This window comes from Nicotiana sylvestris, chromosome 10 (genome assembly GCF_000393655.2).
Source record: "Nicotiana sylvestris chromosome 10, ASM39365v2, whole genome shotgun sequence".
In the NCBI taxonomy this organism is placed as follows: Eukaryota; Viridiplantae; Streptophyta; class Magnoliopsida; order Solanales; family Solanaceae; genus Nicotiana; species Nicotiana sylvestris.
This window is the reverse complement of record NC_091066.1, coordinates 961163-1031858: the sequence shown is the minus strand read 5'-3', so window position 1 is coordinate 1031858 and position 70696 is coordinate 961163. Positions and strand designations below refer to the sequence as shown.

Genomic DNA, 70696 nt, shown 5'->3' with positions numbered 1-70696 from the left:
GCTTTCAAAAGCAACAAGTACAAGGTCCGTCGGGATCGCAGAATCAGAACCGTGGGGAACCAAACTATAGACCTTATCAACAAGCAGGGCCATATCAACAAAGTCCTCAACAAGCTCATTCAAGTCTTGATGAACTTTTGTATAAATACATTAAGGTCACTGATGAAAATATGGAAAGCCAGGGTTCAGCCCTCAAAAATCTAGAAATGCAATTAAGTCAACTGGCAACTCTTGTGTCAGAAAAGATTCAAGGTCCCTTGCCAAGCAATATATAGAAAAATCCAAAGGAGAACCTTAAGGTCATCGCCTTACGGTCAGGTAAGGAGCTTGATGAACCATATGCTGACAAGTTAGAACAATAGGTAAACAAGGGTAAGAATGTTGAAATACCCTCTGAACTATCTGAAGAGAAAGAAGTCAAGAAAAAAGAAGAAAATAATATTGAAAAGTTGACTCCTTTCCCTGTGACAATTCCTTTTCCACAAAAACTGAAAAGAGAAAATCTTGATAATCGATTTTCAAAGTTTTTGGAGACTTTAAAACAAATCCACATTAATATTCCTTTTCCTGATGCTTTGTTGCAAATGCCTTCTTATGCCAAATTCATAAAAGAAATTTTGTCAAGTAAAAGAAAATTGGAAGAAGTTTCTGTAGTGATGCTTACTGAAAAATGCAGTGCTATACTTCAAAATAAGCTACCACAAAAACTTGGTGATTCAAGTAGTTTTACAATTCCATGCTCTTTGGGAGGAGTATATTTTGAAAAAGCACTTTGTAATTCTGGAGCTTCAATTAACTTGATGCCATTTTCTATCTTTAGAAAATTAAATCTTGGTGAAATGAAAGACATAGGTGTTTCTCTTCAGTTTGCAGATCAAAGTACTAAGAAACCTAAAGGAATAATTGAAAATGTGCTCGTAAGAGTAGATACGTTTGTTTTCCCTATAGATTTTATAGTACTTGAAATGAAGGAATGTCATGATGAACCAATTATTTTGGGTAGACCATTTCTTTCCACAGGTAAAGAAATCATAAATGTCCATCAAGGACAACTGATTTTGAGAGTTGATGAAGAAAGAGTCAATTTTGATATGCAAAAGATATTAAGATTTTCAGGAGATGAGACATCATCTTCATGTTTTTCGATTGACATGCTTAATTATCTTACAGATGAATTTAAAGATGATCAATTGATTCCAAAATCAATGGAAAGATGTTTGGCCAAATCTGGCACCATACAAGATGATGATCCTATTATCAGAAGAGAAACTGGAATACTAGAAAAAGATTCTGAAGAGGAGGAGATGCAACCAGAACAAGTTGAACCAAAAATTGAACTCAAAGTTCTCCCATATCATTTAAAATATGTTTATCTTAAGGAAGAATTATTTCTAGTAATTATTTCATCTTCTCTTACTGCATGACAAGAAGCAAAACTGATTGAAGTGTTGAAAGTACAAAAATGAGCCTTGGGATGGACTATAGAAGATATCAAAGGGATTAATCCAGTTGTTTATATGCACAGAATTTTCATGAAGGATAGCTACAGGCCAATAGTCCAGCCCCAAAGGAGATTGAATCCTGCAATACAGGAAGTAGTAAAAAAGGAGATCGTAATGCTTTTGGTGGCAGGTATTATTTATCCCATTTCAGACAGCCCTTGGGTAAGCCCGGTTCAGGTAGTACCAAAGAAAGGAGGTATGACAGTTATAAAAATGAAAGTAATGAACCTATACCTACCAGAACTGTCACAGGATGGAGAATTTGTATTGATTACAGACGTCTCAATGATGCCACTAGAAAAGATCATTTTCCTTTAGAAAGAATTGTAGGATATAGTTTTTACTGTTTTCTTTATGGCCAGGGTATACCCAAATACCAATTGCACCTGAAGATCAGAACAAAACAACTTTCACATGTCCTCATGGAACATATGCCTATAGGAGAATGCCATTTGGTCTATGCAATGTCCCTACTACATTTCAGCGTTGCATGTCAGCAATTTTTTCTGACATGACTGAAAATTTTCTTGAAATATTTATGGAAGATTTTACACTCTTTAGAAAAATATTTGAGGATTGTCTTCACCACTTGACCTTAGTTCTTAAGAGATGTGAAGAGGCAAACTTGATTCTTAATTGGGAAAAATATCATTTTATGGTTATTGAGGGAATCGTTTTAGGACATAAAATCACTGCTAAAGGGATAGAAGTTGATAAGGCTAAAATTGATGTTATATAGCAGGATTACCCCCTCCCACAACTATTAAAGGCATTAGAAGCTTTCTAGGCCATGCAGGTTTTTACAGACGATTCATAAAAGACTTTGCAAAGATTTCAAAACAGTTGACTAACCTTTTGATGAAAGATATTAAGTTTGATTTTTCAGGTGATTATTTGAAAGCATTTGAGACCCTTAAGGAAAAGTTATCAATTGCCCCTGTAGTTGTGTCCCAAGACTGGAATCAACCTTTTGAGATCATGTGTGATGCTAGTGATACATCAGTTGGAGTAGTTTTAGGCAGAGAAAGGATAAGATCTTTCGTCCCATTTACTATACTAGTAGAACAATGAATGAGGCTCAACTAAATTATGTCACAGTAGTATTTGCTTTTCATAAGTTTCGATCTTATTTAATAGGAACCAGGGCCACTGTTTTTACTGATCATGCAGCTTTAAAATACCTCTTAGCAAAGAAAGATGCTCGACCTAGATTGTTAAGATGGATTTTACTTCTACAAGAATTTGACCTTGAGATAAAAGACAAAAAAAGAGCAGAGAATCAAGTAGTTGACCATTTGTCTAGATTAGAAAATCCCCCCTTGAGTTTAGCGAAATAAAGGAAGAACTTTCTGATGAACATATTTTCTCAGTTAACTCAATTGTGACTCAACAACCCTGGTTTGTAGATATTTCAACCTACTTGATTGGAAAGTGGATACTCCAAGATCTCTCTTACCAGCAAAGAAAAAAGCTTATATCTGATGCAAAGTATTATTTGTGGAATGAACCTTACTTGTTTAAAAATTGTGCAGATAATATCATTAGAAGATGTGTGCCTAAAGAAGAGATGAATAAAATTTATATCACTGTCATGATAGAGTAATTGGACGTCATTATGCAGCAAATCGAACAGCCTTTAAAGTGTTGGAAGCTGGATTTTTTTGGTCGAATCTCTTTAAAGATGCCCGAGCATATGTTGCCCAATGTGATAGGTGTAACAACCTGGCTAGTCATTTCATGTGTTACCGCTCCGTTTTCTCCATTTCCGCTTCTTATTGTCTTGTTCAGCTGTATTATGTGTTATCGGACTGGTTGGCTCGGGTTCGGAGAGGTTTTGGTTAGGTTTGAGACACTTAGTCTTTTTTGAGTAACCTTAAGTTGTAAAAGTCAACCGGATGTTGAATTATGTGAAAAAGGCTCGGATGTGAATTTCGAGGGTTTGGATAGCTTCGGAAAATGATTTAGGGCTTAGGAGTATGATCGGAACGTGTTTTGGAGGTTCGTTTCCGCAACTGCGGCCCAATTCCGCTTTTGTGCTACCACTTATGCGATCCAAAGCGTCGCATATGCGGTTTTCACTTATGAGTCCATTTCCGCATCTGTGATGCAGTACCCGCACCTACGCTATCGCAGGTGCGCTCCCTTAGCCGCTTATGCGGTTCCAGCTGCTTACCTCTTGGCCGCTTCTTCAGCTAGCTTCCACATCTGCGGGAGTCGCACCTGTGGCCTCCCAACCGCAGATGCGGTTATGACATCAACCATAAAACTTCAGCTGCCAAACTCAACTCCAAAACCTCCAGTCAACAATCCGAAATCACCCTAAGGCCCCCGGGACCTCAACCAAAAGCACAAACAAGTCACATACCACTATCTAAACTTATACCAATCTTCAAAACAACTCAAACAACATCGAATCAACCAAATCACATCGGATTCAAGCCTAAGGTTCCAAAATCTTCCGAATTCCGCTTTTGATCAAAAAGTCTATCAAACTACGTCCGAATACCTAAAATTTTGCACACACATCCCGAATTACACCACAGACTTGCTGCAACTCCCAGAATTTCATTCCAACTCCTATATCAAAATCTCACCTATCAACCAAAAAATGCCACAATTCCAATTTTGCCAATTCAAGCCTAGATCTACCCTGGGCCAGAAAATTATATAAACCCTCCTTCGCGATTTTCAGCCTTTTTTCACCATTTTTAAATCGATTTTGGAGCTTTTTAGGGGGATTTTGGAGAAGGAATCAGAGGGAACTTCATTGAGATAAGATTTTTGATCATAAAATTCGTTCCTATGGTGTTATTTCATTGATTATGCTTGAAATTTATTGAAATTTGTGGGTTAATATTGAAGAAACTAGGGCTTGAGATTGGAGACCTTTGATTAAGGATTTGAGGGGCCATTATTGGTCAGATTTTAGTACTTTTGATATGGATGAACTCGTGGGAGGATACGTTGCTTATTGATGTAATGTTTATCGAATTCTAAGACGTGGGCCCGGGGATCGGGTTTGGTTAATTTTGGGATTTGTGTTGTAATATGATTACTTTTGAGTGGGCTTTGTTCCCTAAGCATATTTTGATGGTTATGTACTAATTTTGGTTAGATTTGGAGCATCCGGATGCCGATTCAAGAGGCAAAGGCATCACGGTCTAGAGTTGGACCAGATAGAGGTAAGTAATGATTGTAAATGTTGTCCTGAGGGTATGAAACCACGGATTTCACATCGTTGTGCTATTTTGAGGTGACACACACTCTAGATGACGAGCATAGGATCATGCACCATTGGGGATTGTGACTTAGCCCGTCCCCTATGACTGTTTTACTGCGTATTCGATTGAAAACTGTTTGCTAGCATCATGTTTTGGGTTGTATGCCATATTTGGGCCTCGTGCCAACTGTTTTGGACCCTTATGGGATATTTACTACTATTCCTCACTGTTTTGACCTTATATTTATACTCGGTTATGCTATATTCTACTATTTTCATAACTTAGCCATGTTTACTCTGTTTTGACATCTTAAATGATATTTTGGGCTGAGCATCATAGTGTACTGTGCCCGAGTGGCTTTTAGAGATTTCTGACTGAGTAGGGTTGAGGGCCTGTATTGTGAGGTTATTATGGGATCGGGCATGCGCCGCAATATTATTATATGGATTCATGGTTATGAGGCTGAGGGCCTGAGTTGTTACACCACAAGGTGGCTTGATATGAAGTGAGAGCCTGTTTGATTATGCCACAAGATGGCTTGTTATCGCGCTTGGGCCGTAAGGGGCCCCTCCCGGAGTCTGTACACTCCCAGTAAGCACGGGTACCCAGTGTGAAATATGATATAGCCCGAGGGGCTGATGTTGTTCCATGTTATTGCCCGAGGGGCTGATACGAGCGATTGTGAGATAGCCCGAGGGGCTGATTCTGTTGATATTTTGCTTGAGAGCCTGATTTATGTATCTATCTTTCTCCCTATTTTCATTCACTTGTTTGAACTATTAAAAGATGTTTTAAAGATGCTTTTTGTGAACTAAGGTGTTTTTACAAGTTTTTACTGTTTATTGCATTGTATTGGTTTTATATTGCCTCTTGGTAGCATTTTGATGTGTTTTACGTATTTTCTTATCGCTCATCTGCCTTTACTTTTATTACTTACTGAGTTAGCGTACTCACATTACTCCCTGTACCCTGTGTGCAGATTCAGGAGCCTCGGGTCCCGCTAGCGAGGGCTGATTACTTCTAGCAGGCTGTTCGGAGTTCACTAGGTAGCTGCTCAGCGTTCGCAGCCCAGTGTTTCTCCCTCTTATCTTACTTTCCTTTGTACTAGTTCTGTAATAGACTGTGTAGTCCTTTTCATACTCATAGTCGGATGTTTAGATGCTCATGACTGGTGACACACCGATGTCGGGCTGTGTTTATTCCGCAGTTGTTCTATTTCACTTTATTTTTGGGATTTATCACCTATTAATGACTTAAATTGAATTATTATAACTATTTAAATAGATTGGGAGTTTGTGTCGGCTGGACTTGTTTCACGATAGGCACCATCATGATCGGGTTAGGGTCATGACAACAGGTGTCATAGAACAGGTAACATCACTAAGAGAGATGAGATGTCATTGCAATCAATACAGGTATGTGAAATATTTGATGTTTGGGGAATAAATTTCATGGGTCATTTTCCTTCCTCTCATTCTTTTGAATATATCCTTGTGGCTGTGGATTATGTGTCAAGATGGGTTGAAGCCATCCCCACAAGAAAAAATGATGCTCGAACTGTGTGCAATTTTCTCAAAAAAATATTTTTACCAAATTTATCATACCACGAGTCATCATTAGTGAACAAGGGACTCATTTTATGAATAGATAATTTTCTGCTTTGCTGACAAAATATGGTGTGACTCATAAAACAGAAACACCATATCATGCTCAAACTTTAGGGCAAGTTGAAGTTTCCAACCGTGAGTTAAAAAGAATTCTTGAAAAAACAGTTGGAATCTCAAGAAACGAATGGGCTTTAAAATTAGATGATGCATTATGGACATACCGAACGGCGTTCAAAATGCCAATTGGAACATCCCCATATAGATTAGTCTTTGGGAAAGATTGTCATTTGCCAGGTGAATTAAAACATAAAACTTTTGGGGCACTAAGAACATTAAACTTTGAATTATCCTCTAATGGTAAGAATAGATTATTTTAGGTTAATGAGTTGGAAGAAATGAGGTTGGAAGCCTATGAAAATGCAAAACTTTTTAAATAAAAAACAAAAAAATGGCATGACAATTTGATCCAACAAAAAAGTTTTAAAATTGGTGATCAAGTGCTTCTTTACAATAGTCGACTCAGGAGAAAATTAAAATCAAGATGGACAGGTCCTTACAATGTAACAAATGTTACTCCATATGGAGCAATTAAAATCCAATAGAACAATGGAGGTGACAAATTTAAGGTAAATGGTCAAAGACTAAAATTGTACTTTAGAGGACATTTTGAGTAACATTCATTGGTCACTTTGATATACTGATGAATTCCACAGGTAATAAGTCAAGCTGATGACGTTAAACTCAGAACTATAGTGACATACCCGTAGCCATTGAGGGTGAAGCAATGGAGCCTTATAAGTCCAAAATAAGTTTGATAATTAAATGCTTAACCAATTAATCTGGTCAATATCCAGGTTACTGTACAACCAGGGCATCTCATGAAGGCCTCTACAAAAAGAGATTCACCTATACAGGAGCAACTCCATGGTGATCGGTATGCACAAGTAACTGGTTGGTCAACCATTTAATGTTTCAAGTCGAATGCTAGCTTAGGTAATTTTTGGTTTATATTTAAACCAGGACACAATTACTGATAGGGTCTTAAATTAGTCAGTCTATTACACATAGAACATGTGTGGTCACAGTTTCTTTCAAGCTTTCTTCTGTGATTGTAAATTTGAAAGCCAAAAAGATTTTTTATTTTATTTTATATACATTAGTATTAATTTTTTTTTTCCTTAAATTAATACTTATATATGATATCCCTTATCACGTGTTTTATCCAGGAGGATGAAACAGTTCACGTGTGGAGGGGGTATATTCTAATGCATTTCTAGTATATGTTATATATGAATCTAATTAATAGATATATATGTTTATATAAAGTTTTATTTTCTTTATATGTTTTTATATAATTATTTTTCTCTCCTCTATCCTATTTGTCGGTTTTTAATTAACAAAATAAATTCTTTACTATATGTCCAATGATTAATTCTCTTTATCTTCACCATGTAAATTCCATATCTATGATTTGATTTTGTGAAGGCAGGAACAAGCATCTTTATCTCAGGAAATCATTGGAATTGAGAACAACTATGATCGTAAAACAGGTAGAATCAATAAACTTGACTAGAACTTGCTCTAAATGTTTCTCAAGGCGAAATAATAGGTGACACTGATTTTTGAAAAATGAAATTAGGCTTTCATTGATTTACCATTTTCTAGCCTTCTTATTTTCCAACCAAATACATATAAATATTCCATTAGAACCCTTCTTTGAGCCTTTATCCAAAGTTTTTCAACACCTTGATCTCTTATAAAGTAGAAGAAAAAGAAAAAAGGGAGTAATTATATATATACATATATAGTCATGAGATCTTCCAACTAAAAATGAGTAGAGATTGGTGTATATATTTAAATAAGAAGGATGGAAGAAGAAAACAAATTATGTGAATATAAGATATTTGAGATTACAAAAAAAAAGACAAAACCGAAAAAAAAGTGTTATCAAAGGGAGGAAATGTCGAGCACCAAGAAATATTTGCTCCAAGCTGGGTAAAAGAAGTTACTCTAAAAATATCCTTATCCTACCAACCTGAAGCCTAACATTACAAGCCAAGAAAAGTCCTAGAAAGATTCTAAAAATCAGTGTTGAACCTATATTAGTGGAGAAAAACATAAGGATCAAGCCTATGGACAAGATGTCATGACCTGAATTTTTCACCCTCGGGAGTCGTGATGGCGCCTACTCGTGAAAGCTAGGCAAGCTGAGTGTTACAGATTTTATTACCCCTTTTCCTTAACCTTTTAACAATTAAAAATTAACATGTGATCAACAACGGAATAATAATAATAAAAGAAACGCGGAAGACGAAATCTAATAATTTAACTTAATGCAAATACAATCCCATAGAAATAATCCACCCAGAATTGGTGTCACAATCTCACGCACCATCTACGAAAACTAAAAATAGGGTCTGAACGAAGGAAATAGATGTATGTCTCTGAAATAAGTAGGAACAGAAAGAAAATAGGATAGACGGGGACGCCAAGGCCTGCGGACATCTGCAGGACTACCTCAGGTATCTGCTGGACTCCAGCACCGGGATCTGCACACAATACAGAGTGTAATATCAGCACAACCGATCCCATGTGCTGGTAAGTGTCGAGCCTAACCTCGGCGAAGTAGTGACGATGCTAGGACACGACTACCAAATAAACATGTGTAGTTAAATCATATGCGGCAAATAATAAAAATAGAAACTAGCAGTTTAAGAGGGGGAGGGGGAACATGCTGCGGGGAATATCAAGTACTAACAGAATTTCAGTAGAGAAGCATAAGGAACACCATAATTTCATATCAGCGAGAATAAGGAAAACAGTAACGAATCAATATTCACTTTTATTCTTTCTTGTTGTCGGCGTGCAACCCGATCCCAAACATATAATATTGTTGTGGCGTGCAACCCGATCCCAATCATATATTACTGTTGCGACGTGCAACCCGAACCCAATCATATAATGATGTTGCAGCGTGAAACCCGACCCCACATGTCCTCCCTTATTACTCCTTGTTGCAGCGTGCAACCCGATCTCATATAATATTGTTGTGGCGTGCAACCCGATTCCCATATACAAACCAACATCAATCATAAAAGAATCCCGGTAAGGGAACAATAGTATAACAACAATATCCCGGTAAGGAAAATAATATCGTAAGCAATAACATCCCGGCAAGGGAAACAATATCATAAACAATTACATCCCGGCAAGGGAAACAATATCATAAACAATTACATCCCGGTAAGGGAATGAACAATATATTTCATCTCGTTCCACAATCACTTCACAACATAAGTCTCAACTTGAGCCAATGCTCCACAATGGTCAATTACCAAGAATACTTTCATAAGCCTTGTTCAACATTAATAATCATCATATTAAGCATGGACAATATATAACGGAGTCACAACAATCATATAAAGGCCAATTTCCTTATTTTACTTAGATTTCACATAAAAGCTTTCCGGAAATGCGCTAGTACTGCACACGCAAATCGAGGTGAGACAAAAAGAGGTTTTCAAGGCCTCGAGATACAGAATTTACTTCTAAACAAATATCAATTCTGAAAGATTCAAGGGAAAACGATTGCAAGTTCTTGTTGATCAAAGCAGAATTAAGAAATAAGGTAAAAGATTTGGTGAATTTAAAAAGGTTAATTGCATTGACCATATTGGAGGATATTTATTTTTTATAAATTTTCTATCCTACAATAGTCATGGATTTTTGGAAAATATATTTTTAAAGTATTCTTTTTCCTCGAGGACGAGCAAAAGTTCAAATATGGGGTATTTGATGGATATAAATTATTCATGTAATTTCATATGTAAAAAATAAGTTTTAAAATAAAATATGAATAATAATATCCTATAATCGCATATTTTCTAACAATTCTTGTAGGAAAAAGAAATTATGAAAAAGACAAGAGAATGAAGCAAAGCCACAGTTTCACACATCATCATCATATTCACTAATGTGGAATATACATATGGGCTTATGGAAAGAGACATTTAGAGATGAAAAGGAGTATAGTTGCATATGTGAAATCTATATACGCAAAGGCCACATTTGATACATGGAACTTACATTTGCAAGTCTAAGTCATGAAGTCAAGAATGGAAGCAAAAGAGTCATAGATGCATGTGTGGAATCTATATTTGCAAAGGTCACATTCGCATACGTGAAACCTACATTTGCAAGTCTAAGTCATGAAGTCAAGAATGGAAGCAAAAGAGTCATAGATGCATGCGTTGAACCTATATTTGCAAAGGTCACATTCGCACACATGGAACCTACATATGCAAGACTAACTCAAGAAGTCAAGAGTGAAGCACACGTGTCATATTTGCATATATTGAATCTACCTACACAAAGCCACTTTGCATACATGGAAGCTACATTTGCAAGACTAACTCATGAAGTCAAAAGTGAAGCACAAGTGTCATAGTTGCATATATAGAATCTACGTACACAAAGGTTACTTCGCATACATGGATTTCACATTCGCAAAAGTGGAACATGACAAAAGCTACTCATCTTTTCCTATAAATAGCAAGCTCTCTTTGTATAAGGATATCCAACCTTTGTAAGACAAGAACTAGTCTTAGTCTTCTTTCTTTGTAGTAAAAATATTTCCTTAGTCTTTTAAATATTTCTAGTCTTCTAAATATCTTTTTTAGATTTTCTTACTCCATAATGGAGTAATCTCTTTTGGTTGGGATAGGTGATGAAGCTTGATATATTTTATAATACTATCTCAGTTTTCATATTCTTGGCTTGAAACTTTTTATTTACATTTCATATTGTGCTGAAATGATGGTTTCTAATTACTCTATCACCATATCTATATATTTTATCTCTAAGTTATTCATATATTAATTTTGTAATTCTTGCGGAGCAAAATCAATATATAATAACTGATGAATAAAATAGTAGAATGAAAATAATTTTTCAGTAAACTATTATTTCAAGTCAGTAATCTTGCTTGCCTCAGTTTTAATTCTCACTGAGGAATTGTTGTAGGCAAGATTATTGATACTTGATAAAAATATTCTCACGAAGTTTTTACTTTCTTTTAGCACAATTCAAGCAAGAAAAAATTTTCGGTTTATATGTCACTAGTCTTAAATTAAATAATTAACATAATTCTCATGAAGTGTTATTAATTGGTTATTTCTTAGTGAGCAAAATATAATTGTATTAGAAATAAGCAATTATTCTTTAGAGAAATAAATGTAGAAATTGAGATTTATTATAGTAATATGATCAAGTGAATTCAATGATTCCCAACTCTTTTTTTATTATAAATATTCCAAAAGTTATTTGTTTTGTTTAAGTAATTAACAAGTTTTAAACCTCACTCACTTTTCATCAATTTGATTCTCTCAAATAGTAGTTAAAATGTTACAAGTCTGTAGCATAGATTATACCGTCTCCGTAGGATGATATTTTAAACTATATTAGAATTTGACAGAGTACGAACAAGAAATTCCAATACACATTGGCCTCATCATACAACGGGACCACCGATCCTAATGAACGCATCACTTCATACACATGCAGAATAAAGGGAAATGACTTAGAAGATGATGAGATTGAGTCTGTTTTGAAAAAATTTGGGGAAACATTATCAAAATGGGCAATGATATGGTACCACAATTTGCCGCCCAACTCTATCAATTTTTTCGCCATGCTCGTTGATTCATTCGTAAGGGCACATGCTGGATCAATAAAGTTCGTGACCAGGAAATCGTACCTCTTCAAAATGAGATAGAAGGACAATGAAATGTTAAGGGAGTTTGTATTCCGATTTCAAATGGAACGCATGGAGTTGCCACTGGTCATAGATGATTGGGTCGTTCAAGCTTTCATCCAAGGGTTGAACGAGCGGAGTTCGATGGCATCACATTAGTTGAAACAAAATTGGATCGAGTATCCAGCTGTAACTTGGCAGATGTGCATAATCGATACCAATCGAAGATCAGGATCGAGGACGACCAATTAAGAACCCCTTCCGGTTCAGTACATCCAAATGTATCAGCAGTAAGGCCTAGAGGGACATCGATAGGGAGCCAAGGTTGAACAGAGAACGATATCAACCATATACCACAAATCGAAGGAACAATGGTTCAGGATTCTACCTAGAATGATCAAAGAATTGATCGAGGACAGAATTCTCAGGGACTTATGAGCAAAAGTGATTTTTATATGCATGTCGATCCCATAGAGGCACCTCGGTTATCGAAATATAACTTTAGCATCGATGCATCGGTCATTGAATCAGCAATTAGAAGGATCAAAGATACTAGATGGCCCAAACCCATACAGATCAATCCTTCCCAAAGAAACCCAAATTTGATGTGCAAGTATCATGGCACGCACGGTCAGAAGACCGAGGATTGCAGGCAATTAAGGGAGGAGGTAGCCCATCTATTCAATGAGGGCCACCTTCGAGAGTTCCTCAGCAATCAAGCCAAGAATTATTTCAGAGAAAGGGATGCCAACAGGAAAAATAAACAGGAGGAGCCCTAACATGTCATTCATATGATCGTCGGTGGGGTCGACATTCCATAGGGACCCATATTCAAACGCACCAAGGTGTCAATCCTTATCATTCAACGACGAAGAAGAAGAAGGCATTTCTCAGCCCCACAACGACGCTCTCGTAATTTCTATCTTATTAAATAAAGTTCAAGTTAAGCGTGTTTTTGTGGATCCAGGTAGCTCGGCAAATATCATCCGATCGAGGGGCGTGGAGCAGCTCAACCTATAAGATCAAACTGTGCCCGCAACTCGGGTCTTAAATGGCTTCAATATTGCCAGTGAAACAACTAAGGGGAGATTATTCTACCGGTAAACGTAGCTGGAACCATTCAAAATACTAAGTTCCACGTGATCGAGGGCGACATGAGTACAATGCCCAACTCAGAAGGCCTTGGATCCATAATATGAGGGCAGTCCCTTCGACTCTCCACCAAATGATGAAATTTCCGACGTCGGACGGTATAAAAATAGTGTACGAGGAGCAACATGCTGCAAAGAAAATGTTTGCGGTCAATGAGGTAACACTGATATCGACGTTATCAACCTTGGAAAGGTCGAGCATCAAAGGTAAATAGGAAGCCAAATCATCGCCCTCATCCTCCTTTTTTTCTTCCCCCAGCTGATGGATCGACTCAACAGTCATAGGGATGAGATTTCTCCTGCGACTTCGGGCTGGAGCCCTTTTAGGTTGGGGGTCCTCGGACTCCGAGACACTCTTTCTCTTGTTATTTTTCCCTGACTTCGGAATCAGGGACTCGGTCTCTTCCCCAGGGCGGACCTCATGTCAGCAACATCTCCAAGGCCTGCATTAAAGAGAGTCAAGTATAAATCAAGAGAAACGTTTGCCGAAAAAGGCATCGAAGGCTTACAGGATAAGCTTACCATGATTCTTGGCTTCCCATGTGCCCGTTGACAAGTCACGCCAGCAACGCTCGGTATGGGAGGAAGTCGAGGCCAACTTTCGAACCCAGTCTTCAAGGTCGGGGACCGCGTAAGGCATCCAAAAAACCGTTGCATAATAGATGAAGGCATTACACAAAGCAAAAAATGAAGTACGATGACTAATGAATAATACGTTACTTACGATCGGGGTTCCACTTCTCAGGGAACGACAATTTTTCCTCTAGGACGAGGTCGCAGGTCCTTACCCTTACGAACCGGTTCATCCAACCCCGGTCCTTGTCCTCATCGAAGCTCGCAAAAAAGGACTTTGTTGATCGATATTGGAGCTTGATTAATCCTCAAAAAAGTCGAGGTCGATACAACCGACCTTGACAGAAAAGAAGCGGAGCATGATCACTATACGCCAAAATAAGGGATGAACCTGGCGAGGGTGACATGGTACCTTTTGCAAAAATCGATGATAATTGGGTCAAGAGGACCCAATGTGAAGGGGTAAGTGTAGACACTTAGAAACCCCTCCAAATGGGTGGTAATACTCTCTTCGAAAACGGGGATTGTAACACGACCTCGGCCCCCAAGTTATAGTCTCTCTTCACAGCCTTGAGGTGTCCCGCCTTTATCGAGCAGATATATCTCGACACGTGTTCACATCGGCCAGGGACCAACGGAGGGTTCTCTACTTTGAAATTGAATTTTAAGGCACAAGGGCCGGGAACGTACTTGTGAGGGAGCGGTTTCACTGACGTTTTGTCACCAGCCGGCCGGGAAGAAGAGGAAGAAGATTTCTCCTTTTGTGGGACTGTTTTGGAGGTTTTCGCCATTGATTCAGGTAGAAGGAAGCAAAAAGAGATGAAAATTGGTATTTTTGGTGCTAAAAGTTGATTCAATGGGTGGTGAAAGCGAAGAGATGGAGATAGTAAGGAACTTAGAAAACTTGGTGGAGGCGAAAGTAAAATTTGATTCAACCAAAGAGCCTGAATTTATAGATTCACAATGACGGTTCGGTAGTGCTAGTGGCTGACCGTCACTGGCAAGCATTAATGTTTGGGGAACTGTACCGACAGGATGTTTCGATCACTTCGATCGCTTACATCACGGGGATGACATCATTACCAGGTTCACCAGAAAATCAAGGCTCAAGTCGTTTCTTATCAGTTTACTCTAAGAAACAAGGGGGCTATCTGTATATGGTGGAAATCGGGGCTACCCGATTTCATTCCTTGGTCGAGATAGGAACGTCACGTCAAAGAGCTAGGACGTCGAGTCCGGGTCGAGGTCGACCTCGATTGCGGACAGAAAGAGGCAGACTTCGAGTGACACCGACATGGCTTGATAACGGACAAGGCGAGATATCCGCGATTGGTCGAGAATCGTGGCATGAATCGCAGAACGGATCGATCTACAACGGTTAATTATATGTTAATATGATTTCCTACTATAATTAGAAGTGTACCTTATTTAGAACTCCTCTATTATATAAAGAGAGATCTCATTCATTTGTAAAGGGCATCATTGTTCAGTGATAATGAATATATACTTTCATTACTTTCTTGCTATTTTGCGTATTGTTCATCAGAGTTGCTTTATCATTTGTTATTCTTATTATCACACCTCGAGACTACCACAAGTCGAGGTCGAGATTTGGCAAGCATAGTGGTTTGATTTATTTTATTCTCTAATTTATTTATTTATTTTCTTGCTTATCGATTGGTATTGGACTAAATCATATATCCTAAAAACACAATAGAAGTTTAATTGTTACTCCAATTTTAGGGTAAACATAAGTAAATACGACTATTCCACGAAAACCAAAAAAAAAAAAGGAAAAGTCGAGCAACATGCACAAATCTATATTATATTAAAAGGAGAGTAGTGAAGCATGAGGTTAAGCCAAGTGGCAAGCTAAAATGAAGTCACTTGGCAATTCTAAGACAACATTAATAATTATGAATTATAAATAGAAACTTAATTAATGGAAATAGTTGAATGAATCTTATACATAATCTAAACAGGTCTTGGACAAATCTAATCTATATGTCATATTTATATTTATGTGTAATTTTGTATCTATATCTATAATTATATCTATATATTGATCCATTTATAGATTTATATTCTATATTAATCTAGAATAGTATAATTTAGTTAGCCGTTTGTGTATAATACAATCATGGTAGATCTTTTTTTTTTTTTTTGACAAGGAATTGAAATATAAGTTTAGTATATTACATATTCTTTTTTTATTTGCAACAATAATTATTTATTTAGTACAAGCTTTGTATCAGACCTTATTTGTGTACAATATAATTATTGTAGGTATCTTTAGTTAAACTTTTGTGTATAATTCAGGTATGGTATGTCTCTTTTTTTTTGACAAATAATCAATCAAAATTTTAATTTTGTAGCTTACACATTCCTTTTGAGTTTAAATAGTAATTCTTTATTTGGAAAATAAATATTGCAATAAAGAGTAGTACAAGCTTTGATGTATTTAACCTGATCTGTGTACAATATAATTACTATAGGTATCTTTTTTGACAAGAAATATCAAATTAATAATTGGAAAAAATATCTGTTGGGAAATTGTATAGTTGTTCTTGATTTATATTACCATATTTGGAATAATAATATATGGCAAAGCGTATTTAAATTTCAAATGCACAACAATACACTTGTATAAATAATGCTACAGAAAGGAATGAAAGGCGTCTATTTTTTTTCTTCTCTTTGTTTTAATTTGCTTTGCATTGATAATTTATCTATTATATGACATACTTTAGTTTAATCATGATGGATTTCTTATTAGACAATTAAGTTCACGTGTTTCCTCTATGCATCCATATTTGATGAGCTAAACTAAAGAGGAAGAAAGAAGCATTATGATTCTATAAAAAGAAATTTAGCTGGCCTTCTAAATTTTTATTTGTGCTTCATTGTTAAATCTAGAGAGCTCGATCTCTTTTTATTAAGCAAAATTTGTAAATATGTAAATATAGTAATTGTATATTGTGTATCTATATTTAGTAGAGATGTGGTATTCTAAAAGATATTATAGGAATACGATATTTTGAGAATATTTTTAGGAGAAATTTAGGGAGTATGAGCTTAAACTCATGTATATATACTCTTCTTTCTGGAAATGAGAAAGTAGGTCAGATCCATCTAAAAGTTGTGCAAACTCTTCTGTAGTGCCTTTCCCATTTGTGTATTCTCTTTTCCTTTCTTATTTATGATACTTTGAAAAAAAAATTAATCTCTATATGTTATTATTCTAAATTTTCATTCAATTTTTTCTTTGTTGTACTTAGAGCTTTATTGATATTCTTTTTGTTTTCAAATGTTTTGCTATTTAAATGTAGCCATATCTTTGACTAAGAAAGTTAAGGAAGGAGGTGCTAATTTCTTAGTCATTTTCTCATTAGTGTATGTCTCAAAAGAATATGACTTGAAATGGTAAGCATATCTAAAAAGGATGTCGAATTGAGTTGCACTACGTCTTTATTATGGATTAATTCTCATTGCTTATCTTCAAAACTTCTTATGCACTTTTCTGCTTTTGCAAATAACAAAAGTTGTTATTTCTTTGGTATATCTGGAGTATAATTGTAAGAAAAATATATATTTCTGATATATAAAATAGAGTAGTGGACAACAATATTAAGCCACATAGCACTTTTAGGACAAAATCAAATAAGATTTAGGGTAATGTCTAATAATATTTAGAATAAAATATAATGAATTAGCAAAAATCTCCTAAAAATATTAAATATTATATATATATAATGCCAAGTGAAAAGCTAATAAAAAACCACCTGATAATTTTGAGATAATATCTATTAGACTATGTAATAAAATTAAATTTGAATTAAAAGATAAGTATTTGAATCTATAGATGAAGATTTTGAATTGAATTGGAACCCATTTGGATTGGTTTATTTTAAGTTCGGTTAAGCCAAAATAGCTTTTAAATTATTTTGTAGCGTTTGGACAAAGTAAAAAAATACTTTTAAGCACTTATTTTTAAGCTAAAATGATAAAAATAAGCCAAAAGCCAAAAGCTAGAATTCCTAACTTATGGCTCTTGAAATATAAATATAAAAATAAAAGATATTATTTAAGCTCATCCAAACCAGTTCTTGAAATATAAAAATAATTATGTCGAATTAAAAGATAAACATCTTCTTAAAAAACAATGAGATAAACAAAAGTTTTCAATTAGTAAACTTAACACTTTCTATATATATAGTTTTCGAATTTGTACGAGAATATAAAAAGAATTATTTTAAATTGAAAGATAAACAATTTTATGAAAAGCATGAATAATAATGGTAAAGGACATTATTTTAAACAAAAATTTCAATTAATAAACGTAATGTTCTTCTAAAATTATGAATGTAGTATTACACTTATACGTAAAAAAATTAAGAATATCTTATAAAGCAATTAACTAAAATTTATTTGATTTCTCCAACAATAACGTAATATCATTTTTTTGACAATTTTTTTTGCAGGAGTATCATTTTCTTTGATGCCCGAATACTGTAACTATAAGTCGTTGCAATTGATGGTAAAGTACATTATTTTAAACTGTTTGTGCTTCTCCTCAAAACTATTTTCTTTCCAAAAGCTTGGCAAAAACACCTTAGTTTTAGAAAAAAAACATTGTTGCCTCAAAAGAAGCTTGGCTAAACAGCCTAATAATGTTCGCGTATCGCGCGCAGGTACTAATACTAGTTTTAGTTAATGTAAAACATGCACTCAATTAAGAGATTCCTTAGCAAACACAGATTTTTCAATCATATTCATTTACAAAAGTGTTTGGTAAAGTTTTCTCAAACGTCCTAAATTTTAGGCACCTAAAGTTTACAATTTTATCCAACATGAAGCTATTTATTGAAAGAATGATTTTAATTTTAAAGGCATAAAACTTTATTAATATTCTAAAAATATTTTCATCGTTTCATATTTAGCGTGAAATATTCATGTTTTATAATAATATAGAATAGATGTAGAAATATAAATGTAAATATAGATTATTACTCCCTAAAACTTTATCAAAATACTCGTAATTTACTAATATTATTATCATTTTTTAAAAATATTTTTCGCCTACCAATCAAAAACTAAAACATATTTTTCATAAAAGACATCAGCTACTTGGTAGTTGGCAGTTGACTTCTTTCCACTTTTAGCCACCTACCATCTTTATCTCACTTCTTTAACTTTCATATAAACAAAAATCAGCAACCATTCTCCGATCATAACCACCGGCAAAAATGGAAGTAATCATCCACGAAACCACCACGATCTTCCCTTCTAAGCCGCCTTTCTCCGAAAATCATGTCCTCCCTCTCTCCCACCTCGATACCGACCGCAACCTCAATCTCACTTTCCGTTACCTCCGTGTCTACGTCAACCACACAACACAACAATTGGACCCATATGAAGTTGTCACTTCCTCTCTCTCCGCCGCTCTCGTCCCCTACTACCAATTCACCGGCTGTCTCCGTCGTCGTACGTCGGACAACCGCCTAGAACTTCACTGTCAAGTAGGGAGTGGCATTCCTGTAATTCTGTCCACAGTTGATTGTACCTTGGCCTCTATTAACTACCTGGATGATCCAGATTATGAGTTTGCTGAGAAGTTGGTACCCGACCCGAGAGATGACGAGGCATTGAACCGACCTTTGATTCTGCAGCTGACCCGGTTTAAGTGTGGTGGGTGGGTTTTCGGAACGGCGGTTCACCACGCGATGTGTGATGGTATGGGATCCACGCTTTTTTTCCATGCTATGGCGGAGATTGCTCGTGGAGGGAATGGGATGAAGGTTGAACCGGTTTGGAACCGGTCAAGTTTGCTTGGACCGAGGAACCCACCGCTAGTTGAGTTCCCGGTTCATGAGTTTCTGAGTTTAGATAAGGATTTATCGCCGTATTTGGAGTCAGGTAAACCGGCGGTTCGAGAGTGCTTTGAAGTGAAGGATGAGTGGTTGGATCGGCTTAAGGGGCTTCTAAATGAGCAGTCCGGTTTAAAGTATACAACTTTTGAAGCTTTGGGAGCTTTCATTTGGCGAGCAAAGTATGTCTTTTTCCCTTTATTCCAACTTGCTTAGTAGTTTTAATGTGTTTGGGTTTTTTATTTTATTTTTTTTATCATGAAATTCAGGAGTCTTAATCATTTTCTTTTTATTATGTACTCCATTTATAGATGAAAGCTCTTCTAATGTGAGCTTTGCAAAGTATAAATGATCATGTTCGAATAAAAAGGGATGCTTATATAATAGGTTGATGATCACTGCTAAATCGTCTTAGTTATTTGATTAAATGTCTAAAGATGAAATGACATTGAATAATCTAGTGTTTTTAGTATGTCCAATCGAGGTCACCTCAAATTCTTAAAGTTTAATTTGTTCCTTAATTTTTCTTCTCCCTTTTGTACTCACCAATAATTTTAGAAAGAAAAAAAAAAGGTATATGCGGACCCTTGGTATAATAATAGTTAGCTGATCTTGGCAGGGATTCACTTATTATTAAATGCACCAAAATGGTGTCATTTGAAGAAATTGGTAGTCATGTGTTAATTGTCTAGGCTAGGGACTGATCTGTTAATACTTGTGAAACAGGGCAAAGGCTTCTAAAATACCAAGTGATGAGATAGTGAAGTATGCCTATCTAACCAATATCAGAAGAACAGTGAAGCCAGCATTGCCAGCAGGCTACTGGGGCAATGGTTGTGTGCCAATATACGTTCAGCTCCTTGCAAAAGACCTCATAAATCAACCTATCTGGAAAACAGCAGACGCGATCAAGAAGAGCAAGAGTATCATCACAGATGAGTATGTTCGTTCGTTAATTGATTTCCAGGAGCTGCATTATGATGAAGGGATTACAGCAGGGAATAGGGTGAGTGCATTTACAGATTGGCGGCACGTAGGCCACGAGACAGTTGATTTTGGATGGGGCGGACCTGTGACTGTCTTCCCTCTATCTAGGCACTTAGTTGGGAGTGTTGAACCTTGCTTTTTCTTGCCTTATTCTTCTGCTACTGAAGGTAAGAAAGATGGTTTCAAAGTTTTGGTTTGTCTGCAAGAAGAAGCCATGCCTGTTTTCAAGGAAGAGATGAAACAATTGGAGCATGGCCTTTCTTGATTTACTATATATATAGGTCCTCTTTAGGGATGTTATGTAATACTCTATATGTTGTTCTATAAGAGGCTGCATGTGAAACTAGAAAGTTTCACAATAAAACCATGAGCATAAAATTTGTGGAGGGGAGACAAAATAACTTAGTAAGACAAAATAATTACGACTTTGTAACTTAATTTCTTTTCTTTGCAATAGCAAAGTTTTCCACAGTCATTGCAATAAGCTTGTTTAATTTCTTATGCTATCAGCCACATATAGTCGAATCTTTCTATAACAGCCTCATTTGTTCCGGATTTTTTTGGTTATGTTATAGAAAACATATATTATAACATAGCATGAAAATTGATTCCATAAATAACTTAATTTTTATAGTGAATGACTGTTATATAGGAATGCAATTATAGAGAAGTCTGATTGTGTTGTAAGGTGTTTGCACCCACCAAGGGTTTGCGAGATTCACCTAGATTTATTGAGTTAATTTAAATCTGTACTAGTTCTTTTGGAGAATTTTACATGAAACTAGAAAGTTTACACCACATCAACCTAAAAATGATTTACTCTGTCAAAGGATAAAAACTTAAATTCATATACTAATGCAATATTACACTTGTTCTTAGTTTTAGTACATATGGCTTAGTTAATCATGGTATGTTTTCACTTAATCTAATCATGAGCTAGCTAATTAAGAGCTTTAAATGGCTTGCTTACGTGAGTGTAAAATGTAGGCGATAAGTGTTTTATAACTTTAAAAAAAAATATTAACCTAAATAGCAACCCATTCAATCGCTTAATATGAAATAATCGGAAGCATAATATATGTATAATTCATATATAGTATGTGTGTATATAATCAGTATATAATCTATATATAGCTACTAGAACAAAATAAATAGTAAATCAAACCGGCTATTGTATAAAAATCCCCCCAAAAAAAGTTAAAAGGAACAAGTGACTAACCTTAAACCAATTATGAAGGCATAACCAAATGTTAGGTTGGGCCTTAAACCCTTTGTAAAGGAGAAATTAATCTAGATGGTCTCCTCACCCAAAATGTAAAAATTTCATGGGGCGCCTTTTTTTAACCTGTAGCTGTTTTGTTTTTCTGTTTGCATTCGTATTCATTTTTTTGTTAAAAGCCTTTTAAAAGACTATTTTACCCTTCTTTATTAAAAGATTACTTTCTCTCCAAATATACGTTAGTCCTCTACTGTTTTTGTCTCTCTCCCGTTATTCACATTTTTTGATTTGTTCTTCCCTAAAATCAAACGGTTTTCGTCGTTGTTTTTAATTTTTCAACTATTTGTTCCCCAATAACATTACGTATAATCACAGATACATTGCATTAACTTTCTGGGTATTTTATTATTAATTTTTACGATTTAATTTCTGGTTTTGGTTTTGATAGTCATGTATTTATGATAAAATAGTTTCCTAGGGTTTAGTTTATAAGTGCATTAGTTTTACTTTTACGATTGTGTTTTTAGGTTTTTTGAATGTGTGTTTGTATTTTGATGAAAATTCTATAAATCCTTCAGTGATTTTTGGAGACGTCGAAATTTTTAAAAAATTTGAGAGTTAAATAGATGATACTATTAAAGTGTGAAGTTTATAATATTTCAATGATACCTTAATTTTAGGAGCTGAAGTTTTGTTTGTTGTTTTGTGTTTTTTGTTATATTTTTTATGAACTTCAGTATTATTTTGGATTTGAATTTGTGTTTTGTTTTTTGTAAAAACTACAACATGTTTTTGCTGAATGTTTTGTTTTGTAACTGGGGAACTTCAGCTCTAGGAACTGAAGTTTTTGTTTTGTAACTGGTGAACTTCAGCTCTAGGAGCTGAAGTGTTTGTTTTGTAACTGGCGAACTTCAGCTCTAGGAGCTGAAGTATTTGTTTGTAACTGGTGAACTTCATCCTTCTTAGAGATGAAGTTTTACCTGATTTTTTTGATAATGTTCTGATATTATTTTTTGTATCTTTTACTTTTTTTGAACAGATAGCACCTAAAGCACCTAAAGATCCTAAAGCAGCTAAAGCACGTAAAACAGTTAATGCACCTAAAGATCCTAAAGCACCTAAACAACATATAATACCCACTTGTCCTTTAGTCCCTGCTGCTCCACCTACAAAACCAGGGGATAGATATTTTGAGTTTCGAGATTGGTTTAACTCTTGTGGTTACTGGAAGGGGAACCACGATTGAAGAGTTTAATTGCAAGTTTCTTGACTCCTGCACAACGGGATAAGCTTAATAATGGTATATTTCGATATATTATGGCTATAGGGAATTTTAAATGCAGCATGAAGTTGGTTCATTGTTTGTGTCTTTCTCGAATATTCATCAATGATCAAGACTCCATTAGTTTCAAGATTTTTGGCCATGATGTTTCCTTCACCCTTGAAGACTTTCACATTATGTGCGGTTTGCGGATCACAATACATAATGTTGAAAAAACAATTAATTGAGAGAGCAATATTCTGAAGCGCTACTTTGGAAAGTCTAAGGGTGTGACCTTGAAGGATATTCAAGATTTTATGACTCGGAATACAATTCCAAAGAATGCTGTGAATTTCAGACACGTATGTGAATTCCATTGTTGAGCATTGGCTCAAGTTGAGACTTATTTTATGAAGGGATGGTGGAAACTAGATGAGATATATTATTATTTCCCCTGCTGGGATGTTATCGTTTATGATATTGTTTCCCTTGACGGGATGTTATTGCTTATGATATTGTCTCCCATGCGAAAACATTGTTGTTATACTATTGTTTTCTTGCCGGGATTCTTTTGTGATTGGTGTTGATTTATATATTGGGATCGGGTTACACGCCGCAATAATATTATATGGGATCGGGTTGCACGCCACAACAAGGAGTAATAAGGGTTGACAGGTGGGGTCGGGTTGCACGCCGCAACAGTATTATATGATTGGGAACCACGCCGCAACAGTATTATATGATTGGAATCGGGTTGCACGCCGCAGCAAGAAAGAAGAAAAGTGAATATTGATTCTTATGGTGAGAACGAGAGTAAAAGAACGAAGGGTGATGTCGTGCACCTGTTACTGTTTTCTTTATTCTTGCTGATATGAAATTATGGTGCTTTTTATGCTTCTCTACTGAAATTCTGTTAGTACTTAATATTCCTTGCATCATGTTCCCCCTTCCCATCTCTAACTGCTAGTTTTCGTTGTCATTATTTGTCGTATATGATTTAATTGCACAGGTTAATTTAGTAGTCTTGTCTTAGCCTCGTCACTGTCTCGTCGAGGTTAGGCTCGACACTTACCAGCACATAGGGTCGGTTATGTTGATACTACACTCTGCATTGTTTGCAAATCCCGGTGCTGGAGCATTTGGACCACAGTGAGGTTAATGCCTTCAGTCTAGTGGAGACCCGAGGTAGTCCTGCAGACGTCAACAGACCTTGGCGTCCCCTTCTATCATTTTCCTTTTGTTCTTACTTATTTCAGAGACAGACATGTATTTTTTTTTCTTCAGACCCTATTTGTAGCATTCTTAGATAGTCCGTGACATTATGACACCGATTCTGGGTGGAGATGTATTTTGGATTTCGTACCAGTATTTAGTTAAATTGTTGAATTTCGTCTTCTGCACTTTTTATTCTGCTGTTGATCATATGTTAACTTGTGAAATTGTTAAAAGATTAGGAAAAAGGATAATAAAATCTGTAATTGTAGGCTTGCCTAGCTTTCACTAGTAGGCGCCATCATGACTCCCGAGGGTGGAAAATTCGGGTCGTGACACTATGCCTTGTGAGTTTATTCACTCGAACACATATATTTTAGCAGATAAAATACAAAAGGGAGAAAAATGGATGATGTCATCAGGCAAATAGTTGACGAAATTAAGCAACACATCATAAAGGTGTTTGAGTTGAAGCTGGATGAGCTGATAGAGAAGTATGATAGGGAGCTGGAAGAAATCACTAACAAGCTTGATACGCTTGTGATGCTGGCCAAATTTGATAGTCTTGGTGATGAAGACGCTCGTCCATCTGACAGTGACGACAACGATGACGATATGGACGATTAGTTTTTTTTTATAATCCTTTTAGTTAAAGGATTATTATGTTATTTCTTTTTTATATAATTTTAATTTATCTTTTATTTTTAATGAAAAATTCTGTTTTTGTTTTAAATATTTTGTACGCTTTTTTTAAAATTAATTCTCTTTAAACTCGAAAATAACAGAGGAAATGAACTAAATAACTTCAGCAGGAATTAACAAAAACTCATCCAAAAAATACATATTGCAGGACAAAATATTAAGCATGTTTTAGCAAATGAACTAAAAAACTTCAGCATACTAAAAATATTTTACATATTCCAGAAAACTTAAGCATTTTTTGGTATGAAGCTTTTTCAAAATATCATAATAAAATACATAGTGCATGAGGAAAACATCAGCTCATTTTTCTGAAGTTTTTGTGCAATATGTAATTTTAATTTATGTTTTATTTTATTTAATAAAAAATGATGTTTTTGTTTTAATGTTTTTTTGCATTTTTTTTAATATTAATCATCTTTAAATTTAGAAAATAACAGAAGAAATCAACTAAATAATTTCAGCAGGCATTAATAAAAAATCATTAAAAACTACATATTGTAGGACAAAATATTAAGCATGAAATGAACTAAATAACTTTAGCGGGAATAAACAAAAACTTATCCGAAAATTACATATTGCATGACAAAATATTAAGCATGTTTTAGCAAATGAACTAAAAAACTTCAGCATACTAAAAATTATATGAAAAGTATTTTACATATTCCGGAAAACTTAAGCATTTTTTGGTATAAAGTTTTACCAAAAAATTATAATAAAATACATAGTGCAGGAGCAAAACTTCAGCTCTTTTTGCTGAAGTTTTCAAGAATGAACTAAACAACTTCACCACTTTATGCTGAAGTTTTTGTGCAATATGTAATTTTAATTTATGTTTTATTTTTTACCCAGTGGAGGAGGGAAACTTCAGCTCGTTTTGCTGAAATTTTTAAAGATGAACTAAATAACTTCAGCATCCCATGTTGAAGTTTTTGTGCATATGTAATTTTTATTTTTACCCAGTGCAGGAGGAAAACTTCAGCTCGTTTTGCTGAAGTTTTTAAAGATGAGCTAAACAACTTCAGCACTTTATGCTGAAGTTGTTGTGCAATATGTAATTTTAATTTATGTTTTATTTTTTACCCAGTAGAGGAGGGAAACTTCAGCTCGTTATCCTGAAGTTTTTAAAGATGAGCTAAACAACTTCAGCACTTTATGCTGAAGTTTTTGTGCAGTATGTAATTTTAATTTATGTTTTATTTTTACCCAGTGTAGGAGGAAAACTTCAGCTCGTTTTGCTGAAGTTTTTTAAGATGAACTAAACAACTTCAGCACTTTATGCTGATGTTTTTGTGCAATATGTAATTTTAATTTATGTTTCAACTCGTTTTCTTGAAGTTTTTACATATGAACTAAATAACTTCAGTTTGATTACACGACAAGACAAATACTTCAGCATATGTAAAAACTCAACTTGTTTAGCAAATAAACCAAAAACTTCAGCATATTATGCAATGGAAAACTTTAGCATATTTGAATTTGTCGGATTAGAATGTTAGAATTCAACGTGAAACAGATTTAGAATGCAAATTCATTCGTTAGTGTAATCTATCAGTCAAATTTCACGTTTCATCCGTCAAACAACTTCAATCAATCAATCGGAAACATATATTCAAGTGTGAATTACGAAAATAATTATAGAAACATATATCATGAAATCATATACTCCTTCAGAAACAGCCTCTCTACTCCTTCGGGGTAGGGGTAAGATCTGCGTACACACTACCCTCCCCAGACCCCACTAGTAGGATTTCAGTGGGTTGTTGTTGCTGTTGTAATCAGTTTCAAAAACTATTTTGAATTCTGAAGATGAATTGGAATACTTACAATGTATTTTGTAATTTTGAATTTGGAATTTGAATCTGGTTCAAATTTGTGGTTTGCGAGATGCGATCTGAGGAGAGACGGAGTGATGAGAGAGAACCGTAAATTGATTTATGCGTGATGCATCTTTAATATGTTTTGTCAGGGGTATAATAATCATATTATTACGGATCTTTTGTTAGCTGGCTATCAAATCAATAGTTTTTAAAAATAGGGTACAGGTTAAAAGGTGGCATAAATATAGGCTATGGCTGCAAATCGCCCTCCCAAAATCTTTAGATATATAATATATGGATATTTATGTGTAGCCATGTATCTGTTAATATTTGGGATCTTTACACAAATAACTAGACGAATTAATTGATTACTTTTTCAAGCTGGCCGTATACATAAGTTATGCACCGACTATATATGGTTATACGCATATGTGCCGGCTATTTTTAGTTTAAGCTGTTGAATAAATGATTGTTTAGTTAATTCTTCATAATATGTGTAACTTATAACTGCTTGGCAGCCCATGAGTCAACTGGGCTTAATCAAGGGAGAAATGCAAAAATAGTTAGATTTACAACTGGTCGTTCAAAAATAGCTCAGTTTCAAAAGTAATCGAAATTTAGCCACTTTTCATGTAAAGATAAATCTGAGCGAAAATACTGTTCAAAACTCGGAAAATACGCCAGTATATTATACTGGAGTTCCAGCATAAATATGCTTAAACTCCAGCATATTATACTGGAGTTCCAGGATAAGTATGCTGGAACTCCAGCATAATATGATGGAGTTCCAGCATAAGTACACTAGAACTCCAGCATAATATACTGGAGTTCCAGCAAGTATAATTGTCCCGTATAATATACTAGAGTTTGGAGCACCGGTGCTCCAGTCTCAAGTATATTATACTGGAGTCAGTAAAGTATATCGGTCCAGCATAATATGCTGGAGTTCATACACAGGTGCACCGAACTCCAGTATATTATGCTGGACCGGTCTCTGTTTCAGCAAAATAGTGACTAATTTTTATTGACTTCATAAACTTCTGGCTATTTTTAAATGACCAGTCCGAAAACTGACTATATCGTGTTATTTTTACCTTAATCAACTCTCTTAAAATCGGGTAATAACTACTTCCCATCCTTTCAGTTAAAAAGGGGGAAATACTGCCAATAGCATTAGCTTGCTTCACACCCAAAACGACACCGTAAACTACATTAATCCCCCATTTCTAAATTCTACACCTCTAAGCTCTCAGATTCATCACTTCAGCTCCTTTTTGTTGCTTCAATCATATCGCTATCTCTCCATTTTGTACGTCTCTTTTTCTGGAACACCGATCTAGAATTTGAATCCAGCGGATGCATAATCTAATATATAAACGTATATATATATTTAAATTTTTTGATATTTCATGCATTACTCAGGTCCGAGACGGTGAGTTCATGTGTGCTCTCACGTCTCACTGCTGCTATGCTTGATCCGACTCTGATTTCTCTCTATGTGTTCATTAGCATAGGATTGTTGATTCATGAGTTTTTTGTGAAACTGCGATTTTAATTGATTTAATTTGTTAGGTTTGATAATATATTCTATTGGTACCCTGAGCAGAGTTGCTTTGTATTAAATTTAATTATATCGACTCATTCGAGCACTTTTCTCGTCGTATAGTTTTCTATTTGATTCATAACAGTGGTTATTGATTGCGTTGGTGATGTTTTCTGCATTGTAGGTGTCACTTGGATTTGGCTTTATCTGAATTGGTGAAAAATGTTGTCCTTCGAAATGAATGATCGGAAAAGTAAGTCATTCAGTTGATTTCTAATCTAATGTTGTTCTAATTTTGAGCTATTTCCTTTAACAATCCATTGTTCATGCGCGTTGAAGATTTGCCTTATTGAGGTAAATGGAAATGTAGAATGTGGCAAAGTGAGGGATAATCTAAAGAAAAGGAGCTTCCACTTCCAACTTTGAGGTTGGGGGTTCGAGCTGAGGGTTTGATTTGGGCTGCGGTATGCAAGAAAAGATGTAAATTTATATTGCATATATATTTTGGTTAAAATCTGACCAAGTTAAAGCTATGGTCTAGCCTGTAATTGGGATACTAATACGGATTATGTAGATGGTTTAGATTTCAGTTTATGTAATGCTGAACCTTAAAGCGTGCCTGTTTTAGCATTCAGGAAGCATGAATATTCATTTGTATATAGTTTGTTCAATTATCACATCACATTTTTCTAATGATAGCGTCTTATGAATTTCTACCTCCTATTTTGGTTTGCGGACAGTGAGCATTTTTACGATAGTGTTTCTTTTACCAGATATTTATTTGTGTGCTGCTTAGTGCTTTTCTAGCTTGGAAGATAAAAAAATTGAAGCATTCAGCACCGCTGTTTGATATATTATGTCTGTTAAGCTTGGGATTCTTGTTGAAACAGAGATTGGGCTAGGATTGACGGGATTTGGAGTGTTTTTCTCATTCCTTGGGATTGTTTTCTTTTTCGACAAGGGACTAATTGCCATGGGCAATGTAAGTTTAATGTCTTTCCATTATCATAATATTTCTCTGGTTTTCCTTGATTTTCTTTTGCCAGCTTACCTTACTTTTCGCCAGTTGACATAGTGTTATTTTACTGAATCAGATCCTCTTCATCTCAGGGGTGGCACTAACCATTGGTCTCAAGTCATCATTGCAGTTTTTTATGAAACGTAATAATTACAAGGTTTGCTTTCTTTTATGTATCTTTTTTCCTGCTTTTCTCTTCCCTCCTTTACTCTTACTCCTCATATTGATGATCTGGTGTATATCGTTTGTGTTTATATTTGTTATTATGCTTAGCTATCTTGCATACTTGTTTTGCTTGTTCCACAGGGAACCATTTCATTTGGTGCTGGATTTTTCTTTGTTGTCATTGGCTGGCCTATACTGGGAATGATTCTTGAGGCCTATGGATTTGTCGTACTCTTCAGGTAAATTGGGTTCATAAGCTATTGATGGTCCTTCACCTTCAGTCCTTTTACTTTTATCTCGGGGTGCTAATAAATAGTTTTGGACAGTGGTTTCTGGCCAACACTGGCAGTTTTCCTGCAAAAGATACCTATTATAGGCTGGATCTTTCAGCAGCCTTTTGTCAGATCGGTATGTTTTTCCCGTCATATATCTTTTTCATAGCTATCAGCTTTGTTATTTTTGTGCAGTGAAGGAATTTTTGGAATTTATGTTACTAAGATTAGGAAAGAAGTAATATATTGTTGATTCATGGTGTATAGTAGGTAATCCTTGGAATTGACACACAGAAACCAGGAAGTACTTTTAACTCTCCAAAGTTTTTTCATAATACGACTATGCTACACCAGAATTAGTAGAATCCTAAAAGGAACTGAAATAGGAACAAAATGAAATTGTCATTCCTTTCCCCCACTAACTAGCAATTAGTTCAACATTTACCAGTCTCCATCACGACTTTCACGGACCACATGCTCCCCCCCCCCCACACACACGCACAAAACAAAACCCCAAAATGCCCACCATATTGTCAGTCTATTTGAAATCGTCAACTTCTGTGCATAACAGTTCTACCGATTAAAGTAGAGACACTTGAGCATAAATGTTAATTATTCCATGTTTGCGAATTGCGATTGGTCCTTTGGAGAAATAAAAATGAGTACTAGGATTTGAGAGTTCCACCCAAGTTTCATGAAAATGGTACGTTGTGTCCTATTACGCACGTTTATGAGCAAATCCTTGGTTCTCCTTACATAGGGTCCAAAAGCACTTTTTGAACCTTAAATGTATGCCCTTGCACATGTTATCTCTTCCTCTTCTTCCTAATTCTCTTTGTTATCTTCCTATACAAGCCATGACTATTTACTGGTCACCCAGAAGAATAGCATATAGAAGTAATCCCGGTACACCGATTCTTTTCATTTAATAGTCTACCATAATGCGTGCACTAACTATGCGACTTTTTTCTTTATTTGTTTTCCCCCCATTTTTCAGACTTCCATTTCAAAAGCAGGAAATCAACTACTAGCCTTTTCACTTATTTTGTGATAGCAGACAACAATTAGTGATGAGCCCACTGGTTGTTTTCCCAGTTAGTTATATAGATCAATTTTCAGAATGCAATTTCATTTATTAAGGCTTGCTAGAATACAGAGTGCAACTAGTTTCTTTAGGCTTTGCTAGAATACGATTGAAGTAACGACAAATACCCTTGCATAACCTTTTTTTTTAAAAGGTTCTGCAAGGGTGATTATCGTTGCTTCAATCCTATCATGTTATGTGATACATTGTGTTTAGTTACTCTATTCTTTTGTCAGTCATCCATTACTATGCTGTAAATTAAATAAAATAATTCATCTGATTGTTAGGCAGCTATATTCTTTTTCGTTAATCAGTTATTAGACTGTCCATTGGAAACAGTCTCTCTATCCTCACAAGGTAGGGGTAAGGTCTGCGTACACACTACTCTCCCCAGACCCCACGGTTTGGGATAATACTAGGTATTATGTTGTTGTTGTTGTTGTTGTAATCAGTTGTTAGACAACTACATGCAGGTGAATTGATGTAGCGGATGATATGTATTTCGGAATTGATAAAAAAAATGATACTATATATTTGGTTTCTTGATAAGTAATCTTGTGAATGTCTAATTGAAAAGATATCCGAGGTCCTACATTAATGTAGCTTTGCAGGAGATGGAGTGCTCACTTAATTCACTAGAAAGCATCTTATTTTAAGTGAACATTAAAAACGTCATATCTCAAATGAAAAATAATTCCACTTCTAATCTAATGCTCCTGTTACACTTGTTGCCATTACCGGCCTCCGTGGTGTAGAAGTAATAAACTGGGAGTGCGGAGATGGAAAATGGAAAAATATATGCTGCTGTTATTGTTGAATTTTTGTCTGAGATTGTTTTCTTTTCTGCAGTTCTTTGACCGCTACCGTGGAAAACGCGTTCCTGTTTAATCCCGTCGGAATGGTGCAAATGAAATGACACCTATTAGCCCACTTGTAAGAACTGTAAAGTACCGTGTTTCTAGAATTACATTTAGGAAGGTGATCGTCAGTACAATTTGTTCTCCAACGTTGAGATTGGCCTTTTTAGTGCCTAATGCAAATCTTTTCTGCTCATCTTAGTAAATGATGAGTCTTAAACCTTTTTCTATGCATCTAGGTAGTGCAGTTTTTGTCTTAGCTTATGATTGTGCACTTAAACTGATCGAGTGGATGGAAGTACTGATGATGGACTTACAGTCTGAGTGCGTAATATTACTGGTCAGTAATGGCTAGCTTTATCAAGATGAGCAAGCAGCATCCTCCTCAGCCAGCAAGGTTGAAATAAATTAATGCATGTGTTTATGTATGATCTGCTCTTTCGTGAATTATATTCTCTCCATTAGCATTAATGATCAGTAGTTGTGTCAAAATAGTTAAAAGAAAACAATTATTCACCCATATTATCCATTAAAAATGGGTTGGATAATGAACTTTTTAAAAATGGGTCAAATATGGATAAAAACATTATTATCCACTTAGAAAATGGATTTAACTTTTACATTGCCTCAAATTGGGGGTTTCTCAAGTTTGGAGCCTAGGAATTCTCCCAAAAGTGATCATATTCAAGAAGCCATGGATATCCATATTATCCGCTGGTTAACCTTTCGTATTAAATATGAGTCGGATCGGATAACTTGTCCATTTTTTTCATTACCCATTTTTGACCGGCCCATATCCGAATTTGTCATCCCTAATGATCAGTGATTTCTCTGTGATAGACATCGTCCTCGTAACATAATCCAAATTGCATGCATGGTGCGAGTTCATCTTGAGGCAGATAAACTCTGCATCTCAATTAGGGGTGGCATATGGGCGGTTTGGGCTTATTTTGCCACCCCTAATCTCACTGCAGTGAAACAAAATTGGAGGTTTCACTAGGAGGGAGGAACTGTAAGGTACTGTTCACGATGAAAGTTGGCGACGGATACTTACATCGCATGTACTACAAGCTAAGTGCACGATCATAGGTTAATTTTGGCCATGCAAGTTTTCTCACTTGTATGAATGGTAAGTACGTAATTACTTTTTACTTTTCACATATGTTCATAATTTTGCACATGCAAGTTCCAAAGCGAAAAAACGGAATAATCTGTTAAACAACAACAACAACAATAACCACCTTACCCCTACCCTAGGGTAGGGAGACTGTTTCCAAATAGAAACCCGGCATCCTTCCCTCCAAGAACTTCCCACCTTGCTCTTGGGGAGACTCAAACTCACAACCTCTCGGTTGGAAGTGAGGGTTGCTTACCATCAAAGCAACCCCTCTTACCTGTTAAACAAAAGAAGTTAATAGAAACTCATGCAAGAACATATCTTCAGCAAAACAAAGACATTGGAACGAGAGAGAGCCATTGAGAAGTACTTTGAACGTGAACTGGATAAGCTCATATAGCGTATTACTTCCTTGGTAGGAGCGCTTCCAGAGGCGAACCTAGCATTTGAAGTTTATGGTTTTTGAATTTGTCATTTAATTCATAGCTCGTTTTAGTTATTGGGTTCACAATTAAATATTTATACATATTTTGAGAACTTTTTAGGGAAACTTACACAAATGTCCCAAATAAATCTCAACTTACCAACCTCTAGCCATTAGTCATAGACTTACCAAAACTAACCAACAAAAATTGAAAAACCAAATAATAGGGTTCTTTCTCTTAAAGAATCACATGCAAAAATCACCTTCCATATTTTTAAGCGTGATTAACAACATTAGATACAAGACGGAAAGGAAATTTCATGGACGGGGTAGCAAATAAGGTGATGAAATAAAAAAATCTATAAAATATTCCAAAAATCTAAACAAAAAAGGAGCTTTTTCAATGGGTATAGTTGTAATTAATTAAAAATATATAGATAAGTCAATATACAAAATTTGAGGAAGATTGGAGGTGATTTGGACTGGTTTTGTATCAAAATTCGTAATTAAATCGAGTTCAAAAAAGTCTTATGCGACACATGTATCACGCATGTATCTCACACACAAGTATACATGGATATACATATGATACACAATTGATACATATGTGATACACAAATGATACACAGTGTGATACACACATCATTTTTTTTCATGTTCAGCTTTTACTTCGAATTTTCAATTCAAACCACCTCAAAACTTTACCAAATCATCCCAAAATTGAGATTCAAGCTCCTTAAGTTGTGCTCAATCTATTCTAATAGCACCCACTCAAAACAAAGCAATTGGCGTACCAGAATTTGATAGTTATTTTCGAGCTGAATTATCAAACTCAGTAGACGCGGAGACGCGCAAGAGGCTACTAAAGGAAGCTATTAATGAAGTGAAGATCAATAACTGTATACTAGCTAGTAAACAACTAGAAAATAAAGAAACTGATAAATGTTAAGGGATGAAAAAGTCAAAGATTAGATGCAACAGAAGTTTTTAGGAGGAAACAGAAAAATCCAGAGGAAGAAGCAGAGGAAATTTGGAAGAATATGGTGATGGGACAGAGCATAAAGATTGTGGGTAAATTTTTATGCTAAAATAATAGGAGCAAAATAGTTTACAGAAATGATGTGACAACCATTAAGAGAACAGCAGCGTCGGTCATAGCTCAATATTATTTTTTTGCTACAAAAGGTAATTGATTAATTTGGCTAATATTAGTAATATTTTATTAATTGGCCAATTTTTATAATGAACTACTTATAAATGGACATGGCTAGTAATTCTTCAACTTTTTAATGCAAAAACAAGGTCTATACAAAAGTTACTAAATTTGTCAAAATTCAGATTTACTTCTCTAGCTCCGCCACTATGCGCTTTCCCTCTAATGAGTCATACATACAACGATAATCTAATAAGATAATTCACTAGTTTCTATAAACCAAATTCGATGAGATGACCGTCAATGATGAAACGACGTCGTCTGAATCTGATTGTAGAGAAAGGGCGGCAAGGATACAGTTCGTTAAATCCTGGATTCAGCCAGTCCTTGAAGACGTTGAGAAGGAAATCAAGAAACTCGAATTAATACTTGCTATCATGAATACTAAAATGACACTCCTCGTCGGACACCAAAAAGTTTTTCAGGAGTTGAAAGAGATTGTGATGAATCGTGGAGTAGATTTCCAAGATCAAGGTATGTGTAGCAAGTTATGTTGTTCTGCAGATATTTTTTTTAAAACATTTCGAATTGTTAACTATTGTGACTTATATTACTTTTGTATATTTAATAACAACAACGACGACAACAAACACAGTGTAACCCCACAAAGTAGAATATGGGGGGAGGGGGGAGAGGGGTAGAGTGTACGCAGACCTCATCCCTACCTTGTGAAGGTAGAGAGGATGTTTTCGATAAACCCCGGCTCAAGATAAACGTAAAGGTCAAACTAAAACATATATAAGGACTATATCTTATGAATTAAAGTGAATGTAATTAAGTTTCTTTGATGATTTATAACTTTGACATGCACAAATGCTTTAAGTATATTCTTGACAAATTCAGAGTCGCATTTGGGTGATGAAAAGAAGTTGAAGAAAGTAGAGGCAAAAGGTGAAGGTATGTATCTTGCATATAGACATCTAATGTATGTATATATGAACACATGGCCTAGTTCTGTCGTTTTGAATTGATAACTTAATTATCTTACCTTCTGTGTAGCAAACACTAATAATCTCGTTTTCTTTATTTTCTAGCTGACTTGTACTATTATTAACGCTTTTCCTTGAATTGCTTTTGTTTCCAATTTCAGAGTCAGATATAGAGAGTTACATTCATTTTATTGCTTCATTTTATTGATATAGAGAGTCAGAAAAATTGACTTGTGCTACTCTTTGGTACACGAAATCATTCATTGCTTTAGAATTCTAAAGAGAAAAGTACACGAGTATATATATATGCATATTGTTAACTTGACACATTGGAAAATGTAAATAGGAGCAAATTTAAAAAAAAAAAAAGGGGGGGCAATGAGCCTGTTATTCCAAAAACTTCAAAACCTTGAATTGGATATGGCCTATCATTACAAAGGAACTTCATGCCTTATCTCATATATGCAATGATTATAAGCAAAGAATGGCTAAGATTTTAATCTTGAAAGCCATAGAAGACCTGATTGAAGAAAGATCAAATCTACAAAAGCTGTTAGATAATATGCGCAACAAGAAGGTGATTTTATTTATTTATATATACTCCATTAATCTTAGCTGCATGCACGTGATTTATTATCTCCTACCTAATTTAATATCAAAAATTTGTGAGAAATGTGTGAGAGATGTGTATGATTTTCAATCAACTAAGTACCTAATAATTCAAAACATGAAGTAGTATAGGATTATTATCAAGTACATGAAGCTTCTCTTTATTCCTTAACATGAAGTATATGATAATTCAAAACATTTACTACCAGTTTAGAGACATAAATAGTTAAATATATATGTTTGGGTCAACAATAGTGGGTGCTCAGGTGCTGGAAAGAGTTGAGGACCAAATGTCTTAAGCTTCCATAGGACTTGAACTTAGCCATTGCCCTGTTTTCACGAGTCTATAGGAAAGCAAAATCGTCAAGAAACGAACTAGTACAATCAAACTTTTCTTTAACAACATCGTTATATAACAGCTATTCACAGTAAAAGTAAAGTCTTTTGTCGAACCAATTTTCATACTATGTTATAATATACGTTCTCTATAACAACACTTCGCTATAACAACCAAAAAATCTGAAACAAATGAGGTTGTTATAGAGAGGTTTGCTTGTAGTATCATTTCAACGAACATCAATGATAAGTGCAAATTTCATGTCTCATTTCTCCCACCAATTCGTGAGATATATTTCGTACTACTCCTTGATCCTCTAAAACTTTCTGAAAGCATTCTGGGGACTATGAGACATGATGTTAATTCTGTCTGATAGAAACAAGTCTTTGGACAGGACATTTGCACAATGAGATAAATCTCATACCACTGTAGTTGAAATCCTTTAGTTCTTTTAAATTCACAGGACTAACAAATAACACCAGAAAATTCCAACTGAGATTCAAATATCACTAATATTATTGCATGCACAAAATAATGTCAACATCATATCTTTTCGCTTACCCTTCCACTTTTGCTTATACGTATATAACTATATAAGCAGATTACAGACATACCAGACTTGTGATTTTAGCTAAAGTTTACTCTGTATCTGAAGATCTTGCTTCCACTGGTCTCTTAGAACTCTCCTCAACAACTTATTTGAAGCTGTTCGAGGGAACATCGGGACTATCTTCACGGAGCTCACCTATTTATGGTAAGAAAAGTGGTTATCAGAAATGGTAAGAAAAGTGAAGGACACTCTTTGTTGTCCAGAAGAGTCAAAGACACCCTAAAGAAGAGAGGGTGACCTGCAACATTTAATGCAAATAAAAGGGTTTCGAGTGGAGTTGCATTTCCGACTCATCTTCCATAAATTTCCAGGGCAAGAACTAATGCTTCTAGACTAGGACTCATTGAAGAGTTAAAAAGGCATAACATATGGATCTTAGTGCTCTTGTACAATATACCAAATGTCCAAAATTAACAATCTCAGGAACAACCTTTAAACAATTGAAAATGGATTAAGAACCCTAATAATGAAGACTTGCAACAGAAAAAAGCTTTGTATCTCCATACTGTATCAATTCTCTTGTAAATTTCTGAGGTCTGTTTACTTTGACAAGAAGTTATTGTTATCTTTCTTTTTTGATTGACAAACGAGAAATGAAACTATTATTTCAAATATTCTTTTCTAGGACTAGGATAGGATAATTCTGTAATCTCTAGTTGAATGTAACCTTATGCTTAAACCTTAGGATGTACAAACCTTGAATAAAGGATTAAGATTGCTTTGAATGGCTCTTGAGAATCTTTTTTTCAGAGTGTCTGGTGAAATAGTATTCCCCTCTGTGAGAACCACAAATATAGCTAACTGTTCTGGACCACCATTTGGTGGTGCAGCACTGACTGCAGCAGTTTCCAGGACACTGACATCAGCATGATCACAAACACGCTCAATTTCTATTGAACTGGTCTGCAGGTAGAAAAGAAAATTTTATTTATGTATTGCTTCCAGAATCAATAAACGCAGTCCATAAAAATTTCAGCTATGTTATAGATTCAAATACTCAAGATAATAAATTTGTGCTTTATGTTCTGAGTGTCAAGTGCATCAGAGATTATGTGAACATTCATGGTGTTGTATACTAGTAACCATGACAGTAAGAGCAACTTTATACTATCGCCACTAGCCTGAATAAATCTATGGGTGGAAAGGGATATCAGTAGCATATAAGCACACAGACTAGCACACTTGGCAGAAGTTTTGATAGATACTACAGGTAAGTTGAAAGGAGCAAAATGTAGAGCCAACTACGAGATTGATAGTGGTGGAATGGTAGTGTAGTACCTTTATACCTCCAAGATTCATGGTGTCATCAGCTCTTCCTTGAACAACAAGGTAACCTCCAACAGTTCGCTTTAGGATATCACCATGTCTCCTTAGTTGCTGGAAATATAACTGCAGCATCAGTTATAGCAGCAATGACAGTGTGATCCAATTACTTAAAAGCTACTCAGCAGAGTGTAACTTATCCTATTAAAATATGGAAAAGAAGGCTTGAGTTTTGAGTCTATCATCCACAATTTGTAGTCAACGATCATACTCTATTGTTTGCTCGAAGAACTTGGTCATCTATATCAGCAGGAAAAAAAAAGGCACAAAGACATTATTCTTTTTATTGGAGAGAGGGTGGGTGTGGGTGTGGGTGTAGTTGGGGGGGAGGGGGCGCTCTTTACAAGGAATCTATCAATTGAAAGTTAATGGTCAAAATTATCATGTAAAATCATGACTAGTTGATCAAAACCGTTTCATTCTCTAGAAAGGAACCTTATTAGCTTAAAATTCTATATCTAAAGCTAGGGAGTAAAGAATGAGCAGTCTCTAAATTTATCCAAATTCGATTTCACATAGTTCAATAGGAAAATGCTACGTGTTGTAGGGAAAAGCCAATAGAGAACAATGCTTTTCTACGACATATGCTGCATACCATATCTTTGTACATTGGCATTCCCTTGAAATACACTTTCTCATGATCAGCATTCAGCAATCTATCAGTTGCTCCCATATAGGTTGGAAACAAGCCTACTTCACCAACACAAGCTTGATCATCTGGCTGGAAACAGGTTCAAAATCAATCTTTATCAAAGCCAAAATGTATGGTTGATAACATTATATAGGGAAAAAAGAGTGTCTCATTTACGAATAAACACAGTCAGGAATTAGCCTTGAAGCCATGCAACAGGGTTTTCTTTCAATGATTGTAAGGATAAATAATTATGACCAAGAATTTTCAACAAGCTGAAGATATTTAAAATGCTGTAAAGGTCTCTTACATAAGGGCGCCCATCTTCGTCTAAGATGACAAAACCTGTGGACATTGATGCAGAGCTAAAAGTTCCAAAAGCTTGTGGTTGAAGAAGATTCCCCATAATGTAAGATGACGATAGCTCTGTGCCTCCGCAGCATTCAATAACAGGTTTATAGTCCACCCTTGAAGAAAGCCAAAGATCATCATCGACATTAGAGGCTTCTCCAGTACTAGCAAACATCCTGCAGATCCTTTAATGTTAGATTTTCCCACTGACGAATTGATATAATATTTAGCACTTGAACTCAATAAGTACCGTATCCTTGTCCAATCTAGGCCTTTCATACACCCAGTACTTTTCCAAGTCTTCACTAAGCTTGGAACAGTCCCCAGGATAGTAACTCCTGCATCCTACTGACACATAAAGGGTTGAAAGAATGAAGAAAATTAATATAGACAGAAAAGCAAGCTCGGGTGAATTAGGATATCAAACAATGTGATCAAAGTAAATTGATTCATTAGAAAAATGTGTTGTCGAGATATACTATGACATTTAATTGCCACAAACATTCACCAAAAAATAAAGATCTTAGTATAAATCTGGCAGACCCCTTAATGGAATATGAAGAAAAAGTTTCTACCTGCACAAATTTCCCAAAACCATGGTCTAGAGGGGATCCATGATAGAGAGCTAGAGTTGCACCAGTTAGAAAGCAACTGTAGATTAGAATTGGCCCCATCACCCATCCCAAGTTTGTGGGCCAGCAGCTAACATCTCCAGCTCGAACATCAAGATTAGCCCATGACTCAGCACCACATCGAATGGGAGACAGGTGAGTCCAAGGTATTGCTTTTGGATCTCCTGACCGAGGCAAAAGGAATGACAGAATCAACAAGTTACACAAATGCCACAGCCAAAAATAAACTGCATAGTCTCAACAAGGATATTTTACCTGTGGTTCCTGATGAGAATAGTATGTTGGTAACAGAGTCTATAGATTGATGAACTGGAAAATAAGAATTTGGCCTGCCAAAGAATAATATATTATCAAAGATTAAGTTCTTACAACAAGGGAAAATAAAGCTATTATTCGATGGTCGCAGAAATTTCTTATGAATTTTCTGTAAATTTAGAAATTTCGACATCCTTCTAAAAAGTGATAATATTGGGAATACAAGACAAATCCAGCATAATCCTGGACTGCCACTAAAAGTGCTACATATTGCCATGATAGATTCACCAGTTTTAAACTATCATTACGGTATATACGCTATAGAGGAGTTTTAAGTTAGAGAACGTTTTTTTTTTTTTGGTAATTAGTTCGAGAACATATTCACCTTAATGCTTTTGGAGAAAAAGATCATTAGATTACCTCGGAAGGTGATTGACACTGGCAAGAAAATCATTCCATGATAGATCTTGGTTCCTTAATTGAACTTGTACATCCTCCCCAATCGCAGGAACTACAATAGCTTTAAGTGGAGCAGCTTCTACAACTCGGCTGCAAGAGTTAGAGAGCATAAAACATGTATTCACTATGTTTCTTTAAGAGGGAAATGATAATTATCAATGCCTGTAGTGATGACATTTGAATTTCCTTCCCTTCTTTTTAATTTATTCTTTATTTAAATTTACTTTTTTATTGGAACTTTTGAATGACAGTTAATTAGTTGATTGTCTACTTGTTTTCTTTTTTACTTCCAACTATTTGTTCTTTTCTTTCATGGTGAAGAATGTGTAAATTTTGGTTGGGAGGAAGATGGATGTCCTCATCACTTCCTTGAAGGGTTTTCACAATTTTCTATCCCCAACCAAAGATAAACACTATGGAGGTTCTTATGTGCATTATTAAAGTTTTAGCATTCAGCATAACATTAGTCACTTACCTGTACAAGGGGAATCTTCGGCCTCCTCGCACTATGGAATCCTGAATTTGTGTAGCTTAGAAGTTAGAATCATCATACACAATTTAAATATAACTCTACTGATAGTAAGATTACTGTCACCAACTATACAATATTTATTTTTTTGGTTAAATTACAATAGTAACTCTCCCAAGAACAGACTCATAGAATATACAGCTGAATATCCAGCAAAAGCTTAATAGTCAACCTAACATTTGCACAAAGGAACTCAGTAGCACTAAAGAATAACAAGATTATTTGATCCCTAATGATGTGAACCTGATTAACTATAAAACTGCTATTTCAGATCTCTTGACAAAAATAAGGTCCTATAAATTGGAATGTCTTTTTATTGCAACATAAGTTGGAAGGCAGAGATTTCCTATTCGTATGTCCGCAAAACTTCAAATCCTGTAACATTATTTGATTTATCACTGGGAATAAGGGAACAATCACACATGGGATGTAAGCCATTAACAAATGGTTAGGGGATTAATGGCCTGACATGGTATAGAGATAAGGATCATGTCCTTCAAAACTGGTTAGGGAAAATCTTTAGTGATTAAAGGGGGGGAAAACAAGTGTACGGCAAAAGGCCAATCCAGTAAAAGACATTCATGACTATTTGTTAAATAGGTAGAGCAAAACCATCTCTTGGTGGATTCATTACGTAAATGTGTCCCCACCTATCTCCTCAATAGGCAACTCCTTTAGTTAACACTTTCTGTTCACTAGAAAACAGAAGTACCTGTGTAAATACAGCCTTGGCATTAGACACTCGTAAACGGACCGCAATCTCCTGTGCAGCAAAGCTATCAGCAATTGATACCACCACAAATCCAGCAAGAACAATGGCCAAGTAAATAATGACTGCTGTGGCAGTCATTGGCATGTCAATGGCAATAGCATCTCCCTTTGAGAACATGTTGTCCAGTGCATTTGCCACCATCCTGTGGAAGAGACGAGAAGTTTAAAATGACCTCTCAATTTAGAAAAGAGTGATTATGAGAAGAAGGGAGCATGAAGGGGGCGTAATGGCAATGTATGTATACAAGAAGACAGCTTATGATCAAATTATTTTGCCTGAAGACAGTATCAGAAAAACCAAAACAGAAGGAAGGAAAATATATCATATCCGTAACGCCAAATGCAAGACAACAGTATAGTGCACCAGATGAACCACAAGAACAATTTAATAAGTACATGGCTTTACTTTTACCAAGATCAATTAGAGAAAGTAAGCTTCATTCAACCAAATACGAATGGAATGAACAGATATCACAATATGAAGCAAGAGCCTACATTACTTGTTCTCTCAGCTGTTTCAGTGTCATGCAATTAACTTCTTTATCATCATTCCCTTCTGCCCTCCATACAATGGCCACGCTATCATCCTGCTTGTTGGGGTAATTGCTTGAACGCACACAACTCTCAGCTATATTCAGAACTGAACCAGGAAGCCAATTTCCTCCATGTTTTGACTTGTCAGAGGTATCCAGTATGCATTTAGGGGTTTCCAAAAAGTGAATTGGTAGTTCTTTTAAAATAATTGACCAGTAAATCTGGAAAAAATTCCAAATTATTAGCTCCAAGTATGAATAGAATGTGGAAAAAAGCTCAGTAACCAGAAACTCAAATTCAACACTGAAACAAGAACTTGCCTCAGGATGCTGAACAGAAAACCTATGAAATTCTTTAAAACTTGAGATTGGATCCTTGTATGATGCTCCAAAAAGCTTCGGGCAATGAGCTTCCATTATGCGGCCCAAATTTGTGCATCTAGATTCATTCCTGCATAGAGAGAGCAGTTGAGTCAGCTGATCAAGAGCAGGAAGCTTCGGGTGAGATTTAAGTAATATGAAACTCTGAAAACTAAGGCTTCATAACTATAACACCTCCAAGAAACAATGTAAAAAATTTCAGCAAAAACTGTATCATTGCTAAATTTATGTATAAAAATATAACAAAAAGTTAGCAATTTCAACTACTTGATAGTAGCTTTTTCGTCTTCAAGTTTTACCCATTAACGGAATCTCATGAAAAAGATTACTCTTCCTTCATCAAAGTGTCTCGCAGAATGATCCGGCAAAAAAAAAAAAACCATAAAAACATATCACTATAATGGACAGTAAACTTATGTTATCTTTCAAGTTTCAGCGATAACTTCTGGAAATCCATACAAAGCAAGTCAGTGTAAATCTTCACAAAATTCTACTGCTCATTTTAGTAAAGAAACAGAGAGTAATGATTGTCTGCCTCACATGCAGGTACAACTAGTGGCGGAGCCCGTATTTTTATGAACGGGTCAAAATACAAAGCAGTCAATACACGAAAAAGTCAAGGGGATTCAGCATATACAGCATATAGTATAACTTTTTGGCGAACGGTACAACAAACAACTAATCTCAATCCCAAACACACACTGAGCTCCATTTTGAGCCGTTTCAATTCAATTACTAATACTTCACATGCAGGCATCACTGTAAATTTTGTCAATGAAATCAAAATGACAACAATAGAAAGAGAACAATTTACAGCCCTTAATCCAAGAAATTAGCTACCATAAACCCAATAATCATAGACTATGAAAAGATCAATTTTTCAATGAAAAGAAAAAGGATCATTCTTTTTATGATACAGAAAAGATCAATTTTTTTAATATGAAATCTAGATAAGGGTTTCCTAGAAATGTTGGCCCTTTTCACATTAGCATTCGATCGATCGATCGAGAGAGAGAGAGAGAGATTTACAGTGAAGGGAACCAATAGAGAGGAGGGCCATGGTCATAGTGATGGTAGACAGAGTAGTAAAGGAGCTGATGCAGAGCATGTGGGTGTGAGGGTTTCAGTAATTTCCGAGCAGTGAGTTCACGCCATAGCTCTTTCTGATCCAATTCACCATTAATATTAACAACAACTTTAGCAATTGCAGCATTCAGCTCTCCCATCAACCATTTTGCTTCCTCCTCTGCTATTCCTGCTCTTACCAAATCTTCCACCCTCACTTCACTTATGCTCTTTCCCATCTCTCTCTCTCTCTCTCTCTCTCTCTCGCCGATACATATATATATATACTTATATATGCAAAGGACAAAGATGCAGATAACTAACGTAACCTTCAATCGTTGTCTTTACCCGTCACCCTTCAAATGTTTGTTGTCCCGAGTTTATCAAGTTATATTTAAGATCTCTATATATAATAAAGTTTGGGAAAATAAAAGATGACGTGGCATGTTTTTTGCCAAGGATCAGAAATTGGTAGAACACCAAGTACGTCACTATTTGTTTTGTTTGAAATATATCAGTTTCATGGACCCTGTTGAAATAAGATTGTAACTATGCACCAATAAATCGACGTCTTGACCATCCTTCTACTCTGATTTTTAATTCTCACTTCTCACAAGTTATTTTTTCATATAATCCTTGAAGTTTATTGAAAGAATTAAGAGTTTCAATAACGCTTTATTTTTATATTTCTTTTTGTCGATTTGCTTTTGATTGTTATAATGTATGAAAATTACCACAGAACTGAATATTGATATGATCTGCAGATTGCTTGGATGAAAAATTTGACAATCTATAATCTTCAGAGGAGAATTGGAGCAGCATCAAGTAATTGACTTTATAGATTGTGGTAAATAATTGTGATTCCTTTTGAATTTCTCCATGGGAAGAGAGAAGCATTTTTTTTTTAATTTTTTGTAATTGTGTAGTAACATAAAAGAATAATTACATGTGCTTCTTTGCCTTTTCTATCCAGTGCAATAGGTTTATGAATTTTTGTAAATGTATATTTTAGTGAAAAGTAGTAAGATTAAAGAATTCACATTTCTTTAAAATTCTTTAGCTAATTATTTATATATGTAAATATTAAAAATTTGTTAATAAAAGTTTTTTTAGTTGATTATCTAGAAATGTAAATAAAATAGTTGTTATGGTTTCAGCCTTTCATATTCCGTATTTTTGGACCGTTACAACCTTTCATCATAATCCATATTTATAAAGAATAAAAAATTCTTACAGTTGCAATGGCTCTATCCACAAGTTTCTTACCTTATCCTCTAGCCATTCATATTGCTTCTTCAATTCGCTTTCATTAAGAGTATATTGAGTTAAGCTTCTGTATGGGCTATGTTTCAACGAAACTTATACTCATTTTTATTTTGGGAATTTACTATATTTTTTACTATTTTATAATTGATATTCTTGAAAAGAAAATTAACTAATTCAATTTAGGTCCCGATATATGTGATAATAGAAAGTGCCAACATTAATTGTTAAAATAAGATTATGAGAATGATATTGGAAACAAATTAATTATACTACTAGGCATTAGTTGTGTTGCAAGATATATGAAATCGAATTAAATGAACATCAAATTTGATGAGTTACTCAAGTTTAACGAGCAATTTTGTGAGGTTGGACATGTCTTTTGAAAAGCATAAGAAATGCATATTACATACATGTGTATTCTATGATTATGAAAATTTTGTGCTAGATATTATACATTAAAATCTAAAAAATAAGATTTAAATATTTGAGAGAGAACATTCAACCACGAGAAATTATTTATTTCAAAGCTTATGAAAAATATACAAACAATAAAGTTGGTCAAAGAATACCACCTCGGCATCACCAATTGGAGGTCTTAGAGAATGACCATTTAAACTTTTATATATTTAACTTTTTTTTTAAAATTTTGTATATTTTTTTTATATATCATTCTTGAATTGGAGTTTAATATTTTTAAAAATTTAGATGATATGGAATACATATGTAATGAAAATATGACTTTAGTGATATTTTTTATCACGGTGCGAGGCACGAATAGATTCACTAGTAAAAAATATATAAAAAAAAATAAAAAAAAAATTATCCCACCTAGTTTACGTAACGGTATTTGATTTGACCGAGTTATTTTGGAGCAATTTTCAAATACTCCCGGGGTCTCATATTAATAGTAGTGGATATTAAAAATAGATGTCTCAAATCATTTGTTATTTTAAAAGTTTAAAGATAAAATTATTATTTTTTTACCTTTAGTAATAATTATTTTTGAATATAGAGATAATAAATAAATAAAATAAATATTCAACGAAGAGAGACATAAATAAGGGTCCTAATTAATACTCCCTCGTGACCAATTTGTCTTTTTATTTTGGTTCAAAATAAGTGTTTATTTATATAATCAAAAAAATTCAATTTATTTTTTCAAAATTACCCTTATGTACGTATTCCTAGAAAGTTTTTTACTCCTCACATTAAATTATGCTTTAATATTTAATTAAGGGTAATTTAGTCACACTAACTATTTTTGCCGTATTTCCTTAATGGTGTGCCCGAGACAAATTGGTCACTTATTGTGGGCCGAAAAGAGTTTCTTGAAGGACGTGTAAAAGAGAAACACGACAGATAATATGAGATGGATGAAGTATATAAAATTATACTTTTTGAAATTTTTTTACTCTAAGTTTTAGTCCAGTTTGAAAGTTCAACTCTAAAACATGAGACGTGGCAGATTTTCAGATTAATCCTTTTCACATCTTTTTAGATTCTTTATAGTCAAAGCACATCCCAATCATATTTGTAGAAGGTTGGATGACAAGAGAGAAAAAATAGAAGCAATGAACGGGAAATTATATTGATTAGTATTTTATATTATCAGAGATTAAAAATTGCCGGAACATAGTGCATAGGTACTCTTCGATGCAGCGGGGACGAGACGACATGACATACTACGATCACGTACAGAAGTGTTGTCCTTCGTCTCGGCAATATGGAACCTCTCAACAGCTCCCGTTCTTTTATGGAGTCCTATCGGGCCATCCGCAACAATTCCAATAAATCGCTTGAATCAAATTATCTTTTTGGAAAGAAAAAATCTAATTATTAATCCTGAGGTGAACCTTGTTTTAGATAGATGGATTGGCAGCTAGAGATGGACGGGTAGGTGTACGGACGAGTTAGTTGGAGCATGTGATGGAAAATGGAGAAACGTGTAAATCGGATTTCCGCTAAGTGCGTGATTTGTTGAACTTTCATGATAATAATGCTATATTATACACAGCTCAAAAATGGAAAACAAATCAAATCAAAGAAATAATAAGTCTAATGGTTGCAACTGTCAACCTGAGTTTGAAAATCATTAAACTGAAAAATGAGTTTACCAAGAAAATGTTTTGGGTGAAATATTTTGTCAAACCAAACACAAATTGTCACACGAAATAAGAGCATGGTTGAAGTTGGAGTGAGGCAGTAACTGCCGATTACCAAGTGAATATGGCCCGTCTAACAAACATCAGTCAAATGCTACATGGAAAAAGAGAAACTCCAGAATGTTATCCAATCATCAGTACTACTAAAGTACAAACAAGCCAAAGAAACAAGTCGAGAAAATAATCCATAGGAGTAACACTACTAGCAACTGCAGAATACCCTGCAGCATTCGTCAACACAAGGAGAGTTCAGTGTCTAGGGGACACATCACGGTCAGGATTCCTGGAATAATGAACAGCATCAGGACTCCTACTACGGCTTTGACTTGGGCTCCGCCTCCTGGTGGGACCCCTAACGGGAGAACGTGCAATGACTGGACTTCGGCTGCGGCTCCTTGACCCATTATAAGGTGGAGACTGCTCCTTAACTGGACTCTGACTGCGGCTCCTTGACCCATTGTATGGTGGAGATTGCTCCCTTGGAGGGGATTGGGAGTATGACCTCCCCTGACCAGCACGAGGAGAGTATGATCTCTCACGACTGTATCTTTTCTCTACAGGCGAAACAGACCTGCAAAGGAAGGAGACAAATACTCATCGTGAATTGGTGTTACTTTGCTGCCGGGGCATAAAGCATGAGCAACTGCATTCAGAACATATTACTAAACCAAGGGACTCCAAGTACTTATGTGAAATCTCTCATGTTTAGAAGTTCTAAGTACCGCTTTTAGTTGCAGCAAGGTTCTCTTAAAAACATATGGATAGGATCAAACAAAGAATTTGTCCAAACACTCTTCGAAGACAAGGAAACAAAAGGTTTGGAAGACAAGATTTTTTATTTGTTTATAAGTGCTTGGAAAACAAGATTTTGAAAATTTTCTAAAAGGAATTGAGTAAATCCCAACCAAGAAAGAAATCAATAAAGCAGGTTTTATTGTCAAAGATAACATTCCCAAGATTCAAAGACTATTCCTTTGACACTGCTGGCAAACTGAACTAGAATCGTTATTAATGTCGGGTTCAATCTAGCTGTAGCAAAGGAAATGCTGAAGCTTCTGAATTTCTTCTCACCTTGATCTGTCTAGCTATCAGGTCAACCTCCTAGTCAACATGCACATAGTAGACTATAAGATGAACCAAACGATATCATGATAAACCAGACGCGCATGTTCTTCAGACAAATGAATTGGGATGTCTATGATCACACACAAACCCGAATTTCGATTCCTAAAGAAAGGCTTTAAGTTATTAGGACCTAGGTTGTCTGTCATTCACAATGAGCTAAATCAAACATTAATCATCATAAAATATCAAATATATCACATTCGCATATATTAAGTATCAGAGGACGTAGCATACCTCGAGTACTGCCTTCTCTTAGGCGGAGAGTAGTAATCACGGCTGCGTGGAGGTGGAGATCGAGAATACCGAGGAGAGTTATGGAATCTAGGGGGAGTACCCCTTCGATCATAATTGCGGCCACCCCTACCACTACAAGATGGTATTTTAGAGTGTTAAGACATCTCAACAAAGAAGAAATATTGCAATTTTTATAGGCACTCAAAAAGAATATACATATAAAATTCATGACTATCAAACCAGCCATTTGAAAAAACAAACATCTCTCTTCATTCAAAACCCTTGATTTGCAAAAGCACAAACTTAAGAAGGAGAAGAATACAGGAAATGTAACAGAGGCTTTACAAGACAGCTTACAACCTAGCCGACCAAAAAGTATTGGAAAGTAACAGTCAACAACTCTGTCATCCAATAACGTTATAGAGTAACAGAAATGACTGGCCAAAAGAAAACATCCAAAGCACGAACAAATTTATCCTTTCAGATAGTAAATCTTTTTTTTTTTTTTGATGACCGAGAAATCCGTCTGGGGCCGATCCTTTGGACCAACCGCAGCCTTCGAAACTGAAACTCGGTGGATAATGGGCCCGCGCCTCTACCCTCCTCCACTTAAATACCAGGCTTTGCGTTGCATGGTGTGGGGGCCTGAACCTGTGACCTAAGACACAAATCCACCCTCCTTTGCCACTTGAGCTAGGCCCTGGGGGGGCCTTTTAGATAGTAAATCTCAGAACATATTTTTGGTACTAAGCCATATCAAACAACTATTCAAGCAGACGCAAGTTAAAGGGAGAATCTAATGTCAAGACTGAGCAAAAAAAATACAAAGAACTACCTTCCACGCTCCCTAGCTCTCATTTCTTGAGGCTTTTTCCTGTTCTCCTCAGCAAAAACTACTGTCAGTTGACGACCTTGGAAAACCTGACCATCCATCTGATACTTAGCTTCTCCAGCATCAGCAGGATCCAGATATTGGATAAATCCAAAGCCACGTGGTTCACTGTGAAGTAAAAGACAAAGCAAACAAGAGAAGAGGGAACACAAAAATGTATCAGAGACCATCAAATTACAGCACGGATCAGCCAGAATGTTACTCCAAGCTACAGAACTCTGGGGCTGTTTGAATATCCTAGTAAGAATATGAAAGTGGGCAAATTTAAGTTTCAGAATTGTACAGAAACTCTGACAGTTAAACTTAACCCCAATGATTAAGGATAAAAATAATATATTTGGAGCACAAATCAAATTAGTTTCTAAGAGAGAAAAAGTGTGCAGTAAGAAGAGACTTGCCTAATGACTTTCAATATTTCCAAAAAGGCCGGAAACAACAAAACAAAATAACTTCAACAAATTGGAATGCCTTGATAAGCACAGAAGCAGGCACATGGCTGCTGACCTTGCACGTATCAGTTTAAAGATGACTTGAAATTCTTCAAGACGTGAAATCTCGAAATCTTCACATTCTATTGATATCCATATTCCTTCCAATCTTCACTACCATTAACATCACCTTGAACTCTTACTACTTGATTGATGTCAAGAGCTCTCTTACTACTTGAAAGTATCAACAGAACTCTTACTACTTGATTGAAGTCTCGAAAACTCTTACTATCACTGCTACATCTCAACAATTTTAACAAGTGTTACCCAGCATGACATAACAAAAAGTTTAAAAAACAGAACCCAATATAATATAAAAAGTAAGCAAATGTCAGAGCAGATATTTATGTCAAAACTTGAGAAAAATTTAATGAAATGAATTGACTCTCAGAAACTAAAATATGAAATATCTAGTTCTGGAAGATGAAAAGGATATGCCTGACTGTATAGGGCAGAGTATCTAACTGAGATATGATGTCGGATAGTAATAACTCCCACTTCTTTTATTCTTGGTTCTTTGTCTTCGTTTAAGAAGGGAGGAGAATCGTATACATAAAGTGATAAAGACAATGTAAAACAAGCTCACCGAGTATAATAATCCCGCGGCAAGTAAATGTCCTTGACAGGGCCAAATTGCCCGAATGGCTTTTTGAGGTCTTCTGACCTGCACACAAACAGCAAAGTGAATGGTCACGTCAAACTGCATGCACAAATTCATGGAACACCTAATCCTAACATATTGTAACTCAATCAGTCATAGGAATTATAGCAGTGTTCTTTAATAAGATAGGAATTATATCAGTGTTATTAGGACCAATTTTAGTTCTTGCTCAAAAAGACAAGCAGGAGGTAAGAAGTTTCTACAGATAGCTCCAACGAGAGCATAGATCTCACACAATTAGCATTCTCCAATCTTATTCCGGCCCCCGCTATGGCCTTGAGACAAAAATCCATTGTGTGTTCTCTAATTTAGTGCACACAGCATCCATTACAAGCATGTAATCACTTGTCCACAAAGATAAAACAGCTTAATGGGTTATGGGTTAAGCAAAAAGAAAATGAACCTGGTATGCTCCGAGAATAAAATGTTGGGCAAGATGCATACCGACAGTCATGGCGAAGATTGCGAACTAATAGAGTAGTCGGATCATCTCTGCTACGACCAGCATAGCGACCCCTGGGGCTTGGGCTCCTTCCTCTCCTTCCATAACCTCTTGGTGGTGATGGACTGTAACTCCTTCCCCTCATTTGCACCAGAATAGCTGAGATATACCAAAAGTTCAGGAATTACAAAACGAATATATTGACGCAAAAATAAAATAGCAATCAAAACATATTCAATTTGAGTACACATCCAAAACCAGTATAATCAGGGTAAAGAAGCTTTAGTCCTGAGGAAAAACATAGCCTCTTTACCTGACCTTCATCAGACTTAATATCATAAAGACATACCATAAGCATATGAATGCCCAATATCAATCTACTTTTCGGGGTATAAAACTTATTATCACAATCCTAATAATCATAAGAATGTTCTGCACCATTTTCCTCCATTGAGTCCCCCGATTAAACAAGAGAGAGGAGAAGCTCCTCTCCAACTAGAACAAGAGACACGCAAAACATTTTCTTTCCGCATTATGGGTTTCATAAATAATTAAGTTGGTGAAACACAGAGGAAAATAATAAAACCAATATTATGTCAGCCAAAGAGAGTGATCAGCTAGAACCAATAACTGAAACAACTCTCAACAACAACAAACAACAACAACAACCCAGTATAATCCCACTTAGTGGGGTCTGGGGAGGGTAGTGTGTAGGCAGACCTTACCCCTACCCTGGGGTAGAGAGGCTGTTTCCAAATAGACCCTCGGCATCCTTCCTTCCAAGAACTTCCCACCTTGCTCTTGGGGAGACTCTAACTCACAACCTATTGGTTGGAAGCGGAGGTTGCTTACCATCCCTCTTACCATAAGCGGAGGTTGAAACAACTCTCAAGCACAACAGAAATTCTCTCACAATAATTCCAAGACCAAATCCAAACGCTCAGGAAGATACAAAGCACAACTAAAACAACAAAAATCATTCTCAAATTGCTAAGTATTTTCAATACCAAAGACATCCACAAATGCAAAAAATAAATACTTAAACAGTTCTACAAAAGGGATTGAAAAGGATAGCATTTGGGGGATAAAAAATTTAAATAAAAAAATACCCTTGAAACAAAAAACTCAATCCTCCCAACTATAAAAAAACTATTTTTCCAGTAAAACCACAACAAATAACAATCAAAAAGAACCAAAAAGAAAAAACAAATAGCACTAAGCGACCAGCTGGATTATGGAAACGAGCCATAAAATTCAAAAACCCTAATTAGAAACATATGACACGTATGCGACTGTATATTACAGAGAATAAGAGATATACCTGCGGATGGCCGACGAGAAAATTTGGACGAGAGAGAAACGGCGGTGAGTAAGTTCGAAATTTGCAGTGTTTTTTTAGGGCAAAGTCTACGAATGTAGAAGGGGACTCCTATATATCTATTTTGACCGTATTTTTAAAAGGTAAAGTTAGATATACTTTTTCGAAGAAAAAATAAATTATTTTTTTTGGGTAGGAAAGTTAAATTATTTTGCACCTCTTAATACTTCTTCTTCTTCTTTTTATAGTTAGTTGGACTTAAATATTTTAAATTTTAAATTTATATTAGTCACATTAAATTGGTTATTTTACAATGTATAAGTACAATAATAATAACAACAACTAAGTCCCACGAATGGGAACATTGTAGAGGTACCAAGAGGTAAAAAGGAAAAGAAAAATAAAAACTATGTGATATTAAGATTTTAAAAGTTATTATGATTTATTGAGTATTATATCCTTTATTCTATATTAAATTTATATATTGTCTCTTGCAAAATGAACTTTAAGGAGTTAAACAAACTATGAAACTAATTACGAGTAGGATTTATACAGACTTATTCAGAACTAATTACGAGTAAGATTTATACGGACTTTTTTTTTATTGTTCTTGAACCCAAAGTCTTTGAAAAACAATCTCTCTACGTTCATACAAGGGATAAGATCTGTGTACAACACACTCTTAGGACCCTACTTATGAGATTCAATGTAAAATATGATAAATACAACAACAACAACAACGACCCAGTATAATCCCACAAGTGGAGTCTGGTAAATAAATTTATCATAAATTTAAAATATGATAAATAAATTTAACTATATGGCCCCTTCTTGATGATGACCACAGAACAAAGAATAGTCCACACAAAGGAGCTTGTGACAGCTCACTAAACTCTTCCTCTGAAACTAAACAGCAGCAAATCACAGTGTAATTAGTGAATTAATCAAAAACTCATTTTTTTTAGGCAATATCTTCACTGTGAAGACACAGAATCAATCTATTCCTTTTCAAAATCTGCTGAGATCTGTCCTAATTTCCTTCTAATATTTTTTCCTTTTTTACTTAAAAAATCAGCTCAAAGGCTTTCAAATCCTTTTAGCTTTTCAAAATCCATACTTTCTATCATTATTTTCTGCACCCACCCATACTTTTTGGTTACTCATCGAGTTCAAGATTCAATTTTTATTTCTTAACTCTTCTCTGGAAGTAAAGGGTAAATCTCAGCTCAGAGGTTAGTAAATTATAGTATTGAGTTTCTCCTATTTGTTCAATTTCAGTTACAAATTTGGCTTCTTACTACTTCTGTTTGGATGATTTGGATTTGAAATTGGGGACTGGGTTTTAGAGTTTTGTATCAATGAAGGAATTGAATTCAACAACAGACCCAATTGGGCAAAACTTAATAAAAGGTATAAGCAATGTGTGCTTTTCAGTTTTTGTTTTCTCAGTGCTTATATTTACTATAATTGCTATCACATACCAACCTCCTGATCCATGGGAATCATCTAGAGCACTGACTAGGGTCTTCACCCAAGTTGAAAATGCAACATTTAAAGTGGACAATTCTGTCCTCAAAACTGGTGAGGATGTTGCCACTGCTCCTATGGTAGGGGCTTTCTCTTTAGTGCCAATAACTGAAGCTACTATTGAGAAATCTGAAGAGAAACTTCCAGCTGAGACTCTGAAATTGGGATGTGAGAATGAGAATGTAGTTGTTAATTGTTCAGATCCAAGGGTGTTGATCACCATTGAGAGATTTAACTTGAGGGCTTTCAAGTCCATTGCCTTTTTGGATTATCAAACTCCCGTTAATGGGTCGAAACCCGATGAGTGTGATGTGGCATGGAGGTTTAGAAACAAGAAAGAGAAATCTTGGAGGAAGTACAGAGATTTCAGGAGGTTCAGAATGGGGTTTAGTGATGATTGTAGTTACAAAGTAGTTCATGAGGGTCGCTGGCATTCAGGGGTAAATGCACGGCGTCCAAGATTCCGAGTTAATACTGCTGGAACTGGTCGGAAAGCCAGAATTGCTCCCCCGGTTCGAGATGAGGATATCAATGATACAATTCCAGTCATTGGATCAGATTCAGCTTTTAGAGACGGGAGATACTTGTACTATTCTCGTGGTGGTGATTACTGTAAAGGAATGAACCATTATCTGTGGAGTTTTCTATGTGCTTTGGGTGAGGCTCAGTACTTGAATCGGACATTTGTGATGGATTTGAGTATCTGTTTGGCATCCTCACACACTCAGAGTCGTAAGGATGAGGAAGGGAAAGACTTTAGGTTCTATTTTGATTTTGAGCATTTGAAAGAGGATGCATCTATTGTCGAGGAAGGAGACTTCCTTAAAGATTGGAAGAGATGGGATAAAACACATAAAAAGAAAATCTCTGTAAGGAAAGTTGCAAACCATAAAGTGTCGCCAATGCAACTAAGGAATGACAAGAGCACAATTATATGGAGGCAGTTTGATGCCCCCGAGCCAGAGAACTACTGGTATCGTGTCTGTGAAGGGCCTGCTGCTAAAGACATCCAAAGGCCGTGGCACACTTTGTGGAAATCAAAGAGACTGATGAATATAGTTACTGAGATTAGTGGAAGTATGGACTGGGATTATGACGCTGTTCATGTTGTTCGGGGAGAGAAAGCTCAGAACAAGGAGTTGTGGCCCCATCTGGATGCTGATACATCTCCTGATGCCCTTGTCACAAAGCTTCAAGGAGCAATAACACCTTGGAGGAACTTGTATGTTGCCACAAATGAGCCCTTCTATAATTATTTTGATAAACTTAGATCTCACTACAAGGTACATTTGCTTGACGATTACAAGTATTTGTGGAGTAATACAAGTGAGTGGTACAATGAAACAACACAACTGAATGGTGGACGACCTGTTGAATTTGACGGATATATGAGGGTTGAAGTGGACACAGAGGTCCTTTATAGAGCAAAGACTCAGGTGGAGACATTTTATAACTTGACAAAAGACTGCAAGGATGGTATCAACACGTGCTAAACAGTTCAAGATATCTACACGCACTCTATACGTAGATTCACACATCTTTTTGCCTGTTTTTACAGTTTATTCAGTTCTGAAGTGAAGGCCGTTAGTTGTTTCAGGCTGCGTTTGTTCATCGATCTATGGGTGAACTGTTCATTTGTACAATATGTTTCTTTCATAACCTTCATCTAATGGTGATCTGTTTCATCTTTTTGTCTCCTAATTCCTCTATTCATCTATATTTCCTTTTCCATTTTTTCCCCTCTGTCCCGCAAGGTCAGCAGATGAATGTTTTGCTTCTCATTACAATGTATCGAGAAATGCATAAGTGCCAATCATGTGGGGGCAATTAGTCCCCAGAATCACTTTGCAGGGATTTCCTTTGCACCTTCTAAGGCTATAGGCTTGCTTCTTTCAAGGCCACTCTACTGAATTTGAAACATTAAATTGGTTCTATGAAAAACTAAGTTAACTTATCTCCTAAAACAAAAAGAGGAGTGAACTCTTGCAATAACAACATTATGTTTAGAGTTCACAGTTTGTTGAATGCCCTTTAGTCCTTACACGGGCAGTTCGTGCTGATGTTGAGAATATGGACTGACCAATATGCTTCTACTCTAATCAATGTTACCGTGGATGCATGTTGTTGCTCTTGTTTAATTCGGTAGGCATCTGAGGATGCAGTACATGCTATTCTAAAGAAAAGATATTCTATCATAAGAATAATATGAACTAAGTTTTCTTTTTTCTGTTCTGCTAATGATGTCATTTTTCTGTCTGTAAAACCAAACTAGACGTTCACGAACTTGACAATCCTATATCTTCTGTCTCTTTTCCTGTTCAAATTCTGACTTCCTTCTTAAAATTAAGGTGAAAATATAAAGTGAAGAGAACATAAAGGATCTCTTTGAAACGCTGAGGCAGCCTTAGGCCCCAGGGATTTGAGGCTGATCAGAATCATAAATTGGTTCAACTTCTGTTTCAATTTAGATGATATATTTTTTTTTTTTGGTAATTAAATGATTTCATTAATCACCAATGTGTCTTTACAAAACCACAGTTGACTTTAACAGAGTCCCATGTCTCATTTAGATGTATCTACCTATATCCCTGTACAAATAGCAAATACCTGCTCCTTATTAGTCCGTTCCAAAAAGAATTGACACATTTCTACAATTGGAAATAATTCAACTTTAAATTCTTCATTTTATCCATTTTACACTTAATGAGAAATTTTTATAACCGAACAAATGTCATGGTACCACAAAGCTTTTACCCTTACGCTTTTAAGACCACAAGTTTTAAGTCTTTTTTTTTTAAAGGCAAAATACATAGTTTACCCATTGACCTTGTACTCAAATCTCTCTCACACACCTGTTAAACACGGGAATAGTATTACACACCAAAATTTTTAAAAGTGTGTCAATTACACACCTCTTTTGTCATGTGTCACACGTGTGTATTACATAAAAGGGGCGCGTGAAAATTACAAAATTCATCTGAATTTTTTATTTTTATTTTTCCCTTTTTTAAACTATTTTCTTTCCAAATTAAAGAAAAAAAAAATAACACATGTCTTCTTCCCCAACCCACACTCCAGCGTTCTCTAACCCCCCCCCCCCCTCGTCTTATTCCCCAACCTCCATCCTAGTTTTGTCTACCCCTCATGTTTCATCTCTCCAACCCCCATGACTAAGAAGAAAAAGAAAAAGAAGAAAAGAGGAGTTATTGGGTCTTGTAAAAATCACCATTATTGAACTTTTGAAAAACTTGAAATTAAATTTAATCGGGTCTTGTTGATTTTGGTGTTCCATGACCAAGAAAATTAGTTTGAATTCGTGATTATTGTTGAATAAAAATGTACTTAGGTGATTAATTTTGATAAAATTCAAATAATACCATTAACAAGTTTGAAGCTTTGAGTTTGAGCTTGAATTTGAAATTTGTATAAGGATTTGTGATGGATGTTGTTAAAACTTGTTAAAAATCGGGTAAAGAGTTGAATCTATAGTTAGGGAAGAAGGTGCTTGTAGTGGAGCAAAGGTTTTTTTTTTCCAGTTTTTTTTTTCTTTTTCAATTTATGACACGTGTCAAATGCTGATTGGCGCGTGTAATAACAATCTTTAAATAGATGTGGTCAAACACTAAAGTGGTGTGTAATTGACACACCTTTAAAAGTTTTGGTGTGTAATATAATTCTCGTCTTTAACAGGTGTGTAAGAGGGATTTGGGGACAAGGTCGATGGGTAAAGTATGTATTTTGCCTTTTTTAAAAACTTTGTGCCGAGTCAAACTACCTCATTTGAATTGAAATAAAAGGAGTATTACTTTTCTTTGTGATAATGGTGGTGTATGGGCAAATATGTTGTCTTTCACTAATCCACTGGGCAGTGAGCTAAGCGCAATTGGTGAATAGACCTATCTATCGAGTGGAGTAGATGGACTCAGAGAATGTTGTAGTTGTTTGGATTGAAACCTTGAGAGTTCAAAGTTGTCTTGTCACTCCTATGCATCAACTATTACCACGCTCTTTGTGTGTAAAACACATTAGTCCTTATCATTTCGAGAAGTTAAACTAACTGGTTCACCAGCAAAATAGCTTTTCCTATATTATCTTGTAGTCTCACTATGCCTTAAGGCCGTTAAGTTATGAGTTTGTCAGATACTTTTTGTAAAATAAGTTCGAGTTATGCCAATGGCTTAAGGGCCACTCCAAAGATAAGCTGAGTCTCATCCTATCCCAGTCCCAGATGACTATATGTTCGTTCAACTTCTACAGGCGTTGAGTTAACGGCATTTCGTGTTATTCGAAAATCAAAGCGTTTCTCTTGCGAGAGCTCCTTTTCACTTGCATCTTTCATTTGAGGGATTAATAACAAAATGTTTGCAAAATACGACCTTAAAACTTAGGGGCAATGTGATATCAATGTAGCAACAATGAACTTCCTATCACGAGCCATCATTCTTCCTACCTCAACTTGGTGCTATACGTGATTGTCCCATGTAACATCATCCAGCACAGGCAAAAAAAAAAAAAAATATACTCCCTCCGTTTCAATTTAGATAAGGTAGTTTGACTTGGCACGGAGTTTAAGAGAAAAGAATAAGCCTTTTAAAACATGTGATCTTAAAAGCTTAAGAGGTAAAAGCTTTGTGGACCATGGCATTTGTGTGGTCATAAAAGCTTCTCATTAAGGGTAAAATAGGTAAAATGAAGAGTTTAAAATTGAATTATTTCCAAACTTAGAAATGTGTCATTTATTTTGGAACAAAATAAAAAGGAAAATACCTCATCTAATTGAAACGGAGGGAATATTATTTTTTTACACACTATAAATAAGGTCATTCAAATGCATTGTCTGAATCAAATCTTTAGCTTAACGTTGCCATTCAGGCCATAATCCTTTCAATAGTTGCAAGATTGCAGCTCATGTTTGTATTCAAAATGAGTGAGCGAGACATCGGTAAAACAGATATAAAGGTACAGACATCCTATGTAATAAAGAGCCACAACAATTTCTTCTTGGGGGGCAGGAGTGTGGTATTTGGTACAGGAAGAGCACGCCTACAATATGTAATTCACTCTATAAAGGAAACATCCAGAGGATATCCGAGTCCCGAGAAGAAGGTGAAATGACAACAGTGGAGATCCCTGCATCCAGCAACGACTATGGACTAGGCTAACTATGAACTTCCAGCTTGAGCAAAATCAACTTCCATCTGTTTCAAACCCAATACTGTTGCCTAAACAGTATATTTACAATAGAATATCCGCCAGAAGTTGCTTAGGCGATATGATCTGCCATGGATTTTGGTGTGTGATTACACCCGTCTTCCAGTTTGAAGTGGTAAAGAGGAAAGGCTGGCCACTCTTAAGTAAAGAGATGCATGGGTGGATATTAAACACCTAGCTGCACACCATCCAAACACCCAGAAGTTCGTCCATTAAGTTTACTATTAACAGAGCATGTACATTGAAAATATAGGTAGCAGAAAGAAAATCGCTGGTGTAGATAGTATGCTATTATGGATTTTATGGCTGGCGTCAGAATTGCATACACCAACTAGAGGTATGTAGTTCCAAGTAACCCTTATTTCACTTTATCATGATCCATGGATATTGATCTTAAAGTACTGGGCAGCTAGGTTTAATTGTTTCTTTTATACAAGTAATTTCCATGGAGCAAAAGCAACATGAAAGCTTAAACAATAAAGATAACTGCCAGTTTTTCTCAAGATATATCTGCAGGCATAAAATAATTCAAGAGTACCAATCTAAAAAAAATGAAAAAAACCTCGAAGCATGATGTCATGTTGGCAACGTCTGCAATCTTATATGCTTGTACTTCTGCTCGGTATTGAAGCATTTAGAACTTTCAGAAAAGCCTTTGGATAAGACTTGCTTCAACGCATGTATTCCTTCAAGTAATGCAGCATCAATCTGCAAGTAAAAATGTATGATCTTCAACAATTAAAAGTGGTTTAAAAGCTACAAACAAATACCTTGGAATTCCTTGATGTCAATTCTCAACAAGATTAGTTTTATCAAGTAAAGATCTCTCCAATCCCAATGTGGCTTCAATATCTGAAGCATGGGTACCTCTAAAATGATACAGTATTCATGCTTGATGTTCCATCTGAGAGGATCATGCACTTGACTCTAGGGAACATGTCTATGATAAATTTACTGGGTCCAAATGTTTTTCATTGGTTGAACTCTAAAAAACATGCCATCTGCATGTTTTTGACGTGTTTCAACATGTCTCATGAAATTTTCTTTTTGCAACATGAGTTGATAAGAGGAAGATGAAAGTTATCCAAACTGATCAAAGTTAATACAAATGGAAGAAGATTGAACAAAGATGTGTTAGAACAACACAGCTTATACTAATCAGAACAGATTGTAATAGAGTATGAGATACAAAAATTACTCTATTTAGAGCCATATATACAGAACATCTACTCTTAAACTCTAATTAAATTATATCTAGCAAAAACAGGGACACAATTTATAACATATTCGAATAACTATATGCCTATTTAGACCTCTGTGCTCAGCATATAAGCATCAAAATCTAATGGCTGCTGATCTATGGAACAAAGAAACAAAATTGTTAAATGAACAGAAATTTGAAAACAAGCAGCCACAACCTTGTTTTTAATCGACAGTTTTTCTGTTCCATCAAGAAACAAAATTCCCACTGTTTCTAGTGAGATGTTTGCGTAAGCAAGTACTGCGGAAATACATTTAAAAAGCTTGTGTCCTAAAAGATTAACCCCCCTTGGGAAGTAGACATTCATGGTGGAATTATTGGAAGGGGAGCCGGAAATCAAATTCAGAGGGAAACGGCCCATTGGAGATAATACAAAATTTGTTCAATAGATTCTCTAAGGTCTTCCCTGATAACCTCTATTATATTATCAACCTTAAGTTTATTTGACTAGCTTCAGGCGTATGCATTTCACGTATACACATCTGTTTGCATTCGAGTACACACTCATTCAACATAAAATAAGACAACCACTACTGTACTAATGCACAATGAGCAGTTCCTACAAAACTCAAAGGCTGTACAAGTTTTAGACCAATAAAGAAATATTAGAGAGTCGACTTTATGTAAGAAATGAATGAGTTATAAACTTACTCGTTCTCTCGCAGTTGAGTTAAACTTTTGAAGCATGAATGCTTTGGGATCCATTTGACCAGGAGGCCTTCCAATACCTAGCAAGAGAACTATGTTTAATCCTCTATACTGAAACTCAAAACGCCAAAAGAGAACATTAAAGTATTCCAGACTTTCCACAAACCTATTCTTAACCGAGGAAACTCTCGATTTGCACGGAAATGATAAATCACACTCTTCAACCTGAAAAAACAGAGAACTGGATCATATACAGTTTAACAGCAATTGAAACTATGTCTTACATGAAGAGACGCAGAGCTCTTCTGGTACTAACTAGCAAAAACATGAAAAATCTGACACAGCAAACAGTGACACATTTTCAGAGGTCTATATTCTATTCACCAGTCAAAAGCAGGTATGAGTACTATCCTGTGGAATTAGTCGAGGTACGTGCAAGCTGGCCCGGACACCATGGTATGGGTACATGTAATGGCCTTCCTAACAAAATGTTATGCTTATATTCAGGTAAGAATTACTTGATATGCCTCAACAGGCGTGCTGGATGATCAGGAAAATAATGGAAACTAGAGCAGCACTGGAGCAGATGCAAGTTACTTTAACAGACAGCAAAAGCATAATCAGACAAATGTACTAGCAAATGTTAGGCAACTGTCCTCGAGTGGTGTGGAAGTGCATGGTTTTTAATAAAATGCTGCAAGGCCAAAGGCTAAGTTCACCTTATGGCTGCAGTAACAGGGGAAATTACGAGTCCGGAACCCAATTGTGGTTCTTTTGGACTCAAAATACATAAATAGGTGATAAAAAAAAAGGTGACATTTTTATATATAGTGCCACAATACTTGGCGCTATACATTAACGTTAACTGTGTCGTTACTGTATATAAAAATGTTACTTTTTTTATCACCTATTTATGTATTTTGAGTCCAAAAGAACCACAATTGGGTTCCGGACTCGGAAATTACTTGCATCTGACAGGGTAGTTAGATGGGGACTGAGTGTGGATCAATGTTGCATGCCTGCACATTATATCAATCCCAATGTAATCTAGAGACCATTTATTTAATTACTGTGATTTGATAAAGAGATTGTGGATGACACTGATGCAATGTCTAAACACACAATTATTTGAAGCCGCTACCTAGGAACAACACTTGGAATGGGCTATTAAGAACTCTAAAGGAAAATCACAAGCTGCTCAATTGTTTAGAATGGTGTATGCCGAGTGTGTTCATTCTATTTGGCTTGAGAGAAATCAGAAAGCGTTTGAGAAGAAGGCCAGGGACTGGAATTGCATAGCGAGAGAAGCTGCTATATGTGTAATGTGAGAGTTCCACGTGGAATTAGGGCAATAGTGCAATCGCTGATGTTTAAAATTTAGCTGTATCTTTTTTCTCTTTGCTGTTTTGCAGGAGAGGTATTTCTGAATAGCCAGTTGTGATGGCTGAGCTATGGCTTTGTAATTCTTTCACTGGTGATTAATACAAGAAAGTTACCAAAAAAAATTACTTGATATGTTTCATTTTAGGTATTTTGACATAGCTATCAATTTTCAATATAAGTTCATTACAATTCCAGTTGTGAACCTATATAGACAATTGGTTGGATTGAAAATGAACAGATAGATGGTTTCATGGCATTGAATTAAAATTTTTTTCTTTTTTTAGGTAGATTTAAGTAGGGGTAAGGTCTGCGTACACACTACCCTCCTCAAACCCACACGTGGGTTATTACTGGGTTGTTGTTATTGTTGTTGTTTAAGTAGATTTAGATGGAGAAGGATTCAGTTCATACCCATTATGGCTGTGATGACCTCCCTTGGGGTGAAGACGAAGAACTCCACATGGTAAATCCATGTCATCATGAAACTGGACAAAAAGACAATTGTTGAAAAGCATTAAAAAGCATAATATATCAGTCCAGTTAAATTTTAAAAAATATGAACGTCTAGTATTTTATACCACAACCACACGATTAAGAGGAAGCTTGTAATATGCTGCAAGTGGGCCGGTCTGGGAGAAAAAGGAAAAAAGAGATGAATCAGAGTTATTGATCACCTTAGATTAGTTCAGGCAGTTCAATTTTTCAAAATCACTAAGCATCGATGGAAAAGCAAGATAAACCATCACTCGTTAAAAACATCTAAGACATCAAAGTCCAACAAGTAGAAATTTATTGAATACTCATAGAACTTCTTATCTTTTATTTCACAAGTAAACTGGAGTCTGAATAATATAAGCTACAACATACCCAGATCCCACAAGTGAGTCTGAGGAGGGTAGTGTGTACGCAAACCTTTACCCTACCTTGTGAATGATATAAGCTGAGCAAAGAAATGCGCTATTTTCCATTCTTGTCACATGACTAGTTTCAAAGGCAGTTTATCATCCATCACTGGAACACAGAAGAGTTTTCATATAAGAGTTCACTTATTTAAGAAGAGACTCATGAATTTAACTTGTCTGATGAGAGTCTAGATCATATAAGCCTGCCCTGCAAACTAGGGGAAGCAACCGCTGTGCCATGCCGGCATGCCCTTAATCTGATTCTAGGGGGACTAAACCTCGATAAAACAATGCGACCAGGCCTGTACTGGCATTTAAATGGTGAAGAGGCAAGTCATGACAAACACAGTCAAAATGTCATACAAAGGTGACAAATATGGCCATTCAAAATAGGCTCCCCTAGTCCATAAGAAAAGCTAATCCAGCGAGTTCAAAGGTCCTTGAATATATCATTTTTCCACTTGATTTGCATTTTCACATATGAATTAGAATTACACTACTTTCTGGCAGCACAAGGCTACGCTCTGGGTTGCTTTAGTTCATGGAACAAATATGCACTGCAATTCACTATCTAACACAGACAAATTGCTTGGGTAAACTTCTTTTAGCTTATATCAGTAATAAAATTGCACAAACCTCAGCTAAAAAGATTTGTCTTTTCTCAATTTCTCAGAGATTGTTACCAAAAATTAGCAATTCAAAGATCAATTGAATAACATTTTTATCAGGTAGTAGTGTCTTTTTTGGTAAGAGTTTTGATAACAAATCATGAGACAAAGGGTACTTATTTGGCTTGCTCCGTTCACTGTTTCTTGTTCACTTTTAACAACAATCCTACCAGTTTGCAATGTCACTACAGAACTTGCATTCCATGGTAACTACTGGGTGGTCAGACGCGAACTATAACTAGTAACAACAAACTTCAACATGTTCTTACCGTTCCTGAGCTAATGGAAGAAAGTAGTCCAAAATTATTCATGGTCACCAGAGACAAATATGAGCAAAGACTTGAAAGTATCAGGAGTAGCATCTCATTTCTCACAGTCAAATAGTTGGCACAAGACTTCTAATAGTAAAAACTAATTCTAGTGACTACAGCTTAACCACCCACCATTAACCATTCCACCCACAAAACAATCAGCATAGTCAATACAATCACCAATTCAAAGAGAGGAGATAACTCTAAACAAATAATAAACAAGATCAGCAATCCTAACACGTAAAATGGAAAATTTACAGATGCATCAGGGTAGGCTGAAATGAGGATGTTGAGATGGATGTGTGGGCATACCAGGAAGGACGGGATTAGGAATGAAGTTATTAGGGGTAAGGTAGGCATGGCATCTGTGGAGGACAATTTGAGGAAATCTAGGTTGAGATGGTTCAGGCATGTGAAGAGCGGGGACATAGGTGCACCGATCAGGAGATGTGAGGGGTTGTCCATGGCGAGTCTGCGGAAAAGAAGGGGAAGGCCTAAGAAGTATTGGGGAGAGGTTATTAGGAAGGACATATCATTGCTTTAGATTACCCAAGATATGACCCATGATAGTAAAGTGTGGAAGTCGAGGAATAGGGTTGTAGGTTGACAGTTAGTAGTGTGTTCCTCCTAGGCCTACCAGTAGTACTAAGACTTTTTTGTATTATCTTAGTCATGGTCCTTTGTTTACTACTTGACTGCTTTATCTTATCTCTACTATTCCTAGTTCTATCGAAAACAAGGTCTGCGAACACACTACCCTCCCCAGTCCCCATTTATGGGATTACACTGGGTTTTTTGTTGTTGTTGTTGTAGTAGTATCATGGTAGGTCGCCAACATCACACCCTCTTTGGGTGCGGCCCTTCCCTGGACCCTGCATAAACGGGGATGCTTCGAGCACCGAGCTGCCCTTTTGACCCTGCTTTCACTAAAAAATCGGACACAGTCATTTAGATTGCTAGTTTTCATTCCGATAGATAGACACATCCTTCTTTGAGATAGAACCCAAGCAGAATCCATCATAAGCAGAAAAAAAAAAGCTTTTACAATATAAGTTAGAAGTATTTAATTGCTTACAGATTCACCGCTCAAATTCATATAAGTTAGTGGCTTAGCAAGGAGAACTGGAACGCCATTGACAAAACCTGAGAATTGGTAATATTAACCAAATTATAGATAAGAGTATAAACAAGATAAACACTTCATAAAAGAATACTATAAACAAGATAAAGAAGTGAGCATGATGATGTACTTTAACACTTAAGAGGCACAAATACAAGTTTAGCCAAAGAGACCTTTTCCAAACATAGCTTTGCAATGTACTGTCTCCATCTGAATCCCTTGTGACTCTGCAAATGCATCAAGCATTTCAAATCCAACCTGTAATAAAAAGATTAGATATACTCTTAATGAAGAACACTTGAGTGAGATGGAACTCATAATAGATGGAGTGTTATGCTGTTATGCAATCTTTCTGAGAAAATAATTTAATTCCAGAAATAAAAGTTTACATTGTGTCTTGTTCCCTTGTATTTTTCCCCAGGATTGCCTAACCCAACAAAGAGCCACGGCCGAGGAGAACAAGTGCAGAAGTTGCGCCTATAAATTCTGCTAAGCATTTCAGTTATCTGCAATAAGCATCAACACGATTTGATAAAGGATTCATACATATAAAAAAAAAAATAAAGACGAACAATTTATGACTGACTAGAGAAATTACATAAAGTCGCTTCATTGTAAACAATATATGATATCTACTTGCTAAAATGGGAGGAATAATGGCTTTTATATAAGCATAACTCGAATTAAAACCAATTAAACATATTTTTGCTACAGAAAAGTATTATCAGATGAAAAATTAGTTGAAGAAAGCTAAAAAACAACAACAACAACTAACCCAGTTTGATCCCAACATGTGGGGTTTGGGGAGGGTAGTCTGTACGCAGACCTTACCCATACCTAATGCAGTTAGAGAGGCTGTTTCCAATAGACCCTCGGCTCAGAAAGAGCAAGAAAAGAAAGCTAAAAAAGAGCAACAAAAAAAACTAATGAACAAAAAAAAAAACAGGTACCCAATGGAATTAGTGGAGAATTAGTTGAGGTGCAAGGTGGCCCGAACATAGCGGTTATCAAAAAAAAAAAACTAATGAACAAAGGCCTAAACTGAAATAATAAAAAGATCAAACAGAGACCTATGTTCATTTTGTCCTGAAAGGGCTTGGTCCATAATAAATCAGCCATCCTTTGGGCTTCCTTTGCAGCACCAATTTCGTTTGGTTGAGGGAAAACATACAAACCACTTCTAAATGCAGAAGATTTCCTGGTGGGTTACTATGCTTCTAAACTATTGGCAGAATGGAGAAAAAGGTTTTAAATGCAAAACCTTATAGACAGGGTTCAAAGAAGCTCCAGAACAAATCATGAAAGAAACCGAAGGAGCAGAAGCTCTGGTTGCATTTTTCTGGTAATTAATGCGACTGGACAAAGAAATGACAATGAGTCCATAGTCCATAGAAACCTCATTTGCTCAGCATAATTAGATGTTTTTGAGCTGATAACTCAAAGACAGTTGTTGAATTATTCAAGATGCGCAAGGGCAAGGACTCCAAATGGCAAGAGAAACTTATTCAATAATTCAAAAGTAATATAGCTTAGCAAAGTCAGACAGACACCCATGGGATTAAACTAAAGCGAAATGTGTAGAGGTTAACAACTCAAGAATATCAGAGGAAGAACAAACCTTTCGTAGTGAAATTCGAGCACAAAAAAGTAGAGTTGATTTCAGTTTTAGGGCTTTTTCCACGAAGCCTGGGTTTTGAGATAGATGTTGAATGTAGACAATCTTTGCAAAATCATCTGCGCATTACATCTTTAGCCGTCGAAAATAGCTTCCTAAGTCGGAGGGTGCGATAGGGGGTTTTCTGGCCGTGATTCTTGGCGTTTGGACATAAGAATTGTAAAATTACGGGGAAAAAAGTGGGGAAAAAGTATTAGAGTTACAAAATTAGAGTTGTATTTGGATATAAATATATTTTTAGGCTATTTTTAAATTTTTATGATTGAACTGGAGTGAAAATTTTGAAAAATAGTTTTGTAAAATTTTTTAAATTTTCAAAAAAATTAAAATTCATATTCAAGGGAAAATTAAAAATATGGCCAAACTAGTATTTCAAAAAAAACGAAAAAAAGGTGAAAAATGTTTATGGCCAAACGGGCCCTAAGGCCTTATTTGTTTGCACTTAATAGAGGTCTGAATCTTAATTATTCAGATCTCGGATATTAAGTGTGTTTGTTTTTAAAGTCTGAATCTTAATTATTCAGATCTTAATCAATAAGTGTGTTTGTTTTTTTTATTTCACAACCACTTAATGGGTCTAAATAGGTCTGTATGATTAAGATATGTAACAGAGACTTAATTTTATTAAGATGCTATCACATATTCATTATTAACTGTCGTCACCGCCTACCATTATCAACTACCACCATGCTGCCACCACCACCACCATACTCAACCACCACCAGCACCCCCACCACCACTACGCCACCATCATCTTAAATCATAGCCGCCACTATTATTGATCATCACCACCCACTATCCCCACCACTCCGACCACCATATATCATTCTCACCCACAATCAATACTTATCCACCTCAATTACCCACCATCAACAACCACAGCCGACACTGCCCATTATTATAACCTACCACCACCCACCAACCACCTTTCTCAGTCACAACTACTACCACTACCCGTCATTATTAACTATCACAACCCACCACCACCATCCTCAATCATAAATCGCCACCACTACCAATCATTACTAGCTAATAGCATGAACCACCACCATCAATCAAAACTACCACCAACCACCGCCTCTAGTCAGCATTCACCTATTAGCCATCACCACCGACAATTATCATATTTTAAAAAACTATATATTTTATTAATAGAATATTAGAGTAGTTAGTATTTCATTTGAATTTTATGTTTATTAATTTTCAAATAAAGATAAATTTTATACATTCATATGTTAAAAATCAAACAGTCTTAATTATTTCTATTCTGATATTAAACACATCTTAATATATTCAGATATGTATTCAGATTCAGATGTTTTAATCTTAATACATATCTTGATATTCAGATGTGTATTCAGATTCAGGCGTCTTAATCTAAAAAAAACAAATGAGGTTTGTGAGCACGTGATTTGTGTGACAAGGCCTAAGTCCCAGTCATCAAGTAAATGCGAAAGTCTGTTCTGTAATTATAGTTACAAGTCGGAGCAAATGCGATTTAGCATATGGAGTGAAAGTGCTCATAGGTCGCGTTTAGTTATTACAATTTCTAAATCGCATTTACTGATTCGATACGTAGAACAGGAAATATAAATTGCATTGGCAATTGCTATATATAACACGTATTTATTGATTGTGATATATAACTCGCAGTTTATAACTGCGATATATAACTCGCATTTGTTGAATACATATGTCACATTTACTAACTATAACATAAATGCTATTTAATCGACTATTATATGCGATTTACCCAAAATACACGGTGTGGGATAATACTGGATATTATGTTGTTGTTGTTGTATACGGTCGAAATCAGATATGCCCGATTTCACGGGCTCGAGTGGTTGCCTTAAGCCCGAGTTCAGGACGGGTCGAGTTCGAGCTCGATGGACCAAGCTCGAGCCCAATGACAGAGTACAAGACCCGAGGATCGAAGTACGCAATGAGTATCGAAGCTGAGTATGCCCAACCCCGAGATGGTGCCGTTATGAGATTGTAACAGAAAGAGCAAAATTCCCGCCACGTCCCCAAAATCATGGCGTAAATTTTGGAATAGGTTTGTACGAATTGGTACGAATCCTTACTAGGCGGTTAGCCAGTTGTCCCAATAAGATTCCTTACTATAAATAAAAATATACCTTATTCAGGGTTCCCCTATTATATAAAGGGAACCCCAATCATTTGTAACCATCATCAATCATTTAGCAAAGAATATACTCTCTTACTTTCTTGCTTACATTTTATCAAAATTGTCCTTTAACTTTATTGTTCTTAGTTTATTGTTCTTGACCTACCTCGAGGTCACCTTAGCTCAAGGTCGTGACTGGCTTCCGTACTGGTTTGATTTTACTTACTTCTTTCATTTATACGCTAGATTTCTTGGTTATTAATTGGTATTGAATTAAATCACATATCTTTAAAATCATAAACAAGTTTAATTGTTACTCGTATCTTCGAGGTAAACTGTTTGGCGCCCACCGTGGGGCTAAAGATAATAGTGGTTATTTCAGTACTAATTCTGATAACACACGTTGTTTTCACATTTGTTATTGTCAAGAATTTTTGTTCTCATGATAAAACATGTCAAACTCACAAAACGCACCTGTACACGGCGATGATGGTCTTGGATTTCACGGGAAAAATAACAATGTAGCTGCTCCGGGAGCCGGTGTACCACCGATTAAACCTGGGGAAGTGCCAAATGTGGAACCAGTCAATGTTAGTTCACACATAACTTTGAATGCAGATTTAGGCGCAGATTCCGGAGTAAGTGTGCGCAGGGAAGCCCGATCTGGTGGCCAAGGAACACGGGGTATAAAAGATGGGGGAGTTAGCCTCCAGGTAATATTCGAGATGTTACAAGCTCAATAAATTGCTATCGCTTAGCTTCAAAGCCATAATACAACTCCAAGTGTGGTCGAACCAGAAGTCACTCGCCAAACTGAACCAGTGCCAGAGAGATCGAACGGGAATGGCTCGGGGGTTAATCCCACAATTATGAGGATGCTCGAGGAACTCATCAGGAGGATCGAGTCGGGGAAGAAAAAGATTGAGGATAATGACAAAAAAATGGAGACTTATAAGTCCCGTGTTGATCAATACCGGGGGCACCTCCGGTCTTGAAAGGTTTGGATGCCAAGAAATTTATACAAAATACATTGCCTCCGAGTGCGGCTCTGATGCTCATCCCTAAAAGTTCCGCAAACGAGCGATCCTAATGAACACATTACCTCTTACACTTGTGGGATTAAAGGGAACGACTTAAATGACGATGAGTCGAGTCAGTATTGTTGAAAACTTTTAGGGAAACTCTGGCGAAAGGAGCCATGATTTGGTATCACAACTTGCCACTGAATTCTATCGATTCATTTGCTATGTTAGCAGACGCCTTCGTGAAAGCACATGTCGGGGCCATAAAGG

At 35.7% G+C, this 70696-nt stretch overlaps 8 protein-coding genes across 13 annotated transcripts in view; 5 read left to right on the top strand and 3 right to left on the bottom strand.

Moving 5' to 3' along the window:
* The window catches only part of LOC138880378 (uncharacterized), a 2620-nt gene extending 379 nt beyond the window's left edge, over positions 1 to 2241 (top strand). The window contains exons 1-4 of the mRNA XM_070160423.1: positions 1 to 252; positions 409 to 1394; positions 1539 to 1632; positions 1865 to 2241. The exon at positions 1 to 252 is cut by the window's left edge and continues 379 nt beyond it. Coding sequence (XP_070016524.1) covers positions 1 to 252; positions 409 to 1394; positions 1539 to 1632; positions 1865 to 2241 — 1709 coding nt within the window. The remainder of the gene's footprint in view (positions 253 to 408; positions 1395 to 1538; positions 1633 to 1864) is intronic.
* A 16704-nt stretch (positions 2242 to 18945) lies between these two features.
* Positions 18946 to 21198, top strand: LOC104238638 (tetrahydroanabasine acetyltransferase). The gene is made up of 2 exons (XM_009793054.2): positions 18946 to 19855; positions 20400 to 21198. The coding sequence occupies exons 1-2, from the start codon at positions 19053 to 19055 to the stop codon at positions 20923 to 20925; spliced, it is 1329 nt and encodes a 442-aa protein (XP_009791356.1). The 5' UTR covers positions 18946 to 19052; the 3' UTR covers positions 20926 to 21198.
* A 6844-nt stretch (positions 21199 to 28042) lies between these two features.
* On the top strand, positions 28043 to 32030 carry LOC104238639 (vesicle transport protein GOT1-like). Of its 2 annotated transcripts, none has more exons than XM_009793055.2 (7): positions 28043 to 28180; positions 28599 to 28667; positions 29305 to 29396; positions 29509 to 29589; positions 29739 to 29836; positions 29924 to 30005; positions 31803 to 32030. In XM_009793055.2, the coding sequence occupies exons 2-7, from the start codon at positions 28637 to 28639 to the stop codon at positions 31839 to 31841; spliced, it is 423 nt and encodes a 140-aa protein (XP_009791357.1). In that variant the 5' UTR covers positions 28043 to 28180; positions 28599 to 28636; the 3' UTR covers positions 31842 to 32030. The 2 variants fall into 2 exon arrangements, with proteins under 2 accessions (XP_009791357.1, XP_009791358.1); XM_009793056.2 differs by lacking the exon at positions 28043 to 28180 and adding an exon at positions 28195 to 28303.
* A 92-nt stretch (positions 32031 to 32122) lies between these two features.
* LOC104238640 (uncharacterized) lies at positions 32123 to 36145 on the top strand. Its single transcript, XM_009793057.2, has 3 exons — positions 32123 to 32207; positions 34842 to 35038; positions 35408 to 36145. Exons 1-3 carry the CDS (start codon positions 32158 to 32160, stop codon positions 35533 to 35535), a joined length of 375 nt encoding a protein of 124 aa, XP_009791359.2. The 5' UTR covers positions 32123 to 32157; the 3' UTR covers positions 35536 to 36145.
* A 787-nt stretch (positions 36146 to 36932) lies between these two features.
* Positions 36933 to 44375, bottom strand: LOC104238641 (probable CoA ligase CCL12). 5 transcript variants are annotated; one of them, XM_070160532.1, is made up of 14 exons: positions 44309 to 44375; positions 42855 to 42984; positions 42496 to 42755; positions 41942 to 42143; positions 41176 to 41216; positions 40662 to 40790; positions 40242 to 40315; positions 39930 to 40150; positions 39605 to 39699; positions 39314 to 39530; positions 38968 to 39093; positions 38328 to 38438; positions 37746 to 37952; positions 36933 to 37184 (listed from the first exon to the last, which is right to left on the bottom strand). In XM_070160532.1, exons 2-14 carry the CDS (start codon positions 42948 to 42950, stop codon positions 37071 to 37073), a joined length of 1893 nt encoding a protein of 630 aa, XP_070016633.1. In that variant the 5' UTR covers positions 42951 to 42984; positions 44309 to 44375; the 3' UTR covers positions 36933 to 37070. The 5 variants fall into 5 exon arrangements, with proteins under 5 accessions (XP_070016633.1, XP_070016634.1, XP_009791360.1 ...); XM_070160533.1 differs by having other exon boundaries at positions 38328 to 38426; positions 44309 to 44373; XM_009793058.2 differs by having other exon boundaries at positions 43944 to 44356.
* Positions 44376 to 47428: 3053 nt separating this feature from the next.
* On the bottom strand, positions 47429 to 52782 carry LOC104238643 (serine/arginine-rich SC35-like splicing factor SCL30A). Its single transcript, XM_009793061.2, has 6 exons — positions 52571 to 52782; positions 51252 to 51408; positions 50733 to 50810; positions 49602 to 49766; positions 48767 to 48898; positions 47429 to 47978 (listed from the first exon to the last, which is right to left on the bottom strand). The coding sequence occupies exons 2-6, from the start codon at positions 51392 to 51394 to the stop codon at positions 47657 to 47659; spliced, it is 840 nt and encodes a 279-aa protein (XP_009791363.1). The 5' UTR covers positions 51395 to 51408; positions 52571 to 52782; the 3' UTR covers positions 47429 to 47656.
* A 649-nt stretch (positions 52783 to 53431) lies between these two features.
* On the top strand, positions 53432 to 55795 carry LOC104238644 (uncharacterized). The gene has a single exon (XM_009793062.2). The coding sequence runs from the start codon at positions 53926 to 53928 to the stop codon at positions 55585 to 55587; it is 1662 nt and encodes a 553-aa protein (XP_009791364.1). The 5' UTR covers positions 53432 to 53925; the 3' UTR covers positions 55588 to 55795.
* Positions 55796 to 58846: 3051 nt separating this feature from the next.
* Positions 58847 to 67482, bottom strand: LOC104238645 (peptidyl-tRNA hydrolase, mitochondrial). The gene is made up of 10 exons (XM_009793063.2): positions 67217 to 67482; positions 65988 to 66104; positions 65772 to 65856; positions 65554 to 65621; positions 63176 to 63226; positions 63009 to 63082; positions 61381 to 61439; positions 61218 to 61294; positions 59868 to 60013; positions 58847 to 59483 (listed from the first exon to the last, which is right to left on the bottom strand). The coding sequence occupies exons 2-9, from the start codon at positions 66093 to 66095 to the stop codon at positions 59882 to 59884; spliced, it is 654 nt and encodes a 217-aa protein (XP_009791365.1). The 5' UTR covers positions 66096 to 66104; positions 67217 to 67482; the 3' UTR covers positions 58847 to 59483; positions 59868 to 59881.
* Between the last annotated feature and the right edge of the window lie 3214 nt (positions 67483 to 70696).

Coding starts and splice junctions, on each gene's coding strand:
- LOC104238641 (XM_009793058.2), bottom strand. CDS start 44,218: ATGGGAAAGAGCATAAGTGAAGTGAGGGTGGAAGATTTGGTAAGAGCA. Junction 42,756..42,854: donor TTTCTGTTCAGCATCCTGAG/GCAAGTTCTTGT, acceptor AATTTTTTCCAG/ATTTACTGGTCAATTATTTT. Junction 37,185..37,745: donor ATCTTAATCCTTTATTCAAG/GTTTGTACATCC, acceptor TACCATAAATAG/GTGAGCTCCGTGAAGATAGT.
- LOC104238644 (XM_009793062.2), top strand. CDS start 53,926: ATGAAGGAATTGAATTCAACAACAGACCCAATTGGGCAAAACTTAATA.
- LOC104238645 (XM_009793063.2), bottom strand. CDS start 66,095: ATGCTTAGCAGAATTTATAGGCGCAACTTCTGCACTTGTTCTCCTCGG. Junction 63,227..65,553: donor TGAATTTGAGCGGTGAATCT/GTAAGCAATTAA, acceptor TTTTTCTCCCAG/ACCGGCCCACTTGCAGCATA. Junction 63,083..63,175: donor CTCTTAATCGTGTGGTTGTG/GTATAAAATACT, acceptor CTTTTTGTCCAG/TTTCATGATGACATGGATTT.
- LOC104238639 (XM_009793055.2), top strand. CDS start 28,637: ATGTTGTCCTTCGAAATGAATGATCGGAAAA. Junction 28,668..29,304: donor CGAAATGAATGATCGGAAAA/GTAAGTCATTCA, acceptor TTGTTGAAACAG/AGATTGGGCTAGGATTGACG. Junction 30,006..31,802: donor AGCAGCCTTTTGTCAGATCG/GTATGTTTTTCC, acceptor TCTTTTCTGCAG/TTCTTTGACCGCTACCGTGG.
- LOC104238643 (XM_009793061.2), bottom strand. CDS start 51,394: ATGAGGGGAAGGAGTTACAGTCCATCACCACCAAGAGGTTATGGAAGG. Junction 50,811..51,251: donor AATCTTCGCCATGACTGTCG/GTATGCATCTTG, acceptor GTTTGTGTGCAG/GTCAGAAGACCTCAAAAAGC. Junction 49,767..50,732: donor CCGCGGGATTATTATACTCG/GTGAGCTTGTTT, acceptor TTTACTTCACAG/TGAACCACGTGGCTTTGGAT.
- LOC104238638 (XM_009793054.2), top strand. CDS start 19,053: ATGGAAGTAATCATCCACGAAACCACCACGATCTTCCCTTCTAAGCCG. Junction 19,856..20,399: donor GCTTTCATTTGGCGAGCAAA/GTATGTCTTTTT, acceptor CTTGTGAAACAG/GGCAAAGGCTTCTAAAATAC.
- LOC104238640 (XM_009793057.2), top strand. CDS start 32,158: ATGGCTAGCTTTATCAAGATGAGCAAGCAGCATCCTCCTCAGCCAGCA. Junction 32,208..34,841: donor CATCCTCCTCAGCCAGCAAG/GTTGAAATAAAT, acceptor ATCTGATTGTAG/AGAAAGGGCGGCAAGGATAC. Junction 35,039..35,407: donor AGTAGATTTCCAAGATCAAG/GTATGTGTAGCA, acceptor TGACAAATTCAG/AGTCGCATTTGGGTGATGAA.